The 72,089-nt window shown below is 35.8% G+C and overlaps 3 non-coding genes and 1 pseudogene across 4 annotated transcripts; all 4 read right to left on the reverse strand.

The window, feature by feature from the left end:
- Positions 1-15,944: 15,944 nt before the first annotated feature.
- Positions 15,945-16,041, reverse strand: LOC143610609 (small nucleolar RNA R24). Its single transcript, XR_013149624.1, has one exon. It is a non-coding gene; the product is annotated as a small nucleolar RNA R24 (small nucleolar RNA).
- Positions 16,042-24,912: 8,871 nt separating this feature from the next.
- Positions 24,913-25,011, reverse strand: LOC143610610 (small nucleolar RNA R24). The gene has a single exon (XR_013149625.1). It is a non-coding gene; the product is annotated as a small nucleolar RNA R24 (small nucleolar RNA).
- A 23,398-nt stretch (positions 25,012-48,409) lies between these two features.
- On the reverse strand, positions 48,410-48,506 carry LOC143610608 (small nucleolar RNA R24). The gene has a single exon (XR_013149623.1). It is a non-coding gene; the product is annotated as a small nucleolar RNA R24 (small nucleolar RNA).
- A 1,466-nt stretch (positions 48,507-49,972) lies between these two features.
- On the reverse strand, positions 49,973-50,651 carry LOC143610606 (uncharacterized; annotated as a pseudogene). Its single transcript, XR_013149620.1, has 2 exons — positions 50,472-50,651; positions 49,973-50,355 (listed from the first exon to the last, which is right to left on the reverse strand). The product of XR_013149620.1 is annotated as an uncharacterized LOC143610606 (transcript).
- Between the last annotated feature and the right edge of the window lie 21,438 nt (positions 50,652-72,089).

Consider the following 72,089-nt stretch of genomic DNA (forward strand, 5'->3'; position numbering starts at 1 on the left):
CACGTTTTCAGTTGGACCGAGAACTCATGATTGTGAATCATAGTTCTCGGTGTTGACCAAGAACAATAGGTTCTCGGTGAACTAAAGCTTCTGGGCCGAAAACTCTGAAACTTTGGTCTTCTGGCCGAGAACTATGTGTTCTCTGTTTTAGGCCGAGAACTAAGGTACAAGGGAAACCATTCTGGTCAAGGGTTGACCTGTTTGGTCAAAGGCTGACTTGCTTGTGTTGGATGTTCATAACTTAGCCATGACCTTGTGTATATTGAAGAAGACTATTTGTGATTTATTCATTTGTTTGTAATATTCTTTATTCGGGTTTGTAATCTATTTATTTTTCAATTGGTTGTAATAATAAGTAGAATAGTTGTATTTCTTTTACTAGAAAAATGTATTAGGATATATTTTGTAAAGGATATGCAACTACAATACCATTTTGGTGGAAGCCCAAATGGAAGCCCAATTAAAGAAGAAGGATCACAACAAGGAAGTGAACTCTTGAAGAATAAGGATGCGAAGTCAAGTGGGATATCACCATCTCATACCTTATGTCATGCTCGTCCTTTAGGAGAGACCTTTTGACACACTTGTTTCGGTCAACAAGTGTTGTCTTTTTAGGTGGCTATGTTTATGGATATGTGATTGTATTTTATACTTGTATGGTTGATTTAATTTTCTTATTTTATCATGTTTGGATGTTAACAATTAAAATCGATAACTAGCATAAAAGTGATTCCTTTGAAATTGTTGAGTAATAAAATTGGTTTTATTAACTATTAATGATTTCATAATAAAATGGGTTTTATTAAAAGGAATTTCAAAATTGGTTTTTCAAATAGTACCACACATTTGAGTGCATGCTTATGGAAGGTACATTAAATAGTTTTCCAATCTAGAATTTTGAAAACTAAATCCCTTATAAAACAAGTTAAACACCATCCTTTTACACGACACTCGAGTCACTTGGAGTCTTGATATGGGATAAAGGTCACCTAACCACATTTAAGAAAACTTGTGATCTTGAGGTAGATTTACTATACTTGTTGGATAAATATCACCTAACCACTTGTATGTGGAAACTCACACGTGTTTGTAAGTAGGACGACTTTATTTGGAAACCATGTGAATATGGTCACCGAAGCATGGCGTACAAAGGTGTTGATGGGATTAAACATGTCAACTAAACATATGATGTTTAACCGATCCCATAAAACTAGAAGTTTCAAAGGGTTGCAATTGTCAAACGTTGACTACCTTGTTAATTCGAGTAGTGGGATAAAGGTCACCTAACTACTATTTGAATGAAACGTTGGATTCTAGATTTTAATCAATAATTGTCTTGAAGACATTAAAGGGTATTAAAGATTAAAATTTATTGATATCGAAAATACTAAATGGAACTTTGTAAAATTCTTAATAGATGAACGCAATTATCCCACCCGTGCATAACTTATCACTAAGATCCATTCTAGATAAGGATCGTCTAAACTATAATAATTTCATGAACTGGTATTGAAACTTGAGAATTGTTCTCAAGCAAGATAAGAAGTCCTACATTTTGGACGATTCTATTCCTGATAAACCCGATGTCAACAACTTGGATGCCTACGTGGATTGGCTAAAATACACCGAGGATTCGGTGCAAGTTCCTTGCCTCGTGTTGGGAACAATGATTCCCGAGATCCAAAAGGATTTCGATAATCATGGGGCATATGACATGATAACCCAGCTTAAGGAAATGTTCCTTAATCAAGCGAAGGTGGAGCGCTTCGAAACGGTTCAAGCACTTCATGCATGTCATATGGAAGAAACCCATTTTGTCTCATCTTATGTGCTTAAGATGAAAATCCACATTGATCGGCTTGAACGACTTAACTGTCCCGTTTCAAAAGAGTTAGCCACCGATTTGATCCTCAATGGCTTAACTAAAAGTTTTGAGGCATTCGTTATGAACTACAACATGAACGGATGGGACAAAAGCATTGGTGAGCTTCACGCAATGCTTAAGACATCCGAAGCCAACATGGGTAAAAAGGTTTTACCCGTTCTTGTGATCAATGAGGGTGGCTTGAAGAAGAGGCATCACCCAGAACCCAAGGCAAAGGTTTTCGTTGGTAAGGGGAAAGTCAAGAAGGGGTTCAAGGGAAAGGCAAAGGCGGAACCAAAACCCAAGAAGCTAAATGTTAGCGCTAAGGATCCGTGCTTTGGTTGTGGGGAGATAGGTCACTGGATGAGAAACTGTCCGACCTATCTCAAGGACTTGAAAGCTAAGAGGGATGCGGGGCAAACCTCAAGTACAACTTTCATGATCCATATTGATCTTAATATTGTTTCTTCTAACACATGGGTATTGGATACCATATGTGTAACTCATATCTGCAATTCATTGTAGGGGTTCAAAAGAAGAAATGATTTCAAGAAAGGAGATATAAGTCTCTTCATGGGCAATGGATCAAAGGTTGACGTCCAAGCCCAAGGAGATTATGTTTTGAAGCTTCCAAATGGCTTAGATGTTCTTTTGAAAAACATTATGTACTCTCCTAGTTTGACTAGGAATATTATCTATGTTTCTGTATTAAGACAATTTGGTTATGATTTCAAGTTTGTAAACAATGGGTTTTATGTTTTCATGAATGATGTCTTTTATTTTAAAGCAATGCCGTCTAATGGCATTTATGAATTGGTTCATGATAACATAACTATTGATAACTCGTTGTACCAATCTTGCACCAAAAGACTCAAATTGGATTTGAGTATGACTTTTCTTTGGCATTGTCGCCTCGGTCACATAAACAAGGATCGCATTCATACACTTCAAAAGAATGGTCTTTTGAAATCAAGTAATGATTCATTTGACGAGTGTGAATCTTGTTTATTGCGAAAAATGACCAAAGAACCCTTTAGTGGAACTAATGAAAGGGCAAAAGACTTATTAGGCATCATACAGACGGATGTATGTGGTCCTTTTAAGACAATGACAAGGAATGGTGAAAGATACTTCATTACCTTTACCGACGATTATAGTCGCTATGGGTATGTGTTCTTGTTAAGACACAAAGATGAAGCCTTTGAAATGTTCAAACTATTCCAAAATGAAGTACAAAATCAACTCAACAAAACAATCAAAGTACTATGTTCCGATAGAGGAGGTGAATACCTCAATGATGCGTTTCTAGATCATCTTAGGAATTGTGGGATTATCTCACAATTTACTCCACCTGGAACGCCGCAACATAATGGTGTATCCGAAAGGAGGAATCGAACTCTATTGGATATGGTTCGATCCATGATGGCTAAAAGCAAATTACCTCTATCATTTTGGGGTTTTGCATTGATCTCCGCAGCCTGTATTTTAAATATGGCACCAACCAAGAAAGTGGAAAAGACACCTTTTGAAATATAGCATGGAAGGGTTCCATCATTATTATATTTAAGGGTATGGGGATGCGAGGTTTATGTTAAGATCTACACCCCAAACAAACTTGAAAGCCTATCCACTAAGTGTATTTTTGTAGGATATCCCAAAGATTCGATGGGATAGTATTTCTACAATCCAAACGAGCATAAAGTGTTTATAGCTCGAAAGGCTAAGTTCTTGGAAAGAAGGTTCCTTATGGAAGGAACTAATAGAACTTGAGGAGGATCGAGAACCACAAGCCGATACACGTTTGGTTGACACTAGCAATCAACAAGAGGTTGTTGAAGATGATCAAATGGTTGATCAACACACACAAATCGTTCGCAAATCTGGTAGAATTAGCACCCCACCTGAAAGATATGGATTTTTCATGGATGGATGCTACGTGGTAGATTCTGATGAACCAACCACATACCAAGATGCAATATCACAATCTGATTATGATAAATGGTTGGAAGCAATGAACGTAGAGATGCAATCCATGCATGATAATCAAGTATGGGACTTAGTTATACCACCTCTTAATTCCAAACTGGTTGGAAGTAAGTGGGTTTTCAAAAAGAAAACCGATATGCATGGAAACTTGGATACTTATAAAGCTAGACTTGTAGCAAAGGGTTTCACTCAAACTCAAGGGATTGACTATGATGAAACTTTTTCGCCCGTGGCGATGCTAAAGTCTATAAGGATATTGTTTGCCATAGCCGCATATTATGACTATGAGATATGGAAAATGGATGTCAAAACCGCTTTTCTAAATGGGCATCTTGAGGAAGATGTCTATATGGTTCACCCTGAAGGTTTTGTCGATCCACAACATCCTAATAAGGTATGCAAGTTGAAGAAATCAATTTATGGATTAAAGCAAGCATCTAGAAGTTGGAATCACCGTTTTGAGGATGAAATTAAGAAATTTGGATTCATCAAAAATGCTAATGAAGCTTGTGTGTATAAGAAAGCTAGTGGGAGCATCATTACCTTTCTGGTGTTGTATGTCAATGGCATATTGCTGTTTGGAAATGACATTTCAACCTAGGAAGGTGTAAAAGCCTAGCTTGGAAGCTGCTTTCCCATAAAGGATCTTGGTGAAGCCGCCTATATTCTGGGAATAAGGATCTATAGGGATAGATCAAAGCGGTTGATAGGTTTGAATCAAAGTGCATACATTGACAAAATATTGAAAAGGTTTAAGATGGAAAACTCTAAGAAAGGTTTGGTACCTATTCAAAGAGGAATAATGTTGAGTGTTTCTCAATGTCCAGCTCAAAGGATGAGCAAGACAAAACGAGCGGAATCCCATATGCATCTGCTATAGGATCCATGATGTATGCCATGATATGCACTAGACCGGATGTATCATGCGCTTTGAGCATGACCAGTAGATACCAACAAAATCCGGGAACTAGCCATTGGATGGCGATTAAGAGCATACTGAAATAGCTTAGGAGGACTAAGGATATGTTTCTTATATATGGCTCTGGTGAGGAGGAACTCGTTATAAAGGGTTACACTTTTGCGAGTTTCCAAACTGATCGAGATGATTCTTGATCACAATCGGGATATGTCTTCGTTCTAAATGGTGGTGTTGTCTCCTGGAAGAGCGCAAAACAAGACGTGGTAGCCTTGTCCACCACAGAATCTGAATACATCACTGCCTCCTTGGCAGCTCAAGAAGCTGCGTGGATTAGAAAGTTCATTGCCGATCTAGCGGTAGTCCGTACTATTCAGGGCCCTCTAGAAATCTTTTGTGACAACGAGGGTGCGATTGCTCAAATCAAGGAACCTCGTGCACATCAAAAGATTAGGCACATTGAGCGGAGATTCAACTACATAAGGGATGAAGTTGAAAAGGGAAAGATATGTATTCGCAAAGTTCACACTGATCAAAACATTGCGGATCCACTCACGAAACTCCTTGAGAGGCCGGAGCATGAGGGTCATACTTGTGCCTTAGGACTTCGATATTCTAGTGATTGGATTTGATCAAAATTTTGTATTTGGATATCGGAAAAATTTTATTTTAACTCAATCATATGGTTTTGGTTATGATCATGTTCTTGAGTTATGTTCCATTTTAGCATGTTTAAATCCATGAATAATTTGATTATTCTAAACGTTCGTAGTCGATCATAGTTGTGGGAACAAATATGAAAGTAAGACTATTATGAACTTGGATTGGTAGATATTCATAAGGTATGAATATAGCAAAGGGTTTGCTGCCAAGGTTCATGGGTATTTATGGGATAAATATTGGACTGACCCGCCCTCGATTTTACTACATGGAATCCTTGTGCTTAGTGATCATAAGTAAATTTGAGTAAAGGCGAACATCATAGTATCCTCCGACCTGAGATACATATCGGGTCTTGATATTCACCAACTATTATACTTTGACTTAGTTCTTCGCTGCTCTGAAATATGTCCGTACATAAGGCTAAGCTCAAGTATGGTACAAGGTGATAGTGAGAGACGTATGTAGTCAATAGGGGATTTGTCCCTCTTATTCGTTGAGAGTTAAATGTCTAAGGCCTGATTAGTTAAATCAACATAGAATGATCACTTTGTGTCTCTGGATTTAACATGACATTTGTGGCAAAAGGATTAATGATAGTTTCACCTAAATCATTTCAACAAAGGGACTTGAAGGGGATGATGTTATTGAATGGCACTTCGTCATACGTATTAGGGATAGTAAACCGTTGTTAGGCGGTATTTGCTATTTGCATCAATATTCTATGTATCTTGTGCAAGTGGGAGATTGTTGGAATCGATCTGCCCAAGAGACATATTAGAGTTGATGTGGCTAGTACGTATTGATCCAAGTCGGGTCATACCCAATAACAAGCTAGACAAACGCCACGATATTTATTATTAGATGTGATATAAGTAATAATTATCAACACTTATATATTTGGAAAATGAGTTTCTAAATATTTGCATATGTGTTAAAAATAAATTATATGGATAATTTATGAGAGATGTTATTTATTTGATAAATAACAAAAATTATGTTTAAAAGAAAAAAAAAACAATTTTGGGGTTTGGTTTTGGGGGGGAAAGCCCCATGTGGGCCGGCTCCCTCTCTCTCCTCTCTCCTGGTTGTTTTCTTCCAACAACATGCAATCCCTTTGAGTGGTGGATAAAAATTTTATTGTTAGTATCAACAATACACTCTCTCTCACACACTCATATTCTCTCTATTCTTCCTCTTCTCGGCCGAGACTAAGGAAGAACACAAGGGAGATCAAGCAAGTGTAAGATCCTAGCAACTTGGGTGTTTGTTGGAGGTTGTTCGGGTATACAAGCTTGAGGATTACTTTCCTTGGATTCTAGTCGTTCAATCTCATTCATCCCTTTCGGTTTTCTGGACTTCAGGGTATGTATGTTCTTGAAACACCCTATGGTTGTGTTTTTGATAGCATGTATATTGTATATGGATCCTGGATTGGGTTTAACATAAACGGGTTTATGTATAATGGTAAGACAAGATTTAAAACTTTATTTCCGCTGCGTTTTTCCTTAAAATCGGTTATTTTGAACTTTGATAATCATGCTAAAATCCAACACTTATCACTTAGGATAAGTGTATTAACTAATCACATCGAGTATGCACACAGCCCCGAAAACATAACAAGGAATGGGGCTAGAAGCTCACCTGAACTCGGTTACATTCACCGTTAATGGTTATTCCTTTCTTTAGTTGCGCGCGACTAACTGTATAACAATTACACGTATCAATTAACTATCACTACCCATATCGCATTTTTAGTCTAATTATAACCCTCAACGAACGGGGGTCCGGGGGCAGCGCCCCTGGCAGCGGGGTTCTAGGGGCGGCAGCCCCTAGCAGGGTCCAAGAGGCAGAGCCTCTGGCTGGGGTCGAGCTGGAAGGTTAGCTTGGAAAAATTTTATTTTCATTAACTGTCTTAACATATTTTTCATTATAGTTCTATTTTATTATTTTATTTGCTAATTCAAAAAGTTTGAGGGCTTCTTTGTAACTAATTCATTTTATTCCAGGTCCAGGGACCTTTCTGTCATTATTTCAATGTAACATCTTACTTTTGGTTATAATAATAAAATGAATTTCGCTTATTTTATATTGTGTAGTTTATCGGTTTAGATAATATACCGTACACGGTTGGGCTTGGACTTTAGGAGATGGAATATAAGATGGAATGGGCCTTAGATCCATGGGCTTAAGGGAGTATAAATACCCCTTAAACCCTAAACATTTCCATTTTTATCCATTCTCTACACCATAGCCTACACCATCAAAAACACACACAAGACCATCCTTTAACCCGAGCCTAGATCCGAAGTTGAAAACCCGAGATTTTTGGTACTAAAACGTCGTGAAGAACCAAAACAACATTAAGGCTTAACTATGTTCGTATACCGACTCGTTTAAGGTATGTTATAATTAGAAATCGATCATTAGGGTTCGGATTTGTTTGTGTTAATCCTAGATCTGCATAAAAGTGATAAAAACGAATCAAACGAACCAATACACTGGGAAATTCGTTAACATTAGATTGTTTAATTGATCGGATATTGAACCGCACCTATATGCTCAAATCGCACCCCTTAAACACGTATGTTTGGCCGATTGGACACCTAGGGTTTGTAGGCAAGATGAATACGAATCCATTGATACCAATTTCATGTTATTTCGTTGAGATTCGAGTGTTTAATCGCATATCTAAGACCTGTTGACTGTTATTGTTCTTGACGATTTTGACTTTGAACCTTGAGTCAAAGTCTGGATAAGAACTGTCGATGATTCGTTAAGGATGGGTGATTCGTTACGCATTCATAACGAATGCGACTCATTCGTGTAACTTGATAACGAATCAGCCCTCAATTCGTTAACTACCCATTCGTTAAATAAGATAACGAATCTGGTGATTCATTATAGGCTCATTCGTTAAATAAGATAACGAATCTGGAATGACGAATCAGTTGATAATATGACGAATCAGGATAGCGAATTAAGGAAGAAAACATAACGAATCAGATCAAAGGATAACGAATTAGCCAACAAATTAGTCTTAATTCGTTATAGAGAATGAGTCAGCTCGACCCCAGCCAGGGGCTCTGCCCCTTGGACCCTGCTAAGGGCTGCCGCCCCTAGAACCCCGCTGCTAGGGGCGCTGCCCCCGGACCCCGTTCGTTGCGGGTTGTATAAAGATAGAAATACGATATGAGTAGTAATAGTTAATTGATACATGTAAATATTATACAATTAGCCGTGCACAGCTCAAGAAGGGAATAACTATTAACGGTGAATATAACCGCATTCAGGTCAGTTTCTAGCCCCATTTCCTTGTTATGTTTTCGGGGCTGTGTGCATACTCAATGTGATAGCTAATACACTTACCTTAACTGGTAAGTGTATGCCTTGTATGGTTTATATGTTATGTTAACTGGTAAGTGTATGCCTTGTATGGTTTATATGTTATGTATGTATATCTTAAATGTGAATGAAAGCTTGTCGGTACGTGAACGATCTTCGGATATTGCACGTGCTATCAAGGGAGTCAGTTATATGATAGATGAATGTGTATGATAGATATATGTACAATATATGAATATGTATGAATGATTAAAGAAAGTATGTATGTTATGGGTATGTAAAGACAGTATGCACGAAGATGAAGAAAGGGGGATCAGACCCTAATAATATCTGAGATAGAGAAGAAAGGGATCAGACCCTAATAATATATGAGATAGAGAAGTAAAAAGGGATCAGACCCTAATAATATCTGAGATAGACAAGAAAGGGATCAGACCCTAATAATATCTGAGATAAACAAAGGAAAGAGGGATCAGACCCTAATAATATCTGAGATAGAAAAGGGAGGGATCGGACCCTTCCTTTAACGAATTACTTAACGAATGGCTTAACGAACTGTTTCCAATTCGTTACCTCCTCTTAACGAATTACTTCCTAATTCATTAAGTCTCCGCTAACGAACTAGGGTTAGGTCAGAGAATGTCAGAAACATTCTCTGACATTCGTTACCTCGTACCAGACTTTTCCGGCGCCGCCTTTCCGGTGCCGTCATCGCCGGAAAACCGGGATCTCGCCGGAAAAGCGAGATCTCAGCTATTTTCCTCCGTTTTTCACCGTTTTTCGTCCCGTTCGATCCAGATCTGAGCTAGGGTGACCCCTAAGCTCATCTTTTGATCGGTTTATACCCGATTCCACCCGGATCTCGTGACTTTAACGGTTTAAGGGTGTCGGCTCGTCGTTTCGCAACTAAATCTAGCGGGTTTGGGTCCATGCAATATCATACTATCATTACATCGGGTCGGGATCGATCCTTCTTCTTTGTTTCGGTTTAGAGAAAGAGAGAACTAGATAGAGAGCTTAAGTGTGTGTTTTGGGTGGTGTATGGAATATGTGAAGTGAATGAATTAATGGGTAATTATGGTTTATATATTATGGATAATGGGCTTAAGCCCATGGTCTTTTCTTCTTTCCTATTTAACCCAGGTCCATAACTCTTATCTATTTAACCCAACATTAGCCCAACTCATAATAACTCATATTTTATTTATTAATCGAAACGAAAAAAATAAGATGTTACATAATGGCATGTGGTTTATAGGGCTAACAAACAGAACACTATTTGCTATGGCTGACACAACAAAACTACATGAGATTGTGGTTGTCACCAAACCGTTAGGACGTGCCTACCACATGAATTGGTTTACCAGTGAAAAGGGGACACTCTTCACTAAGACCCTTGTCTCTCCCGCTAAGTTTGTCAATGTCGTATATTTTTTCTAATTCCCGACATATTCCTACTTGTTAGTTTGTAATGCACCAAATATAAACTTTTTGTTTCTGCAAGTTAAGTGACAAAACACTTTATAACACCGTCTATCCAATATAATCCTTACGTCAATATTTTAGTGTGCACCCACGCACAAATTATAACATCCAACAAACCATATGCACATGCGGCAGCGCACTCGTACTGATAATAGTATAACCACATCAAACACTACAAACCAGTACGAGGAGATAGTTTAGACGAACCCGCAGCAACGCACGGAAACTTTTACTAATATTTATTAAAAAGACTTGCATATAATACCTATTAAAAGACCAATAATATGTAAAAGAAAACGATTAATAAATAAATGGGTTATAAAAAGATGTTAATTACTATGAAATATACTTTGACATCCATTAACGATTTGATTTAACATAAAAGTTAATTTAAAGTTAAGGTTAATAATGTATATTTGAAATAAATGTGTTCTTTTAGTATAAGTAACTAGGTTACTAACCTAGATTACACAGACTGAAAAATAATATAATATCAATAGAAAATGTTTATATATTCAATACAAGTTATATGTGAAATCAAATATGATGTATGTGTCATACCATAATATGAAACAATTAAAATAATTTAAAAAATTATCTATAATGACAAACATGATGGGTCAATTTCTCATAAATGAAATTATATATTACACCACATATAATAGTGACAAAGGATTAAAACATAAATCTACCTATTTTAATAAAGTAAAATAATTGTAGACACATATTAGTTTGTGGTTAATCCTTACAATTTTTTCCCTCCAAAACTAATGTATAGCATAGATTAGTAATTATTCATTTTCCTTTTATTCTTCATTTATATTATATCTATTACATGACTAAATTAGTCACTTTTCTTTAAACTTTATTTATGTGATATCAATATATTTTTATAAAAAAAATATTTACATATTATACTACTGTACATTGTTAAAATATATTTCACAACATACTTGATGAAATCCAAAAATCAACAACAAACTATGTTTGTTAAATATTGAAAAGAATATAATTTTAAATTTATATATTATACTATGTATATTGTAAATATAAAAAACAAAAAAAAACTCTAATACGCTTTCAATGTAAGAATATTTTTTTAATCATTAAAATTATAAATCTATACTTAAAAGTTGATCTACATTTTTTAAAATAAATTCATTTATCTATAGGTTTGTTTGTACATTGTCACATAAATTTATGAATTATAAAATATGATTTAAATCTATCCATTTATTCTCGATTAATTTAGTAACAATACATGTATGTGTTAAAATGTAAAGATAGTATACCAATCACATTCAAATATAATAAAATTTATCATATTTAGTTTTTTTGGTTTCTTTTATCAAGGATTGCTTCGGGGTTTTAGTTTTTTGCCACTTGCCTATTAATGCTTCTAACTTTTATCAAATTAAAAACATTTATGTTAGCATTGACTTTTTCTTGAATAGTGATTAAAATTTTATATGTGATACATGTAAAACAAAATTACATTCAAATGAGGTAAAACTTTCACAAAATTAAACAGGTTAAACATGTTAGTTTTTTTTTGGTCAACTGGCAAAGTCAATAAGCTCCTTAAAGTTATTAAAAAAATTCATGGTTTATATCAAATCTATTATTTTATGAATAATTTTTCAAAATTAGTCCATGCAAAAAATTATTTCAATTACATACTGAGAAAAATTATTTAATAGATGAGGTGTTTTTGGGTATGTGTTTACACATACATTACTAATTTTTATTATTTTAATTTCTATTTTGGAACAAAACATTTTATAATATAAATAAAATCAGTTTATGTAAAAAAAAAAGTTATACATTATATATTGCTTTGTTTGTAACTTAATTATGTAAACCTACATAATTAAGTTACAAATATGTATTGCTCCATATGTAACTTAATTATTTACATAATTAAGTTACAAATAGAGCAATACATAATGTTTATAACTAAAACTAGTTATGTAAAACTAGTTTTTCATAAAGGAACACATTTTACACAAAAAAAAAACACTCTTATGAATCAAACATGAACTCAAACCGCCTATTTAAAATTTGTTCGGCTCAAAATAGGTTATGAACTGAAAATTTTGGGTTGAAACTCGAATTGGTTCGGTCAAAGAGATTATGATTTGAATTAATTCGGCTTAGATCATGTTGTTTCTAAATCATAGTATTTTCTAGCATAAAAAGAAAATTCATTTTTAATTTAATGATTTAAAAATAACATGATCCAAGCCGAATTAATTTAAAGCATAATCTCTTTGACCAAACCAATTCGAGTTTTAACCCAAACATTTTCTGTTTATAACCTAATTTGACACGAACAAATTTAAGTAATATAAACATGTTGACTTAAACTTATTTATAGTCTGATCAACACGTTTAATTAAGAACTTTATAATTTGTTTAATTGAGCTAATTAATAGATAGTTAAATATTAGTAAATACATATTACTATTATATTATAACATCAAAATTATTATAATGAAAGAATGATACCCGTCTAAAAAAACAAAAACATGTGTTGCTTTAATATATTATTGAGGTATTAAACATTAAGATAGATATTTTAAACATTTATCATTATTGAGATATGTATACTTATATAGAGAGTGAAGCGGTAAACAAAACATAAATACACATATTTTGTAATTAGTGCATTTTGAATATTTTACAAAGAAGAGTTACTGTGTAGAGGAACCATTGTTAGTGAGCTTAGCTGTGCGGCGTTATCGGTTTGGGGGGCTATTGTAGGGCCCCATTACTGGTGCCCTACTTTGAACGTTGGATTTACTCATAAACACAGTTCTAAATATCAGAGTTAATTAAAACCTTCACGGAATATAAAACTTTCATTAAACATTACATATAACTTCATAAATATGTCTTAACAAACATTCTTGTCTTTCAGATTAAACATAAATAAACATGAAACATCTTGAGACTTCAGATGCCACACTCTTATTCTTCTTCCCCGCTCAAGCCAGCTGCTTCATTCTACTCACCTGCGTGCATACTAAAAGTTAGCTACGCTGAGTGAGTTCTAGTTAATCACATATCATACATTATGTTCACTTACCTTCGATTATGCATCCGAATGCATATAATAATTACTTTACTATTTTACTTTCATTACATAACTTCATACATATGTTCTTACTTTATAACTTTCATACTATATAATTACTGTCTTTTCTATCTCAGATATTATTTGGGTTTGATCCCTTTCTTTTCTATCTCATATATTATTAGGGTCTGATCTCTCTTTCCTTTGTCTATCTCAGATATTATTAGGGTCTGATCCCTTTCTTTTCTATCTCAGATATTAGTAGGGTCTGGTCCCTCTTTACTTCTCTGTCTCAGATTTTATTAGGGTCTGATCCCTTTTTTCTCTATCTCATATATTATTAGGGTATGATCCGTTACTTCTTCATCTTCGTGCATTCTGTCTTTACATACCCGTAACATACATATACGTTCTTTACTCATTCATACATACTCATATGTTGTACATATATCTATCATAGACATTCAACTATTATATACATACCTCCCTTGTCAATACGTGCAATATCCAAAGATCGTCCACGTACCGACAAGCTTTAGTTCACATTCAAGATATACATAATTAACATATAAATCATACATGGCATACACTTACCATTTAAGGTAAGTGTATTAACTATCACATCGAGTATGCACACAGCCCCGAAAACATAACAAGGAAATGGGGCTAGAAACTCACCTGAATGTGGTTACGTTCAGCGTTAATGGTTATTCCCCTCTTTAGTTGTGCACGACTAACTGTATAACAATTACACGTATCATTTAACTATCATTACCCATATCGTCTTTCTAGTTTAATTATTACCCACAACGAACGGGGGTCCGGGGGCAGCGCCCCTGGCAGCGGGGTTCTAGGGGCGGCAGCCCCTAGCGGGGTCCAAGAGGCAGAGCCCCTGGCTGGGGTTAAGCTGTCTTAACACATTTTCCCTTAGGATTTTAAATTATTTTCTAATTCGCTAACTCATTATCTATAACGAATTAAGCCTAATTCGTTACTTTCATAATCTAGTTTGTTAACTGATTCGTCATTCCAATTCGTTATCTGAACAAGCCCTGATTCGTTACCTTATTCTTAACGACTTGGCGAGTAACAAATCACTTGATTCGTTATCTGGTTCACTGTCTAGTACGTTAGCCTAACTCGTTATCTGACGTAACGAACTGGATAAGCCAATTCGTTATCTTGTCTTAACGAATGGCCGAACTAATCCGTTATCTGGGCATAACGAATTGATGAACTAATTCGTTATCTTACCAGAACGAATTGCATCAGTCTTGTCCAGACTTTGACCCAAGGTCCAATCAGCCAAACATTCACATTTCAGGGGTGCGATTTGTTCATATATACCTACGGCTCGTTTATCAATTGATTAACCCATTAAATATTAACCAATTTCAGTAAGTTTTGTTTCTTTGGATTCGTTTTTACCATATTCACCTAGATCTATGATTTCTTGACGAAATCCGAACCTAAACGAACAAGTTCAAGTCATAAATGTACCTTAAATGAGTCGAACTACGAACACGGTCAAGTATTGATGTCGTCTTGGTTCGTCTCAATGTTCTAGTACCAATAATCTCGGGTTTTCTCCTTCGGATCTTGACTCGAGTAATAGAATAGTGTTTGTGTGTGTTTTTGATAGTGTAGGCTATGGTGTAGAGATGGATAAAATGGAAAGGATTAGGGTTTAAGGGGTATTTATACTTCCTTAAGCCCATGGACATAAGGTCCATTCCATTTCTTATTCCATCTTTTAAAGTCCAAGCCCGCCATCTTATAGTTTATTTATCTAAACCGACACACGGCACTTTATCGAATAAACAAAATTTCATTTATTTATTATAATTAAAAGTAGGATGTTACAGTTATTGTTGGTGAGGTTGGGTGTGTGTCATGTGGTTTACAGCCAAAATCTTAACCTCATCTTATGGATGGTTAATTGTAGAATGTCTAGACTAAAAAGAATAAAGGCTTCCTTATCTTGGTGATATGGGATTGTTGAAGGAACTATATGAATATCGAAATAAAGATAAAAGAAATGTGACTGAATGCTTGAATGACAAGATGATAACACAAACAGTGAAGTGTGACTAACAATTTATAAAGAATTAATCGATTTCTGGTCAAAATTTATTCAACCTGAGCTGCAGCGACATGATGAGTGACTTGGGATATCGCAAAACAATACGATTTTCAACCAAAAAAGCATCCCCCATTGCCGTAATGTAACGAATGATATCAAAGTGACATTTTTTCATAGGGTTAAAATAGAGGAAAAAGTCATGCATTAGATTGGGGGGAAGTGTGTAAATTTGAGTTTTATTAACTTTCTTTGAGATGGAGTACCAACTGCAAGCTGGATGGTTGTCATAAACAAGTTTCGTATCAACAGCATTTAAAAAGTAAAGGGAATCCTTGAGAACTTATTGCTCACTAAAAAAAGGCAGTTTTTTAATAAATGATTTCCCACAAATGATGTTAAAATCTCTAAATTTCACAAAATTCAAAAAAAAAAAAAAAAAAAAAAAACTTGATTCTTAGATATACATCAATAGAAAGATCAAAATAAGATTAAAAAAAGTCAATCACTTAAAAAAAATTGAGATTAATCGTAAGCTCAGAAGCCAAGCGTAACAAGGGTAATTCATTAAAAACACTCAACACAAAGTTAAGCATCTTCTTACATGTTAGCTTTCTCATCACTACATTATTACTGTATACTACTATACATTGTTATAATATATTTTACAACATATTTGGTGAAATTCAAAAATCAACAACAAACTATGTTTGTTAAATATTGAAAAGAATATAATTTTAAATTTATAATTATATTATGTATATATTATAAATAAAAAAACAAAAAAAAACTCTAATATGCTTTCAATATAAGAATATTTTATTTAATCATTAAAATTATAAATATATGCTTAAAAGTTGATTTACATTTTTTAAAATAAATTCATTTATCTATGGGTTTGTTTGTACATTGTCATATAAATATATAAATTATAAAAATAGGATTTAAATCTATCTATTTATTTTCTCGGTTAATTTATTAAACAATACATGTATGTGTTAAAATATAAAGATAGTATCAATCATATTTAGTTTTTTGGGTTTCTTTTATCAAGGATTGTTTCGAGTTTTTAGTTTTTTGTCACTTGCCTATCAGTTCTAACTTTTATCAAATTAGAAACATTTATGTCAGTATTGACTTTTTCTTGAATGGTGATTAGAATATTGTATGTGATATATGTCAAACAAAATTACGTTCAGGTGAAGTAAAACTTTCACTAAATTGAACGGTTAACATTTTATTTTATTTTTTTGTTAAACTGGCAAAGTCAATAAGCTCCTTAATGTTATCAAAAAAAAAATTCATGGTGTATATCAAATCTATTATTTTACGAATAATTTTCCAAAATTAGTCCATAACCAAATTTATTTCAATTACATACTGAAAAAAACTTTTTAATAGATAAGTTGTTTTTGGGTATTTTTTGCACGTACATTTTTATATCAAATTTCACGGTGTATATCAAATTTATTATGTTCATTTTTATTTTGGAAAAAAGCATCTAACTATACTATTAAAGCAATATGCTTTAAGTCAATTTCCTCCATTTCTATTGGTTATTGATTAAACTTTCCATATATATCAATCGCTTGTCTAATTTCCATCTTAATAAAATAAATCAATAATAAATTAAAATAAGATACAATCAATTCTCTTTAATTATTATCTTTCATCTTTCATTTAATCTTTAATATTGAATCTTTTGTAATTTTCTTTCAACTTAATAATTATAATTAATAATTAATTATGATTCCTTTATTCTTTATTCTGTATACTATAACTATAATTATGTAAGGCCCCGCACCCGGTAGCCCTACTTTAGCGTTGGATTTACTCATAAACGCAATTCTAAATATCAGAGTTAATTAAAACATTCGCGGAATATAAAAGCTTTCATAAAACATTTCGTAACAAAACACGTCTTGTCTTAAAACATCATTTTGTCTTTCAAAATTAACGAACATTAACTTAAACGTCTTGAGTCTTCCGATGCCAGCCTCTTATTCAGTGCCACGTGTCTCCTCAAGCGAGCTGCCTCATCTTACTCACCTGCGTGCATACTAAAAGTCAGCTACGCTGAGTGAGTTCTAGTTAATCGTACGCCATACAATACAACACATACATACATATCCGAAGATACATATCCATACTTCACTAGTTACCCTTCTGTTCTACATACATACTTGCTACCATACATACATACATATCTACAATCACTAACCTCAGTCTACCGAGAGTACGTTCATAGTCCGCCGTCTATACCTGTACTCACGATCGTGAACACGTAAAAGGTCTGCAGTCCTTACCTATGTTCACCATTCATGGTACGTACAAGGTCCGCGGTCCTTCCCTATACCATCATACATCCACAACACGTACAAGGTCCACGGTCCTTCCCTATGTTGCAACCTAATTCATAGCACGTACGAGGTCCGCAGTCCTCCCCTATGCTAAAGCACGTATAAGGTCCACAGTCATTTCCTGTGCTGACGCCTATCTACATTACGTATAAGGTCCGCAGTCCTTATCTACGTTACGTATAAGGTCCGCAGTCCTTATCTACGTTGGCGTCTATCTCCTATAACACGTATAAGGCCCACCGTCCCTATCTACGTTTACATCTATCATCTACATCACGTATAAGGCTCGCAGTCCTTAACTACGCCATCACCTGCCAAGTCTATGTCCAACAGAAGTTAGAGGGATTTGCCATCCTAACTTACTATGTCGAACGTAGAACTCACATACCATTCGTGTACCTGTATACACATACTTCACATATACAATAATTACATTATAGCATAAGAACACTCTAGGCGTTCTTTACATCCTTCATTTAACAACCATACCCCTTGTCGATACGTGCAATATCCGAAGATCGTTCACGCCCCGACAAGTATTCATTTGTAATGTTCATACATCTTCGATATATAATATTCGTACCTTTATTTTTAACCTGACAGTACGCGCAATATCCGAAGATCGTTCGCGTACCGACAAGCAATCATTCATATCCATCACATATATCACATATGGCATACACTTATCACTTAGGATAAATGTATTAACAACACATCGAGTATGCACACAGCCCCGAAAACATAACAAGGAATGGGGCTAGAAACTCACCTGAACTCTGCCTCTTCCTCCGATAGTTGTAAATCCCTTCTTTAACTGAGCTCGGCTGACTGTATAAGTTACACGTATCAATACTCGCCTGATCTAATCTGGTGGCCTAGTATTAGCTTACTTTTACTTATCGTTTTAATTTATTCTCTAATCGAACTTGACTTTAGGCGAATTTAAACCTTAGGCAAACTTAGCTTTAGGCGAAGTTAAACCTTAGGTGAACTTAGCTTTAGGCGAAGTTGTCATCAGGCGAACTTGGCTTGCAGGCGAAGTTCATCAGGCGAACTTAGCTTGCAGGCGAAGTTGTCGTCTGCAACTACTGTTCGTTCTTAAATCCCTTAATCACCTTCGTTTCTTAACCAAATAACTCGATTTAGGTACCCACAGGATCGTCTGACCAGCGCCTACAAACCCCAACCATCAAATCGACCTAACATCGATGTTTAAAGGGTGCGATTTAGGCATATAGGTTACGGGTTCTTTTTATCAATCGATTAACCCATCAAATCATAACCATTTTCAGTAAGATTAGCTTTGTTGGATTCGTTTTTTTACCATACAAACTCAGATCTATCATTTCTCAAATCAACCCGAACCTACACGAACGATTTCTAACTATAAACGTACCTTGACGAGTCGAACTACGAACACGGTTAAGCCTTGATGTTGTTTTGGTCCGTCACAACGTTCCAGCACCAACAAGCTCGGGTTTTCGCCTTCGGATCTTGGTTCGGGTCGTGTGTGTTTTGGGTGTGTGTGTATGGAATATGTGAGAATGAGGATTAAATGGTGGTTAATGGTATTTATATTTAGGGATCATGGGCTTAAGCCCATGGACTCTCCTTCCTTCTTTCATAACCCAAGTCCATAACCCATATCCATTACCCAACACTAGCCCGACCCATACCAACTCCTACTCTATTTATTTATTTCCCGATAACCCGAGTAAACTTTCCCTCTATTATTAAGTAATATAATTAATATCATTTTGGAAATTTCGGGATGTTACAAGTCTTCCCCCCTTAAAGACGTTTCGTCCCCGAAACCAAACTTATTCCCTATAAAAGGAAAACTTCTTATATTTACACACTTTATCGAATCGCCTTTGCCTTCTGAGTTATCATTCTTACTCCCGACTTCGCAGCCATCGAATGGTGGTCATGTGTTTTAGCTATTTAAGGTAGCTCGTCCATGAGACCCTCGATGTACCAAGACTCATCTCATCCTTCCAAGGCTTAGATTAGTACTTTTAACACTATTGTCTAAAACAACCTCTCATCATAGCATAATAATCATTCATAACCAAACTCAATATATTACACGTCACTGATAAACATAAGTTTTAAACCATAACACAAAACAAGTCGTTAAGCAAAAGTAACTTAATAAAACCATTGCATGAGCAATTATTCCTTCATCAAGTGTTCCTCTCTGCAGTTTCCCCAAGTCTTTATCCTTTCGCACCTCCCGTTCCTGATTCCTTGCAATCCCTAGCCATGTGGTCAGCTTTTCCGCATTTGAAGCACTTTGGACGATCAGGGCATTCTCGAGAATAATGCCCACTCTTTCCACACCGATAGCACCTGTCTGTCCCAGTCCTGCATTCTCCCCGGTGCACTTGCCCACACGTCTTACATGCATCCTTGTTCCCAACCTTGGCCTTCCTCTCATCAGTTGTTGTCACCATCTCGCCAGACCGCTTAGTAGAGGTAGCCCATTTCTTCTCCTTCTTTTCCTCCACCACCACATCGTCCTCAGCCAGGTCAGCGTAAACCACTTCTGCAAGTTCAACTGCAGAGTCAAAAGTAGCAGGTTTATTTGCCCTGACTAACATGCGGACTTTTTGTGGCAATCCCCTTACATAACATTTGATTCTTTGGACCTCAGTGTCAACCATATCAGGCACCAACCTAGATAGTCGGTTGAATTCAGTAGTATACTCACGATGCGTCATCGTACCGGCCTTTAAATTCAGGAACTTCATCTCCGTCCTTTCAACCTCGGCATCTGCACAAAACTTCTTCATCACCAACTCTTTCAGATCGTCTCATCTCAACGCCTTGATATCATCCCTAGTCTTTCTCTGCTCCACACTTTCCCACCAATACATAGCTTCTTCCTCAAATGACTGAGTAGCATAACCCACAGCTTGGTCGGGACGGCATTCGCTAATGCGGATAATCTTGTCCATAGTGGTTATCCATTGGAGAGTAGTGATTGCGTCTCCCAACCCAGTCAGCTTTGGCGGGTCGCATCCTTTGAAGGACTTATAGTTGCACCCATCTTGGCCTCTTTTCCTGTCATCGACCTTCACAGACTTATCCTCACTCGAGGCCTCTCTTTCTCCTCCCCCATCCTTCCCACCATCACCACCTGCCCCTTCAGCAGTTCGTTCACGGCTTCCAGCAGATCTTTCGGGATTCAGGTTCTTCACAGCAGCAACTACAGCTTGAACAATGGCTGCTTGAACTGCAGGGCTAAGTTGAACCTCTTCGTTGTTGTTCTGGTCTCCTCCAGCTGCGCTTCCTTCATCTTCGGTGTGGGAAGCTTCTTCTACCGAGGGTTGCCGGACAAGACGAGGCCTGCCACGACGTCAAGTGCGACCCCCAGTTCCAACAAATTCTCCAGCTCCAGCCATTAGTATTCTAAAAGGGAAAACACAAACATCATCACTCAAGGAACTATTTAGTACAAGGATAGCAAGGCTAACAGGTAATAACAGTGGCCAGCTGTGACTAGCTGATCACGTTGCTTTCCGTTTCCTATACACTTTCCTTTATGAGTCTATTTGTGCTGGTTCTACTTAAGCAGTTAGTCAAATCAAACAATCAATTATTCATATCCTTGCCGTTCACGTATCTTTTCTTTCTCATTAACATATATCATTTAATCATACACTTTACCTTTACTGATCTTGCTTGAGCGACACATGGCATTCTTGAACAGGCATCTTCTTTCTTTTCTTACTTAAACCCCATTCTCTGTTCGAGTCTAAGCATGTAGGATGCTTAAATCTCTCGAACTTTGCTCTGATACCAACTTGTAAGGCCCTGCACCCGGTAGCCCAACTTTAGCGTTGGATTTACTCATAAACGCAGTTCTAAATATCAGAGTTAATTAAAACATTCGTGGAATATAAAAGCATTCATAAAACATTTCGTAACAAAACACGTCTTGTCTTAAAACATCATTTTGTCTTTCAAAATTAACGAACATTAACTTAAACGTCTTGAGTCTTCCGATGCCAGCCTCTTATTCAGTGCCACGTGTCTCCTCAAGCGAGCTGCCTCATCCTACTCACCTGCGTGCATACTAAAAGTCAGCTACGCTGAGTGAGTTCTAGTTAATCGTACGCCATACAATACAACACATACATACATATCCGAAGATACATATCCATACTTCACTAGTTACCCTTATGTTCTACATACATACTTGCTACCATACATACATACATATCTACAATCACCAACCTCAATCTACCGAGAGTACGTTCATAGTCCGCCGTCTATACCTGTACTCACGATCGTGAACACGTAAAAGGTCCGCAGTCCTTACCTATGTTCACCATTCATGGTACGTACAAGGTCCGCGGTCCTTCCCTATACCATCATACATCCACAACACGTAGAAGGTCCACGGTCCTTCCCTATGTTGCAACCTAATTCATAGCACGTACGAGGTCCGCAGTCCTCCCCTATGCTAAAGCACGTATAAGGTCCACAGTCATTTCCTGTGCTGACGCCTATCTACATTACGTATAAGGTCCGCAGTCCTTATCTACGTTACGTATAAGGTCCGCAGTCCTTATCTACGTTGGCGTCTATCTCCTATAACACGTATAAGGCCCACCGTCCATATCTACGTTTACATCTATCATCTACATCACGTATAAGGCTCGCAGTCCTTAACTACGCCATCACCTGCCAAGTCTATGTCCAACAGAAGTTAGAGGGATTTGCCATCCTAACTTACTATGTTGAACGTAGAACTCACATACCATTCGTGTACCTGTATACACATACTTCACATATACAATAATTACATTATAGCATAAGAACACTCTAGGCGTTCTTTACATCCTTCATTTAACAACCATACCCCTTGTCGATACGTGCAATATCCGAAGATCGTTCACGCCCCGACAAGTATTCATTTGTAATGTTCATACATCTTCGATATATAATATTCGTACCTTTATTTTTAACCTGACAGTACGCGCAATATCCGAAGATCGTTCGCGTACCGACAAGCAATCATTCATATCCATCACATATATCACATATGGCATACACTTATCACTTAGGATAAATGTATTAACAACACATCGAGTATGCACACAGCCCCGAAAACATAACAAGGAATGGGGCTAGAAACTCACCTGAACTCTGCCTCTTCCTCCGATAGTTGTAAATCCCTTCTTTAACTGAGCTCGGCTGACTGTATAAGTTACACGTATCAATACTCGCCTGATCTAATCTGGTGGTCTAGTATTAGCTTACTTTTACTTATCGTTTTAATCTATTCTCTAATCGAACTTGACTTTAGGCGAAGTTAAACCTTATGCGAACTTAGCTTTAAACGAAGTTAAACCTTAGGCGAACTTAGCTTTAGGCGAAGTTGTCATCAGGCGAACTTGGCTTGCAGGCGAAGTTCATCAGGCGAACTTAGCTTGCAGGCGAAGTTGTCGTCTGCAACTACTGTTCGTTCTTAAATCCCTTAATCACCTTCGTTTCTTAACCAAATAACTCGATTTAGGTACCCACGGGATCGTCTGACCAGCGCCTACAAACCCCAACCATAAAATCGACCTAACATCGATGTTTAAAGGGTGCGATTTAGGCATATAGGTTACGGGTTCTTTTTATCAATCGATTAACCCATCAAATCATAACCATTTTCAGTAAGATTAGCTTTGTTGGATTCGTTTTTTTACCATACAAACTCAGATCTATCATTTCTCAAATCAACACGAACCTACACGAACGATTTCTAACTATAAACGTACCTTAAACGAGTCGAACTACGAACACGGTTAAGCCTTGATGTTGTTTTGGTCCGTCACAACGTTCCAGCACCAACAAGCTCGGGTTTTCGCCTTCGGATCTTGGTTCGGGTCGTGTGTGTTTTGGGTGTGTGTGTATGGAATATGTGAGAATGAGGATTAAATGGTGGTTAATGGTATTTATATTTAGGGATCATGTGCTTAAGCCCATGGACTCTCCTTCCTTCTTTCATAACCTAAGTCCATAACCCATATCCATTACCCAACACTAGCCCGACCCATACCAACTCCTACTCTATTTATTTATTTCCCGATAACCCGAGTAAACTTTCCCTCTATTATTAAGTAATATAATTAATATCATTTTGGAAATTTCGGGATGTTACAAATTATCTTTTAAAACCATTTTTTTTTAATTTTGATTGATTTCATTCACAAATTTATGCTTCCCACCAGCTTTTATGTATTTTAGATAATATATAATTTAGATAATTAATTGATATTTCATCAATAGGATTCAATATACATAGATTACGGATTTAACTTTAGTATTTGGTTCTAATATTATAATTATGAAAATTTATGAAATTCACCATATTGACTCATACAAATATGAAATTTTAGGAATGAATTACCCATTTGATTAAGGAAATCTTTAATTGTGGTATTTCTATATTCTATTTAATTATTGTATATTATTTGATTAACTATTTGATTAACCATCCTTAAGGTTTACTTTAAATACGGATGTTGACCGACTAACTGATTCTAAATTGAGGGATTAATGATTTAAATATATGAGGTTGATTTTAAATTTAAATTTTGTCATTTTATTATTATAAAATGTAATTGATATATGTTTTTTATAGCTTCATATAGATTGACCGATTGACTCATACAAATTTGACCCATTGGAGTATAAATTCTGATTTGTAAACAATTTAGGTAAAATAGGAATGAACCACCCCTTTGATTAAGGAATTCTTTAATTACGGAATTTGTATTTTTTTAATTCATTTTCGTATATCATTTGAATAAGGAATTGATTAAGCATCCTTAATGTTTACTATAAATACGGATGTTGACCGATTGACTGATTTTAAATTGAGCAATTATTGATTTAAATATATGGTGTTCATTTTACTTTTAAATATTCTAATTCATAATATTTTAAATTGTGTTAATGTAAATAAATAAAAACCAAATTAGTAACTTCTTTTTCCACACCTTATATGAATTACTTAATTATTTAAATGTTGATTACTATTATATTATGTTGAGTATTTTTATATGTTTCAATCATATGATGTAGTATATAAATATATCATAATTTATTATATTTTTATATGAAAATTGAGATTATTCGTAAGCTTAGAAGCCAAGCGTAACAAGAGTATTTCATTGAAAACACTCTAACACAAAGTTAAGTATCTACTTACATATTAGCTTTTCTCATCACTGCATTATTACTGTATACTACTATACATTGTTATAATATATTTCATAATATATTTGGTGAAATTCAAAAATCAACAACAAACTGTGTTTGTTAAATATTAAAAAGAATATAATTTTAAATTTATATATTATACTATGTATATATTGTAAATAAAAAAACAAAAAAGGGGTTTTTTAGATACACCATGGGGTGTTTCCTAAACACCCACCCACTAAGCCGCGTATCGGGTGATCCGCCGCTTATTGCTTGGGTGTTTTCGGAACATGTGTTTTTTTTGTCATTTTGCTGTCTTTTTTGGTTATTTTATTATGGTTTTGTCTTTTTGTTGTCTTTTGTTTTATTTATTTTCTTTTGTTTGTTTTGTTTTTTTGTGGCTCGGGTGTAACCGTTTTTTGATCGGTTTAGGAAGGTGACAACGAAACAACAATTTTAAAATTAAAAACGTACAAAATAAAAGGAACGAGATTTATATAATAATAATTAGTACATAACGACTTATGTATGTTTTCTTTTTTTGTATGTTTGTTTTCTTTTTTTGTATGTCAGGAGTCAGTGGCCGGATCCAAACGCACGGCGCGATGTGTACGCGGAACGTGCTGCGGGTGCTGATGCGGTGGCTGCTATGAACACGATAAGTTAACGTTAATAAGACGAAGATACAAAAAAAAAATAAACGATAAAATATAACGTACCTGATCACCGTCCTCATCACCGTCAACCTCAGCGGCCTGAATATCCACCTCCGGCTCCTCGATTGGGGGAGGCTCAACAAGTGGGACCTCTACGTATGGGCCAGTAAATGGCGAAGTAGTCGCCGAAACCGAGAGCTAGGTTGCAGTGTCTCCCCGTAAGTAGGCATCGCAAAAAATAACAGGCCACGGAGGTTGCAGTGATCTGCCCCCCCCCCCTCGTGACGACCCTGTACGGTCTGAGCGATAAGCCTGTGTAGGTAACTGTACAAAAAAAATAATAAAATATTATTATAATATAATATAATATAATATAAAATATTCTTACTATTTGCTGACTGGACGCTACGTGTCGCAATTCGCCTAATTTGTAACCGCTCCACTACACATAGCCTTAGTGGGGTGTAACAAATTTTTATTTTCAATAATTTTTTGTTTTCAATCTATCGGTTTTAAAATTACAACAAAACAACAATTTTAAAATTGAAACACAACAACATAAACAAAACAAAATTTATATAATAATATTAAATACATAACAACGAGTTCGAAAAAAAGAAACAAAACACAAAAACAAATCTAAACTGCAGCACACCCGCGCCGTCGTCTCATCTGCGTGTGGTGGGCTTGTCCCAAGCATCATCGTCTTCGTCGTTCTATCGACGTGACATCTTGATTTTTTTTTATTTGTATTCGTTTATGTTTACCCGACTCGAGAATGTAATTCAGAACTTTCTTATTAATAAAAACTTGTGTTTATGAGTATTTAATTTTATTTAATTCATTTTATATCCTCGTATTATTTAAACTCATCAAACAATACTGTTTAAATATGAATTAATTCAATTAAAGCAGTAGCTTAAACTAGTTTGAGAATTTTTATTAATGAAAGTCCCAAACTCGGGTTTAAGCAGATGTAAATCCACTCGATCTTGGCATTAAACCAAGTTTGGTTTCAACACATCACAAACTTAAAATTTAAATAATATAAAATGAAACATAAATTAAAGATGTTAGGAAATATTTTTGTTGATTTGAACAGTAACTAGCTCGTTAAAACAAGAAGTTTGACGTTTACTCGATTTTTAACCGAAACTTGGTTTAAAATGAAAAGTATTTAAAAGTTTTTTTTTAAAATTACTAATACAAAATCATAAACAAACAAATGAAAAGAAAAAATAAAAGAAAAGACAACAAAAAGACAAAAAAACACATTTTTCTAAAAGACCACACCAATACGCGGCGGATCGCTCGATGTGTGGTGAATTGGGTGGGTGTTTTTAATTTTGGGGTGGTGTCTCTAGTAGGACCCAAAAAAAACTCTAATATGCTTTCAATGTAAGAATATTTTTTTTAATCATTAAAATTAAAAATATATGCTTAAAAGTTGATCTACATTTTTTAAAATAAATTCATTTATCTATGGGTTTGTTTGTACATTGTCATATAAATATATAAATTATAAAAATAGGATTTAAATCTATCTATTTATTTTCTCGGTTAATTTAGTAAACAATACATGTATGTGTTAAAATGTAAAGATAGTATCAATCATATTTAGTTTTTTGGGTTTCTTTTATCAAGGATTGTTTCGGGTTTTTACTTTTTTGCCACTTGTCTATCTGTTCTAACTTTTATCAAATTAGAAACATTTATGTCAGTATTGACATTTTCTTGAATAGTGATTAGAATATTGTATGTGATACATGTCAAACAAAATTACGTTCAGATGAAGTAAAACTTTCACTAAATTGAATGGTTAACATTTTATTTTATTTTATTTTTTTGTTCAACTGGCAAAGTCAATAAGCTCCTTAAAGTTATCAAAAAAAATTTCATGGTGTATATCAAATCTATTATTTTATTAATAATTTTCAAAAATTAGTCCATAACCAAATTTATTTCGATTACATACTGAAAAAAACTTTTTAATAGTTAAGGTGTTTTTGAGTATGTTTTTGCACGTACATTTTTATATCAAATTTCATGGTGTGTATCAAATTTATTATGTTCATTTTTATTTTGGAAAATAGCATTTAACTATACTATTAAAGCAATAGACTTTAAGTCAATTTCTCTCATTTCTATTGGTTGTTGATTAAACTTTCCATATATATCAATCGCTTGTCTAATTTCCATCTTAATAAATAAATCAATAATAAGTTTAAATAACATACAATCAGTTCTCTTTAATTATTATCTTTCATCTTTCATTTAATCTTTAATTTTGAATCTTTTGTAATTATCTTTCAACTTAATAATTATAATTAATAATTAATTATGAATCCTTTATTCTGTATACTATAACTATAATTATCTTTTAAAACCATTTTTTTTTATTTTGATTGATTTCATTCACAAATTTATGCTTCCCACCGGCTTTTATGTATTTTAGATAATCTATAATTTAGATAATTAATTGATATTTCATCAATAGGATTCAATATACATAGATTACGGATTTAACTTTAGTATAATTGGTTCTAATATTATAATTATGAAAATTTATTAAATTCACCATATTGACTCATACAAATATGAAATTTTAGGAATAAATTACTCATTTGATTAAGAAAATCTTTAATTATGGTATTTCTATATTCTAATTAATTATTTTATATTATTTGATTAACTATTTGATTAACCATCCTTAAGGTTTACTATAAATACGGATGTTGACCGATTGACCGATTCTAAATTGAGGGATTAATGATTTAAATATGTGAGGTTGATTTTAAATTTAAATTTTGTCATTCGAGTATTATAAAATGTAATTGATATATGCTTTTTATAGCTTCATAGATTGACTGATTGACTCATACAAATTTGACCTATTGGAGTATAAATTCTGATTTGTAAACAATTTAGGTAAATTAGGAATGAACCACCCCTTTGATTAAGGAATTTTTTAATTACGGAATTTGTATTTTTTTAATTCATTTCCGTATATCATTTGAATAAGGAATTGATTAAGCTTCGTTAATGTTGAGGAGACCTACCAAGGATCTAGTCGCGTCGATGCATCGATTATACAATACGAATACGAATACTTTTAATATGATTTTATTATTAAATAATGGATAATTACATTATAAGTTATGGAGAGGATAAATAATAGATCTAGGACCTCACACCTCTCATATGTGTGATCTATCTTCAAATGAGCATGGATATGCCATATGCTCATTCGTTATAGGCCATATGCTCCGGTTCGTTAACATATGTCTAATTCACTATGCCTTCATAACGAATTAGACACCATTCGTTATGCTTCCATAACGAATGGGTAATAACTTAACGAACCAGCCCTCATTCGTTATGCTTCCATAACGAATGGGCTTATACATTAACGAACTAGCCTAGTCTATAACGAATGGACCACATTCTCTATACAATCCATAGCGAATGGGCCATTTACATTAAATATAAAGACTACACAATCTATAAGTTATTCGATTGCTACGGACAACAAAGCCGTGCACTAACAGACACCCCCTTTTCTGTAGCTATCGAATACTTTAATCTTGAATACTTTAACTACAAATCACCAGTCACCAAACCATTCACTAACAGACACCCCCTTGACTTATGATTTTCGGTCTTGTGCAAACAGACAATCTTTAAATATTTTCAGCAAAACAACTTGTAGTCTCTCATATTAGATCACCCCCTCAAAGTGAGCAACTCTTGGAGATCATCCTGATCATCCATTGGTTTATGATATGGTTCAATCTTTCAACAATCAGCAGCAAGTCATCAGCTATCTGTCAGCACTGGTAAAGAAAACATATCTTTACGTTTAATCTAGTCACACATCTTCATGAAAAACCCGATCAATCAACATCTTTCACTTCGGTATTCAAAGTTCCAACCTCCGTTAATAAACCCCAAATGATCAAATTCAAAAAATATCCAATGACAAGACTCGTATTGTAATATACGAAAAATCGAAACAGCAAAATAATAAAGAAATAACCGTTGAATGTTTTGGGGTCAATTATTAGATGTGTTAATATCTCGTTAACCAGTTGGAACGTTAATAAAAAATATATATATAGTCAAACATGTTAGATAATGATGAAAGTGAGTTTAGGGGATAGTTAAATTAAATACTAAACATAAAGGTTTGTTTTGTAAATATTAAATTCATTATGAAACAAAGTAGGAGGACCAGTTTTGCCAAATACCCAAAACTACATTTGAAAACCCACTGCATCTTCCACGACGATTTTTCCGGGAAAAGGCTTCTTTATTTGAATTAAAAAAACTAATCCTACTAACAAAAGATATAACTTGAGGTGTACGATTCGTTTAATTATATATTCTTTATCACAAACCCTACATCGTGTTTATCCATTACGCCATTACCACCTCCCTATAACTCGTCGCCGGAAAACGGCGATCTCCGCCACCCTCTTAGCCGCTTGTTGTCGCCACCGTAGTTAACCACCACGAACCTATGGTATACAACCTCTGACCTCCTAGCAATCTGAGTTGTTTCGTCATATTAGTTTTACAACGTTCAGTTCAAATCCCGACAACCGTCACCACCGTCAAGTACCGTGCACCACCACCGTTTTGCAAACTTCCGGGAATACACCGTTGCTGCCATCGATCTCCCCGATTTAGTAAGATACAGGTACCAACCCGAGTCCATTTCATTCTTTTGATATCATATTTACGTGACAAAGTGGTAACGCATTCGGTTAAATACGCAGTTATCGTCACGCGTCCGCTTGTTTCCGCGCGCACCGTTTTACTCCTCGACCGATCGGTGTTGGTCGGTTACGAAGGCAATAGTCGTCTTTGTTAATTGTTCTTGTTTAAATAATCTGGGTTAACATGGTTCTTGAGTCTAATTCGTTTCGGCGACGAAGAATTTTAAACTGATATAAATTCTTTTGTACTCGTGCATCATGAATGGTTATTTTGTTAATACGTCTTTTTATTAATACAAAGGCATATGATTATTTTATTAATATTATGGAATGTTGCTATGATCACAAAATTTGTTACACGAAAGTCCATACTCATATCTAATATCATATGTATATAATATAAGTCAACAGCTTAGAATCAAAAAGCTTTTGTCGCCGGAATATATAATAACTTTGTGTGTCAGATAATAAATAAGTTTATTTCATAAAATTAATTTGATCCTTAAATAAACCGTAGGTTCTCATAATTGTTGAAGATAAGCCACCTTGTTTACTTTTGCTCAATAATTAAGGTACGGTTTCTGTTTTTGTTACTCTTAGTATTAATTATAGTTCGTTACTTTGTTGTACGGTTTCTGGTTTCTTTCTCTAATAGTATTAATTATATTCCGTTACTTCGTAATACGGTTTCTGTTTTCCTTTACTTATAGTATTGACTCTATTCCGTTACTTTGTAGTACGGATTTTTGTTACGCGTCAGTTATATTTTGAGTTTAGTTATTTTATATAATATATTTTAGTTATAGGTTTTTAGTTTTAGTATTCTGTTACCCGAGCATTTTCTGACTTGTCGTTGGGGCGTCAAGGGCATGACACTTGTCGTGACAGTGCGTAATTAAAGTTCACGGTGTCTCTAACTAGTACTTGTGAAGTATTAGGGCCACTTAGGGGCGTATGGATCGATCCTAGTTCTGTTCTGATTTCTGGGGGATGGAACAACGCGTGTACGCCACACGTGCCATCTCATTGGTGCATAGATTAGCTAACTGTGTACCCCTTTGTTTCTGGCTCTGGGTGTTTCTGTTTACATGACTTATTTTATTAGTATTATTATATCACAAGTTCAGTAGTTTAGTATCTGTATATGTTTCTATTATAGTTCTGATATGTTTAAATATTTACCTCTGATTATGTTCCGATCGTGGATCGGATTTTTGGCAAGCGTCTGTTTCTGAATTGGTGTTGGTTCCGAGTTATATTCGAATCGTTTTTTTTTTCAACTTTGTTCAGTTTCAGTTCAGTACGTATATTTTCTTTACGCAAGTTCGTCTTTACATGTACTATTGTTATTTCCGTTACTGGGCAATTTTTGGCTCAGCCGTGTTTTCTTTGTTGTGTTTTTCTTATTTGTTTACAGTAATCTGGGACTCGGGGGAGTTAGTGACGAGAGAGAATATTGAAGTTTAAGCTTTTAAAAGACTATTCATTTTCAGTTATTTGAGTAAATATAATTTGACTTAGGCTTATTCGAATTTTGTTTTGATATATGTAATAGTGACACATCAGCATGTTCCAGATTGGAGTGTTACACGTATATTCTTCAATAACATCAACCCGTTCGAGAATCCTCACGCTCAACAGAAGTAATCCGCCATTTACTCGTAGCCAACATAGTCAGGATCAAAGTCCCCCAGAAAGAAGTAAACGGACAGACACTCGTATCCCACATAGTCAAGTTTCAATCTAGAACAAATCAATCACCAATCAAAAAATAATTGCAGTCTTGAACTCAGTTAAACGTAGCTTTGTCGCCATGAATTACCACCCGAATTGCAGTAATTTTTTAAGAAACCTTGCAAGCGTAGGAAGATACTAGCCAAATAATCTCAAATGAAAGTTTTATCTCCCCCTTTTCTTGACAAATTCAGCAAGGTCTTGAATAATCTTCACATATCACTAACAAACTCCTCTTTAAATTACTCATAGTCTCCCCCTCGGCCAGTCGAAACGCGTAAACAGTCGGCCAGAAAATATATTATCAAAATTTGGGAGAGGAGTACCTAATACATTAGGAACATCCCAGAAAAATTTCGATTAAGAAAATTTTTCCCGATTTTCCCGCCAAAAATTCACCGAAAATTTTCAAAAAATAAATATTATCGCCAAAATTTGCAAGAATGACGTCTCACTTACGAGGAGTATTCAGGAAAAAATTCGCGCAAGAAAACTTTTCCCGCCAAATAACTCTTTTTTATTTTGTTTTTATTATTATTATTTTTTTAACTGTAACATCCTAAATTCTCGTATTTAATAAAAGAAAGTTGTGTTTAGTTATCGGGCCTGAATAATTAATTAGTATTAATAAAGAACATGGACTTGAACTAATTAAGATAGATTAAAGGGAGTGGGCCTTAGGTCCATGGGCTTTAAGGGATATAAATATCCCCTAAACCATCCTAAAACCCTAAATCCTCATTCTTATCATCCTAATACCTACACACTCAAAAACACACACATACACTACACCTCATACGGCCGAGAGAGAGAGAGCGGATTCGAGTCCAAAAATCAAGCCGACTATTATTAGATCTTCAATATATGGGATAACCAAGCAAACCGCGACCACACCGAACGCATAAAGGTATGCCTTTTAGCTTAAAGTTTATGTTTTTAGGATCGATTAGCTTCGAAACTTAAACGTACAGTAAATCGGGTCTAAACGAAACGTAAGGTAGCAAACTTGAAGTAGGAAACGAACTTAATAACCTATGGCTTTGTACGGCGACTCGTTTGAATGTTCTTAAGCTTAAAGGTCCAAACTTTACACTTATCCGAGTCAAGTCTTATCCAAAGTTGGCTCTGGGAATGTTTACGATAATGGTAAAATGGTTTATACGTTGAAATATAGCCGATTAACGGAGTTAAAACCAAACCAGTGGTCGTCACTGGATAACTTCGCTGAAAGCAAGTCCGTATGGGGCAACTTCGCTGCTAGCCAAGTTCGCCAGATACAATGGCTGGTTATAACTTCGCCTAGTGCCAACTTCGCCTATCTATATGTTCGCCAAAGCTAAGTTCGCAGCCCCCAAGTTTGCTGATGTTTAACATCACCTGTTGATAACTTCACCTAAGGTTAACTTCGCCTGAGGTTAACTTCGCCTGAGGTTAACTTCGCTAAGGTTAACTTCACCTGTTGATAACTTCACCTAAGGTTAACTTCGCTGAAAGCAAGTCCGTATGGGGCAACTTCGCTGCTAGCCAAGTTCGCCAGATACAATGGCTGGTTATAACTTCGCCTAGTGCCAACTTCGCCTATCTATATGTTTGCCAAAGCTAAGTTCGCAGCCCCCAAGTTCGCTGATGTTTAACTTCACCTGTTGATAACTTCACCTAAGGTTAACTTCGCCTGAGGTTAACTTCGCCTAAAGTTAACTTCGCTAAGGTTAACTTCACCTGTTGATAACTTCACCTAAGGTTAACTTCGCCTGAGGTTAACTTCGCTAAGGTTAACTTCACCTGTTGATAACTTCACCTAAGGTTAACTTCGCCTGAGGTTAACTTCACCTAAGCTTAACCTCACATGAGTTTAACTTAGCACTAAGTTGAAATAATCTGATACGATAGGACGAGTATTGATACGTGTAACCTATATACAGTTAGCAGAGCACAGTTAAAGAGAGGAACCACGATAAACGGAGAAAGGAACCGCATTCAGGTGAGTTTCTAGCCACATTTATGTGTTATGTTTTCGGGGCTGTGTGCATACTCAATATGTTTGTTAGTACGCTTATCCTAAGAGATAAGTGTATGCCTTATGTGAATAATGTGAAATGTATGAATGATTGCTTGATGGTACGTGAACGAATTTCGGATATTGCACATACTGTCAGGTTGTAACACTATGTATAAGGTAAGTATGATATGTATGCTTATGTGATAAAGTTAATAAAAGAAGGAAAGGATGGTTGTATGGTTGTATGGTTACGAAAAAGGTACCGAACCCTAATAATACTTGAGGTATGATGAATGGTTGTATGGTAACGAAGAGGGAATCGAACCCTACTAATATTCGAGAACTAGGGAACCGAACCCTACTAATATTCGAGGAAAGAGGGTACCGAGCCCTAATAATACTCGAGGAAGGAGGGTACCGAGTCCTAATAATACTCGAGGAAGGAGGGTACCGAGCCCTAATAATACTCGAGGAATGTAGGGCGTAATGCTCTTTATAACGTAAGATATGAAAGTAAGTTAGTATAAAAGAAAGTATGAAAGTATGAATGAAAGAATATAAGTTTGTGTGTATTGTATAACGTATGATTAACTAGAACTCACTTAGCATAGCTGACTTTTAGCATGCACGCATGTGAGTAGGATGAGTCAGCTCGCTTGAGGGGACACGTGGCGTTGAATAAGAGACTGGCATCGGAAGGCTCAGGGCGTATTATGTTTTAATTACTTAGTTTTCGCAAGACAAGTTGGTTGTTTAAGACAAGTTTTGAATTGTTATGAAATGTTTATTTAATGTTTTTATATTCCGCGAATGTTTTTAATTAACTCTGATATTAGAACTGCGTTTATGAGTAAATCCAACACGAAAGTAGGGCTACCGGTAACGGGGCCTTACAATTTGGTATCAGAGCAAAGTTCGAGAGATTTAAGCATCCTACATGCTTAGACTCGAACAGAGAATGAGATTTAAGTAAGAAAAGAAAGAAGATGCCAGTTCAAGAATGCCATGTATCGCTCAAGCAAGCTCAGTAAAGGTTAGATGTACGATTAATGATGTATGTTAAATGATAAAGAAAGAATATGTGAATGATAGGGATAGGATTACTTGATCATTTTGGTTGACTAACTGTTTAAGTAGAACCAGCACAAATAGACTCATAAAGGGAAGTGTATAGGACACGGAAAGTAACGTGATCAGCTAGTTACAGCTGGCCATTGTTATTACCTGTTAGCCTTACTATCCTTGTACTAAATAGTTCCTTGAGTGATGATGTTTGTGTTTTCCCTTTTAGAATACGATGGCTGGAGCTGGAGACATTGCTAGAGCTGGAGGTCGCACTGGACGACGCGGCAGGCCTCGTCGTGTCCAGCAACCTTCGGTTGAGACAGCTTCCAACACCGGAGATGAGGGGAGTGCAGCTGGAGGAGGTCCGGTCAACAACGAAGGGGTTCAGCTGGATCCCACAATTCAAGCAGCTATTGTTCAAGCTGTAGCCACTGCTGTGAAGAATATTACTCCAGGAGGGTCTGCTGGAAGTCGGGAAAGAACTGCTGAAGGGGCAGGTGGTGATGGTAGGAAAGATGATGAGAGGGAAAAGGGTGATTCAAGTGAGGTAAGGTCTGTGAAAGTTGATGATAGGAAGAGGGGCCGAGGCGGTTGCAACTATAAGTCCTTCAAAGGTTGTGACCCGCATAAGCTGACTGGTTTAGGAGACGCAATCGCTACTCTTAAATGGATAACCGCCATGGATAAAATTATCCGCGTTAGCGAGTGCCGTCCCGACCAAGCGGTAGGTTATGCTACTCAATCATTCGAGGATGAGGCTATGTATTGGTGGGAGAGTGCGGAGCAGAGGAAGACCCGTGAAGAGATCAAAGCGATGAAGTGGGAGGATCTGAAGGAGTTAGTGATGAAGAGGTTCTGTGCTGATGCAGAAGTTGAAAGGGCGGAGATGAAGTTCCTAAAATTGAAAGCTGGGACGATGACACATCATGAGTACACCACTGAGTTCAACCGAATGTCTAGGTTGGTGCCCGATATGGTCAATACTGAGGCTAAGAGAGTCAAGTGTTATGTGAGGGGATTACCACAGAGAGTCTGCATGTTAGTCAGGACAAGTAAACCTGCTACTTTCGATTCTGCTGTCGAACTCGCAGAGATGGTCTATGCAGACCTGGCTGCGGATGATGTGGTGGTGGGAGACGAGAAGAAAGAGAAGAAATGGGTCACTCCTGCAAAACGACCCGGTACCCAGATGTGGAACTCTAAGAACAAGCAGCCGAGAGTTTGGGAGAACAGGTCGTGCAAGACTTGTGGCAAGGCACACAGTGGTGAGTGTAGGTGGGGAAAGGGTTTGGATACATGTCATAAGTGTGGAAAGATGCATGCTGGAGAGTGTAGAGTTGGGTCAAATGTTTACTATAAGTGTGGGAAGGCAGGTCATTATGCTCATGAGTGCAGTTCTAAGCCTGCATGCTACAAGTGTGGTAAGACAGGTCACTTTGCTAGGGAGTGTACCGAGGGTGAAGCTGGAGGGAGTGGGAAGAAGGATACTGAGCAAGCTAGGCCAATAACCAGGGCCTACATGCTGACCCAGGAGCAAGCTAAGCAGATTCCAGATGTCGTTACAGGTACGTTTCTAGTAAACGGTATTTCCGCTTCAGTATTGTTTGATTCGGGCGCAAACAAAAATTTCGTAGCCACACCATTTAGTAAACTAGCTAAAATGAAATGTTGCCGAGTGTCTGAAACTCTTATAGTAGAAACCGCTAGTGACACTTCGGTTAAAATAATGAAAATGGTTAAGGACTGCAAGATAGAATTGGAGGGACATGAGTTACCTGTTAGCTTGTATGTTATGACCTTAGGAGGGTTCGATGTGGTTTTGGGTATGGATTGGTTGTCTGAGTTTGAAGCTCAGATAGTGTGTAAGAGTAGGATAATAAGGTTAAAGTCCTTGGATGGTAGTGCGGTGACGGTTTATGGTGATAAGGAAAGTTATGGGCTTAATGTCATTTCGATGATAAAAGCCGAAGGATTGTTAAGGCGAGGGTGCGGTGCCTACCTGGCGTATGTCGTCAACGCTACGGCCGAGATGAAAGAAATGAAAGATGTTCCTATTGTGTGCGACTACCCAGAAGTATTCCCTGAGGATCTTTCGGGGTTGCCACCGGAGCGAGAGATAGAATTCCAAATAGATTTAGTACCAGGAGCCCAACCTGTCACGAAAGCGCCTTACCGTCTAGCGCCGTCCGAAATGAAAGAATTGATGTCCCAACTGCAAGAACTCCTCGACAAAGGTTTCATAAGACCAAGTGTTTCCCCGTGGGGCGCACCAGTGTTGTTCGTGAAGAAGAAGGATGGAAGTATGAGAATGTGCATAGACTATCGTGAGTTGAATAAGCTTACGTTAAAGAATAGATATCCTTTGCCAAGGATTGATGATCTGTTTGACCAACTGCAAGGTTCAAGTTGGTTCTCACGAATAGATCTCAGATCAGGCTATCATCAGCTGAAGGTGAAAGAGGCAGACATCCCTAAGACAGCGTTCCGAACACGGTATGGACACTACGAGTTCCTCGTAATGTCATTCGGTCTAACAAATGCTCCTGCAGCATTTATGGACATGATGAATAGGGTGTGTCGGCCGATGTTGGATAAGTCGGTTATCGTCTTCATTGATAATATATTGATTTATTCAAAGAGCGAGTCTGACCATGCTGAGCATCTGAGAGAGGTATTGGAGACTCTGAAGAAAGAGAAGTTGTATGCTAAGTTTTCGAAGTGCGCGTTCTGGTTAAGAGAAGTGCAATTTTTAGGTCACGTGATTAATCCGGAAGGGATTACCGTGGACCCAGCTAAGATTGAAGCGATAACGAATTGGAAGACTCCGCAGAATCCGACTGATATACGAAGCTTCCTAGGGTTAGCTGGCTACCATAGGAGATTCATCGAAGGTTTCTCCAAGATAGCCGCACCGCTGACCGGTATGACCCGAAAGTCGATAGTATTCAGATGGGGAAAGTTTCAAGAAGAAGCCTTTGAGGAATTAAAGAAGAGACTCACGCAAGCTCCAATCCTTGCTCTACCCGATGGTGACGAGGATTTAGTTGTTTGTGCTGATGCCTCGCATCAAGGGCTAGGTTGCGTGTTGATGCAACGTGGGAAGGTGATAGCGTACGCGTCTAGACAGTTGAAAGTCCACGAGAGTACTTATCCGATGCATGATTTAGAGCTAGCAGCAGTAGTGCATGCCTTAAAGATATGGAGGCATTACCTGTATGGTAATAAGTGTACTATTTATACAGATCATAAGACTTTAAAGTATTTCTTTGAGCAGAAGGAATTGAACATGAGGCAGAGAAAATGGTTAGAATTGATAAAGGATTACGACTGTGAGATCAAGTACTACCCTGGTAAAGCTAACGTGGTCGCTGATGCGCTAAGTCGTAAGAATGAGGAAGTCCTTGCAGCAGTGAAGTCATACCAGCTGATTATGAACTCAAGTCTTTTTGAAGAGATTGTCAAGGTACAGTCAGAGGTGTTAGTAGATTAAGGGTTGGTTAAGAAAGAAAGGATTTATGGCCAGCAAGATGAGTTGATGGAAAACACTCATGGAGTTAAGACTAGGTTCGACCGTATGTGGATCCCACGCCATGGTGATCTTAGAAGTCGATTCTTAGATGAGGCTCATAAGTCAAGATATTCGATTCATCCAGGAGCTACAAAGATGTATCAAGATTTGAAAAGAGACTACTGGTGGCCTGGGATGAAGAATGATGTAGTGGATTATGTTAGTAAGTGCTTAACTTGCTTACAAGTCAAAGCCGAACATCAAAAGCCTTATGGGAAGATGCAACCGCTAGAGATACCTGAGTGGAAATGGGAACACATCACCATGGATTTCATAACTAAGCTACCTCGTACAGGTAAGCATCATGATACTATCTGGGTGATTGTGGACCGTTTGACCAAGAGTGCTCACTTTCTGCCCATACGAGAGGCCATCTCATCAGAAACGTTAGCAAGCTTGTTCATTAAAGAAGTTGTAACCAAGCATGGAGTACCGTTATCGATCGTGTCTGATAGAGATACACGGTTTACTTCGAGGTTCTGGAAGAAATTCCATGAAGCTATGGGGACGAGGTTGAACATCAGTACGGCGTATCATCCTCAAACCGATGGACAGTCTGAAAGGACGATCCAAACCCTTGAGGATATGCTGCGTGCTTGTGTTTTAGATTTTGGTGGAAGTTGGGATGATCATCTGCACCTGGCAGAGTTCTCCTATAACAACAGTTACCATTCAAGTATTGGTATGCCACCGTTGAGATGCTTTACGGTAGACGATGTAGAACCCCGGTGTGTTGGGGTGAGATTGGTCAGAAGGAAATGGGAAGCCAAGAATTGGTTCAAGAAATGTCTTCAAGGTTCGATCAGATCAAAGCAAGAATGAAAGCCGCTCAAGACAGACAGAAGTTGTATGCGGATAAGCGGCGACGACCGATTGAGTTTAACATTGATGACAATGTGATGCTTAAGGTCTCGCCTTGGAAAGGAATTATCCGTTTTAGAAAGAGGGGGAAGTTGAGTCCAAGGTACATTGGACCGTTTAAAATTTTAGATCGTGTGGGGGAAGTAGCTTATAAGCTGGATTTACCCGACGAGTTAGAAGGAATTCATTCAACCTTCCATGTTTCTCATCTGAGGAAGTGTCTAGCTGATGACATGTCACACCCTCAAAATCCACTAACGGAGTTTTACCGTCATAGGGTGTGAACTAACAGGATCGGAATCATTAGTTATAATCAAACCATAAAACAAAGTTTCAAAACCATGAAAACGTTTACGAGTAATTAAATACGGAAGCGTAAAAACCATAGAAACCAATGTTGCGTCACGCAGGACGACTTAAAACCCAATGATAACAGTTAAAAATAAGTTTGCATAATTAAAAGTGTTTCAAGCAATGCATGTTCCTAAACCGCGCGCCCGCCTCGGCTACCTGAGAATAACATACTAAAAGTGTCAACACAAGGTTGGTGAGTTCACAAGTTTATGTAAAATAAAGCGTTCAGCGTTTTGCGTAAGCGTTTTGCGTAAGCGTTTTGCGTTTTGCGTTACAGCGTTTTGCGTTAAGCGTTTTGCGTTACCAGATAGTGTTATGTCAATTATATATCTATAGGTAGCTAGCCTATAAAACAAGTATCACTAAGTGTTCGACACCGAAGCTGACTGTTTATCATTGCCTTGCCACCAGGTCATCCAGACCATGGTATGTGTTTAGCCAAGATTACACCCACTCGACCTCCAGTCGAGATTAGCGTTGGGTGGGGTTTGTCAAACCCAGTAGTACTACTCAACAATGACTCGCTATTATCCAATATTAAACGGTTCGATGTGAATGAAGGAATTTAGTTATTGCGTTTGCCACTTAGTCTTTACAAGTGATATATAATCTATATTAACAAAATCTTAAATGCGTTTCGGAGTATGTTATCTCCCCCAAGTGAAAAGCGTTTAAAAAGTTTAAAAGGGGAAAGTGAAACTCACTGTTTGCGAAGTATTCCCAAAATAATTCACCAAGATGCGCGTCACAGAACAACTCTCTCTAGCGTTCTAAAACAACAAAGAGATTTTTCTAAGTGTCGGAATATTATCGAGTCTCTAGACCCGGCACAAAATACCTATGCACATAACATGTTTCGTGTTTCGTTTGTGAATTGTGTGTGACTTTAACAAATGTATTTGTGATACGTTACATGTGTAAACAATTATTTACGTGTCATGTATTCATAAAGTACATCACTAGCAATTACTCCCCGTAAGGGCAATTTGGTCAACACATAACAATTAACTAGCCATTATTCCCCATGAGGGCAATTTGGTCAAATCATGACAATCAATTAGCAATTATTCCCCGCAAGGGCAATTTGGTCAAAACATAACAACTATATAGCAAGTATCATGTTTCATGCATTTTCACAAAACTCAGCAGCTAGTTCCACCGAGACAGAAATCCTACTTGAAAGATTGTACTATTCCACCGATCATAGCATCTCAATTAATTTACCAAAAATCATCACAAAAGCATATATGTCTTAGGTTTCCAGAACATATTTTATTATATTTTTATTCCACATAGGTTTCTCACAATCATCAAATCATTACAGCAAACTCATAACAGTCAAATTCATGCGCCACAGAATGTTATTTGAAATTCCCGTTAAACAAAAAATCCAATAAATGCAAGACCACTTGGGTTAGGTTCCTAACTCAATGAGTCAACTTCCAGAAGTGGAACCAACCCAATTGGTCTCGTAGTTCATGAGATATAACATTTACAAAACAACCTAACAGCAGGTCTAACAGCTCAGCTTTGCACAACGTTTTTGTAAAATCATAAAAGTTAACTTTTCCACGTCCAAAAATTGTAAATTTATATTCTTTAGAAACTAGACTCAACCTAGTTTACTGTAGTATCAATAATCTCAACCAATTTTCACATTTACACTTCGTTACAGTCACTTAAACATCAATAACACAATCTGTCCAGAAACTGTTTGCATCCAAACTCAACATATTAACTATCTATGAACCATAATTCATTCATATAACACTCTAGACTCCATAATCACTATCCATGCACATCAATTACACATTACATACATGGTTAGGGTTTTTGTTTGAACTCAAATCAAAGACACAACAATTAACATGTAACAATATCAATTCTAGTTATCAAATCATCATCAATACATCATCAAATCAAACAAAATCATATGAACACACTAACATATAAAAATCGGCATCTAGGGTTTGTAATTAACCCAATAAAAGTCAAGATTAAGTATAAAGGATGCACAGGATAGTTGATTATACCTTCCTAGCACCTTAATCTTGAATCAAAAGCTTGAAATTTGTTGTATGTATGTGTGTGTATGTCGACGGCAGCCAAGGAGCCAGGGGGGGGGGGGCTGATCGGTTTGTGTAGGGAGAGAAATAACAAGTTAGGGTTTATTATTATTATTTATAATAATACTATGTTACACTTTGGCCCCTCCACTTCTAAGTATTACTTATCTAGCTTAAACTAACTTGTTTACATCTTGAGTTAGTGTTTATAACGATGTTATCACATAACACATAAGTCTAACACATAATTATCACATAATTACTGTTTTGACATTTTTCGTTTATTCACCAATCGTTTGTGTCAACTCGTTTGCGTTTCGGTGCAATTCCCGAAAGACTACACATGTAGTAAGTGTTAAGCGTCATTTAAACCCTAGTTTAAATGTAATGAAGTGTGCGTTATAGATTCAATGATCTTAAGTTTGAATTGACGGAGTTGAGTTAATGGAGTTAACCTGAAATTGACGATTGTCACATGACACGTCTCACGTGCCATTGATGGACATTGAGGTTGATGAACAATTGAACTACATATAGCAACCCATAGAGATTGTCGATCGCAAGGAGAAGCAGCTTCGTCATAAGGTTATACCTTTGGTGAAAGTGATATGGAAGCATCGCAAAGGATCAGATGCTACTTGGGAAGCTGAAGATGAGATGCGCAAGTTCTATCCTAATCTGTTTAAGTAGATAGTTAGGTTTCGGGGACGAAACCTCTTTAAGGGGGGAAGATTTGTAACATCCTAAATTCTCGTATTTAATAAAAGAAAGTTGTGTTTAGTTATCGGGCCTGAATAATTAATTAGTATTAATAAAGAACATGGACTTGAACTAATTAAGATGAATTAAAGGGAGTGGGCCTTAGGTCCATGGGCTTTAAGGGATATAAATATCCCCAAAACCATCCTAAAACCCTAAATCCTCATTCTTATCATCCTAATCCCTACACACTCAAAAAAACACACATACACTACACCTCATACGGCCGAGAGAGAGAGAGAGAGCGGATTCGAGTCCAAAAATCAAGCCGACCATTATTAGATCTTCAATATACGGGATAACCAAGCAAACCGCGACCACACCGAACGCATAAAGGTATGCCTTTTAGCTTAAAGTTTATGTTTTTAGGATCGATTAGCTTCGAAACTTAAACGTACAGTAAATCGGGTCTAAACGAAACGTAAGGTAGCAAACTTGAAGTAGGAAACGAACTTAATAACCTATGGCTTTGTACGACGACTCGTTTGAATGTTCTTAAGCTTAAAGGTCCAAACTTTACAATTATCCGAGTCAAGTCTTATCCGAAGTTGGCTCTGGGAATGTTTACGAGAATGGTAAAAAGGTTTATACGTTGAAATATAGCCGATTAGCGGAGTTAAAACCAAACCAGTGGTCGTCACTGGATAACTTCGCTGAAAGCAAGTCCGTATGGGGCAACTTCGCTGCTAGCCAAGTTCGCCAGATACAATGGCTGGTTATAACTTCGCCTAGTGCCAACTTCGCCTATCTATATGTTCGCCAAAGCTAAGTTCGCAGCCCCCAAGTTCGCTGATGTTTAACTTCACCTGTTGATAACTTCACCTAAGGTTAACTTCGCCTGAGGTTAACTTCGCCTAAAGTTAACTTCGCTGAGGTTAACTTCACCTGTTGATAACTTCACCTAAGGTTAACTTCGCCTGAGGTTAACTTCGCTAAGGTTAACTTCACCTGTTGATAACTTCACCTAAGGTTAACTTCGCCTGAGGTTAACTTCACCTAAGCTTAACTTCACCTGAGTTTAACTTAGCACTAAGTTGAAATAATCTGATACGATAGGACGAGTATTGATACGTGTAACCTATATACAGTTAGCAGAGCACAGTTAAAGAGAGGAACCACGATAAACGGAGAAAGGAACCGCATTCAGGTGAGTTTCTAGCCCCATTTATGTGTTATGTTTTCGAGGCTGTGTGCATACTCAATATGTTTGTTAGTACGCTTATCCTAAGAGATAAGTGTATGCCTTTTGTGAATAATGTGAAATGTATGAATGATTGCTTGATGGTACGTGAACGAACTTCGGATATTGCACGTACTGTCAGGTTGTAACACTATGTATAAGGTAAGTATGATATGTATGCTTATGTGATAAAGTTAATAAAAGAAGGAAAGGATGGTTGTATGGTTGTATGGTTACGAAAAGGGTACCGAGCCCTAATAATACTCGAGGTATGATGAATGGTTGTATGGTAACGAAGAGGGAATCGAACCCTACTAATATTCGAGAACTAGGGAACCGAACCCTACTAATATTCGAGAACTAGGGAACCGTACCCTACTAATATTCGAGGAAAGAGGGTACCGAGCCCTAATAATACTCGAAGAATGAGGGTACCGAGCCCTAATAATACTCGAGGAAGGAGGGTACCGAGCCCTAATAATACTCGAGGAATGTAGGGCGTAATGCTCTTTATAACGTAAGATATGAAAGTAAGTTAGTATAAAAGAAAGTATGAAAGTATGAATGAAAGAATATAAGTTTGTGTGTATTGTATAACGTATGATTAACTAGAACTCACTTAGCGTAGCTGACTTTTAGTATGCACGCAGGTGAGTAGGATGAGGCAGCTCGCTTGAGGGGACACGTGGCGTTGAATAAGAGACTGGCATCGGAAGGCTCAGGGCGTATTATGTTTTAATTACTTAGTTTTCGAAAGACAAGTTGGTTGTTTAAGACAAGTTTTGAATTGTTATGAAATGTTTATTTAAAGTTTTTATATTCCGCGAATGTTTTTAATTAACTCTGATATTAGAACTGCGTTTATGAGTAAATCCAACACGAAAGTAGGGCTACCGGTAACGGGGCCTTACATTAACGAATTGCCTCTCAATTCGTTATAAATATCCATCCCATTCGTTAAGATATCCACTTCGTTATAACAATCACACGAATGGCCTTCCATTTGTTAAGAAATCCACTTCGTCATACACATTAACGAATTACCTTAATTTGTTACCTTTAACTTAACGAATTAACTTAACGAATCTCCTTAATTCGTTACACTTACCTTAACGAATTAACTTAATTTGTTATCTTTCACTTAACGAATTACATTAACAAAGTACCTTAATTCGTTACTTTTAACTTAACGAATTAACTTAACGAATTACCCTAATTCGTTAAAATTTCCATAACGAATTGCTACAGTAGATTCGTTAAACTTCCTTAACGAATTAGCTTCAGTAACCTAACGAACTATGTTGTTGGATCTGAACAGTTCGCCGGAAAAACGATTTTCGCCGGAAAAATTTGTTACATGGCCGGAAAAAGTAGATCTGGCCGGATTCTTCAAATTTCAAGCTTCATCCATGGTCAAATCATCAAAACACCATCATAAATCATAAAATTCTATCCGAACACCCGGATTTTCATCACGATTGCGAATATATCAACCATTATACTTAACATCCATTGATTCAATATCAATTAAATCAACCCATAACATGCTCTTCAATGGTGAAATCTTCAATTCACTATAGTTAACCACCAAAATCCACAGAAACATGCGAATTTCAATTATAAACACAAATTCATCATCCAATTAACTTAACAATCACTAAATCATCATAAACCGAATCAAAAGTTAACATGCTCTTCCATGGTGAATTCTTCAATACACCATAACTTAACATCAAATTACACAAGAAGCTTCAGCTTCCATCAATAAACACAAATTCACCCTCAAATCCACCAATAACACACTAATTTACTCCAGATCTGACCAAATCAGTCCAAAACCCGAAGAACACGAAGAACACGAATTAACTCAAATTCATACCTTAATCGATGCAACGAGAGCAGCCGTCTGCTCTAATACCAATTGAGGAGACCTACCAAGGATCTAGCTGCGTCGATACATCGATTATACAATACGAATACGAATACGAATACTTAAAATACAATTTTATTATTAAATAATGGATCATTACATTATAAGTTATGGAGAGGATAAATAACATATCTAGGACCTCACACCTCTCATATGTGTGATCTATCTACAAATGAGCATGGATATGCCATATGCTCATTCGTTATAGGCCATATGCTCTGGTTCGTTAACTTATGTCTAATTCGTTATGCCTTCATAACGAATTAGACACCATTCATTATGCTTCCATAACGAATGGGTAATAACTTAACGAACCAGCACTCATTCGTTATGCTTCCATAACGAATGGGCTTATACGTTAACAAACTAGCCTAGTCTATAACAAATGGACCACATTCGCTATACAATCCATAGCAAATGAGCCATTTACATTAAATATAAAAACTAAACAACCTATAAGTTAATCGTGCACTAACAAATGTTTACTATAAATACGAATGTTGACCGATTGACTGATTTTAAATTGAGCAATTATTGATTTAAATATATGGGGTTCATTTTACTTTTAAATATTCTAATTCATAATATTTTAAATTGTGTTAATGTTAATAAATAAAAACCAAATAGTAACTTCTTTTTCCACAATTTATATGAATTACTTAATTATTTTTATAAGTTTCAATCATATGATTCAGTATATAACTATATCATAATTTATTATATTTTTATATATTAGATATATCGTAAATTTATATTTTAGATATATGGTATTATAATTGATGATTAATTATATTATTGTAAATATATAAATTAGTAACTAATGTTTCTACATTAATAAGTTTAATTTCATATTTAAATATAGTCTAGATTTTAATATATGAATTTAATTAAATGATACTTATAATCTAATTTATGAACATTACATTTTAGTAATTAAAAATTTAAAAATCCATTAATTCTCAATCCCTACTTTTCATCCTTACTTTAAATTAATTGAAATTTCTTAATTTTTTTATTTCTAATTAATTCCATATATACATTCCTTCTATAATCCAGTCTCCCAAAATTCAATCCGTATAAATACTTAACTTTCATACGGTAATTCTTACACTATCAAACCATCATAGTCTATTTATGTGTTACAATTCGCTATCGTTATGCGTATACGATGCTTAATTGGTTAAGGGTTTTTGCATTTCCTGCTTAATTTTGTTAAATTAGGGTTAACTTTTGGGATTTATTTAGTTATGTTACTCTATGGTCTAGGAAAAAAACTGTGTTGAGACTTGAGATTTTAGTTTAGGTGGTCTATTGTTTGTAAATGGTTGGGTAAAGTGGTCTCTTCTCTTTGAAGTAATTCATGAAAAACTTTTTGAATTGATCTTATTATAACTTAAAAATATTTGCTCATTTGAATTTCTGAAGTTTATATTTAAATTGTATTGTTCGTAAATTAATTATGATACATATTCTTTTCAACAGTTCATGCTTTCAGGAGCATATGAGCATGTATTTGCATTACAAGAGAGCATATCTCCTTCACTAATTTTAAAGGTATTCGCAAAATAGTTTATATACTTATTGGTTTTAATTGCACCGTGTGTTTCATGTTCTATTTGAACTTGTTTCTAGTTCAGCATCATAAGTTACATGACTCTGTTATTAAGTAGTTAATGGTGTTTGGTTCGGATCAGATCAACTAGCTTGACTAGGTTGTCTGCTGAACGTGTTGATTTAAAAAAGGTTCCATTTGTTCGAGGTCAAAACAATATCTGAGTAAAAATATACAAGGGTTAGGTTTAGTAATCATTTGGAATTAGGAAAGGTTGTTTACTAAGGTGAAAAGGTTGGGTTTTCGACGTTATTAACAAGTGGCTTGTGTGTTGAGTGGATTCATTAAACTATTTGGACTTTAAGGTTTGAATGTCACATATTTGTTAGATGCTAATGAGCATAAAGCCATGAACACATTATAAATTATGTATTTAACAATGAGTTTTATAAGTAATATATTTTCTATTTTTTTTCTTTAAATTTGTAAACCAAATGAACACGAATGGGGCGTGTTCGTGTTCATTTGTTTAACTTTAGCCGAACATATGATCGAACACAAACCAAAACAGAAAACCCAAATAACTGAAACCGAACTAATTGTACATAATAATAATAATAATTAACAAGTCCTGCATTAGATTGGGGGAAGTGTGTAAATTTGAGTTTTATTAACTTTCCTTGTGATGGAGTACCAACTGCAGGCTGGATGGTTGTCATAAACAAGTTTAAAAAGTAAAGGGAATGAAAAGTTATTGCTCACTAAAAAATAGGCTTAGTTTTTGAATGAACGAATTCACACAATAAACATATTGATCTTGTTATACATAAGACAAACCGAGTTACATTTGGATAGTGGGTAAGCCAGCTAGATCACACAAATGATGTTAAAAGCTCTAAATTTCACAAAATTAAAAAAAACACTTGATTCTTACATATACATCAATAGAAAGTCAAAATCATTTTAAAAAATATTTTTGAGATTAATTGTAAGCTCAGAAGCCAAGCGTAACAAGAGTATTTCACTGAAAACACTCAACACAAAGTTAAGCATCTTCTTACATGTTAGCTTTCTCATCACTGCACTATTAACAAGAAAAAAAAGATTTAGCTACTTGTAATTTGAAGAAAAATGTGAAAGAAAAAAGCATTTTGCTCCAATCGTGAATAAGTAGCGATGATTTATCGGCACCGTGCAAAAGGTGGCTTGTTTGAGATGGAACAAAGCCCCTGTGTCTATGCATGCCTTCCTTCCTAAATAGAAGATTTATCCGATGTATTGTGTCATGAAAATAATTAAAAAATAATTTCCATGGGTCTTAACACCGGAGATTGATTAATATAGGCTCTAAGCGGCAGTCAAGTCGCCAATAAATCGACGCCTGCTGTTGACTCGTATGATAGAGCCCTAAACGGGATTTTGTTAAAAAGAATGGCTTAGAATTTGAGAAAACAAAGAATGAAATAATCCGATTGAAAAACTAATATGACTTGCTTACATTAACGAGAACTGTGGCTGCTCTCTGTCTCTCTGGATTGGGATTTGCTTTAAAGGGGATGTATATAAAGACAAAATGCAGAAAGAATGGGTTATGCTTCAAAACCCTAATTTCATATCATGGACCATTTGGGCCAGTACCGAGCCAATATTGGAATGGGCCGCCCATTTTTATCTGATTTTCTAACTCTTTCACTTTATGCATCGTTATCATAATAATTAGAGGGTATTTAAAATACCTGGTTTCGGTTATTGGAAAAACCCGGTTCTAGGTATTGAACGGTTCGAGTTTTCGGGTATTACCATATACAAATCGGGTCCGGTTCGGATTATGGTACCGAAATGCATACCCTATCTGTACCCCACGGGTAGGGTAGGGTACAGATTTGGGTATTAAAACCCGGGTATAAAAAGCCGGTTTTGTTCGTGTTAATAACATTAAATTTGTTTAAGGGACCGGTTAGGAACTGGAAATGGTTATTGAGATTAACTGGTTTTGACTGTTTGAACAAAAACATGTTTGAGTAATAACCAAAAGCCTAGAAACCGGTTCTTAAAACAATTTCATGTTTATTAACTTTCTTACACCCTCTGTTTACCAAATGTGACATTTACAACAAAAACTTTAATTTTTTTTTCTCTGGGATTCAAAATTTTGTGAGAAACTTTACATCATTAGCCTTTAGTCATCTTCAAGTTTTGCCATCAATAGGCAGTGGTCACAACCAACTAACCAACACCAACCGCAACCATAAACCATAGTTCATCTATCACAATTTTCTATATCCGCTATCTTAATATTTGTGTTAATTTACTTTTGCTATCTTTCTATGTTAATAAATTATTAAGGCATTGTCGCGGATGCTTTTATGTGGCAAGCAACAGTTGTCACTTGAATATGCCTGTATATATGCTCCCCGAATGTTTTCCCTATAAATCCAACCGTCAACTATTTCGCTACATACGGTTAAATAAGCACTTCTTATCATCAAACTATTATAAAAACGCGATCAGTTGATTAACATTGTCCACACTTCAATATATGGAACTACAAGGTTGCATATCAATATGATAACTCTATGACGCACACGCACACCAAACACTATAAGTTGCGAGGTAAAAAACTTCAAATTATTTGGCAGCGGTCTTGACACGTGAGTGTTGTGCACTCAATTCATTTAGCAACAAAAACTACATTTCTAAGCAGGCTACTTATTATCTTGAATCATGTCGAGCTAACCTTGACATCAGAAGTTAAACATAGTAACTGGTAATAGTAAATCCTCTTCCTACAATCTCTCCTGCACAATACCAAGCAAAACACTCGAGCCCAAACAGTGCAGCAATCCCCATATCTTCAATTTTAAAGTCCTTCGTTTTTATCAGTTGTTTCATGTGATCAAGCTCCTTCCAAAATGCATCATATCAACTAGGAATACTGGTAAAGAAAAAATATATAAATTAGGTTGTGATTAATCTCTAAAGAGCAAAACGTGTGAATCTATAAGATTTGACTAAAAAGAAAACGGTTCAAACAGGTTGAAAGTAACAAACTTGGCAAGACGAGTGTAAAACAGTTGATTTGATAACTCTAGACATTTTCTATAGTTGGTGGATCCACAATGTGTTTTTTGTTATGTTATAGTGTTTGCTTATAATAGGTGTTTCCATTTTTTGATAAGAGTTTTGAAGCTTCGGCTTTCTTGAACGTAACATATTCAACTTTGATGCCATGACTTCTCCACTACAAAATCACAAAATGATTATATTATTTGACAACACATTATCAGAATCAAGGATTAACAAGATAAGAACTACAGAGCTAACTCTAAACATGGTTTATAATGAAATTTTAGAGACAAACATGTTATATGGGCTTTGCTACATAAATATATCTGAGGTTATAAGTAAATGATGCTCAATTTACCAAATAGTCTTGTTAAAAAAGAAGTTTCATATCAAAACAGTATAGCTCTTTCAAATGTTACATATAGAACACTTATGATGTTGATATATATCTTTGATTATACAAAACCTATATGTATATTTCAAACATCATCTTCTTTCATCTTTATTGTCAGACCCATTTCACAAAGCATTACATTTACATGCATTCGATAACAGAATAGTTAAATACAAAAAAGAGAAAGAATATGCAAATTTTGTACCATTTACATTCTCCTAGAAACCGACTTCTAGGAAAGGCGCAACGGTTTTCCTGTATTTAAGTAGACATGTTATTAATTTTGGTACACTCTCTTGTACCCAAAGTAAACGAAATAAAGCGTTTAGACTGTGTGTTGCATTGAGGCGGTGGGCGCCGCTCCCTGCCACCACATAAAATGGTTAAGGAGGACCAAATAAAAATTTACACCACTAGGCGCCAAGGCAGTAACGAAGGAAGGGGCTCAAAGTGTGGGGCCAGCTAAAAATTAACAAATCAAATGAACCAATTCTTATTTTTTTGTAAAAACAAATAAAAGAAAGAAAGATTAAATAATAATTGTGTTATCAAGTAAACCATTACACAAGTTTGAGCTGTCAGTCAGTTGATGCCCCCTCCGCCCACTAGGCAGTGACAGTGACGTGGTTTCACTTTTGATTAACTAACAGTCAACCACAACATATTCTTAACTCTTAGAAACATAGGCTACCGATGTAAATGTAAGGCATATTCTTAACTTTTTTTTGTATTTAACTTTCCATTATCATAGTGGAAATCTTATTTATTCATGAATACACATGAACCTTTGGGGTGATTAAATAGTACAAAATTACCTGAAAAGGATGAGGATTTAAATTAACGTTATATAAAGTTACAGATCTAATGACAGAAAAAACAACAAACAAATCACCTGAAATCATAATTTGTACCACTTTAATCAAATAAACAAGAAGGATTTATGCATGTATATATATATATATCATTTCAATACCAGATTAAGCGTACATTAATTTTACAATCTATCAACAGTTCGATTATTATTCATTAAAATCAGAGACATTTGAGCTAACTAATGAGATTATTAGAAGTTAACCGACGACGGAATAAAATGAATGATAAGAAATTGGATTTACCTTGGGTACAGGTACAGTTTCGAGATGAAGGGGTGGTTAAAAGGGTTCTGGGCGTCCGAGTGTTATATATGCACCAACAAGTTTTACCCTTTCTTTTCTGATAAATCTAAAAAGGGTGCTTGCATTTTAAGCTAATTACACAAATATCACGCCTTTTTTCAGGTTTGGATTTTATGTTGATCGGATTTCGAGTATTTGATAAAGAAAGGTAAAAAAATTTAAAGAAATTACGTCAACATAATCATATTCACTTTTAATGTGAATAACCAAATAATAACTCAACATAATCCCAAAACACAATCACTAAAAAAGTAAAATTTAAGAGTCTAGTGACAAAATAATAATAACACAACACAATTATTTAATTCATTCATAGTTTCAAATCATCTTCATGTCCAATTCTTTGTTTTTTCCCCTCCAATTCCAATGTCATATGATCGATTTCACAATGGGTGTTTTACAACCATTACACATTGATAATAAGGGGATGATGAATAGATTCATAGACCAAAACAAAAATAGTTGTTTTATGACATACTCTGATGAATCAAATTGCAGGACCGATTACGAATTGGAGATGATGGATTGAATTGTGTACATAATCCCACAACTTAATGATGACGAATTAATGAATAGCATACTGTCACACACCCGACCTACGGTGTAACACGCCAAGACGTAACATTGATTGTTCAAAAACTCAAGACATTATTAAATGTGACAATAATTATTCAATTCATTCATATCATCTCAAGTACAAAATCCAATGAGAATCCATTGTGATGAACATCATGATTAGCTATGGTTTGATCTCATCTTGTGATATGACCGTGTAATAATCAATTAGGTATTAATGTGTGTTTGTGTGTGTGTTGAGAGTAAAATCGAGCAGCGTAACAAGAGAGAAATTAATAAATTCAAACTATTATAAAATGATAAGTTACAGGGGAATATATAGAGATGGTGACTCATTCTCTATACATGCATAGCGAATGAGCCACATTCGCTACGCTATTTGCTAAACATCCCTTAGCGAATGGCCTTATACATTAAATGCTTTATTCGTTAACATACCCTAACGAATGAGCTCACATAATTGTTCATTCGCTACACAAGCCATAACAAATGGACTATACTTTAATAAAAAAAACTAACCAATATACATTAAACTATTACAAAATACGTTTAACAAAGACCGAGACAAATACTAATGTATCAACAGACTCCCCCTCATCACAAGCTTTGTCGTCTTCACATCTTGAATCGTTTGGTCTTCCAATCGGCACAGCTAGGAATTCCAAAAGCATGACAAACACGAACAACTCATTGGAATTTCATAGCCAGCTCATTATCTTTGTTTGTGCGCCCTTCTGATCCGATTGTTGGATAGCACATTGTTGTCAGGCTGAGACTCAGACAGGTTGACCAGGCACATCGGATCCAATATCCGAATAAACTCTAACTTACTTCCAGCTCCCAAAACATTCAAGGCTTCCCTAGTGTTATCATCATAGTACCACCTATTAAAGCTCTTTTAAAGACTTTGGGGGTAAAGTCTTTAAAAAAACTTTCTTCATCGTGTGAGCCAGCTTCACTTTTGAAACCAACTTTCTTCACCCAGTGCGAGGATCTATCTCGGCAACATACTTTCGCTTTGGCACCTAGGGCTTGAAAAACTTGAAACCATGATTGACCTCGTGGACTAGATGACGATAGAACCCATCTATAAGCTGATTGTTTCCACGATTCATGAAAGGTCTATACGCCAATGTACGAACATCTCAGCGCGACATTATTGTAATCAGTAAAATGCCCAAAATATTGAATACCGTTCTCCCATTTAACAATACAAACCTTTAGCTCGGGCTCGTACCTCCATGATACTATATATCCCTTTACCGTCTTCACTATAACAACCTCCTTCATCTGCTATGCAGATATTTTGGTCTTAGATTGTAAATAGTCTTCTTTATGAGCATAACGTTATGTCTCTATCCATTTGTTCATCTTCTTTGCATTATACTGAAACATACCATTTGAAGTCTGTCTTGTCTCAACAGTTCAGGCTTCTTACTATTCTCTTTCTGTTTTTCTTTCCTCATACACTCCTCGGCCTTTTCATAATGCTTGGAAGTAAAAAAGCAGAATCCCATCATCAGGGTTAAACCGTGTGTACATATCAGGGTATTCCTCGGCCGTCACATCCTCCATCTTCACATCATTATAACAAGTCTTCTCGGATGGAACACTTGGATCGACTCGCACATCCTCAGCATCTTCATCTTCCACATCCACATGATTCTCCAATTCACCCACATCTTCTTTATTCAAATTCAATATAATGGTGATTTGTTAACGATCAAACAAAACTTGTCATTCTCGTTCTCATACGCATTCACCATGCTCATCACAATCCCTTTCATGTCAACAAATAGAATCATCTTCAATTTCAGCGTGTTGACGGGTTATACCGGATAACGAGGCACACGATTGCTGATTAAACCCTCCTGATTCAAGATCATTGTCATGATCCCGATCCTTTAGCTTCTATAACATATAGTCTTTACACCGAAGCTGTAGGATCATCTCGTCTTGCTTGGCATTATTTTCCCATGAGCAGTGTCACACCCCAACCTAAGGCGGAAACGCCGGGGCGTGAGCTTTATGGATGGCAAAGAAATTCGAACCCGATGGGAAAACCCGAAACCCGACGTAAATGGGATGGGTAATACCCATCCCATTTACGTCGGGTATTACCCATCCCATTTACGTCGGGTTTCGGGTTTTCCCATCGGGTTCGATTAGGGTTTGGGACGGGTTTTACCCGATGGGAAAACCCGAAACCCGACGTAAAATTATATGTCCCATTAGGGTTTGGGACGGGTTTGGGATTAGTTTTAAAATTTTTCGCGGGTTTGGGATTTCTAATATACCCGATTACCCGATAACATAAACCCATTTACCCAATTATATACGGTAGGTACCCAATATAGATTATTATATTATAAATATACTATATTCCAAATAAATTATTTGAGATATTTTATCTTTATGGTAACCATCTTTGTAATTGATTAGTTATAGGTTTTGAGTCGGGTATACCCGACGGGTATTTTATCAAAACTCGATAGGAAACCCGAAACCCGATGGGAAAACCCGAAACCCGACGGGTAATTACCCGATTAAAACCCGGCGGGTTTGGGACGGGTTTGGGATGGACTTTAATAACCGGGTATGGGTTTGGGAATACCTAAACCCGACCCAAACCTGACCCACTGCCATCACTAGAGCTGATTGCTCACAGCTCTCAATGTACTATCATGCAATAATTTAAAGTGACAATATTTATTTATTTAAATTAAATATTCAAACAATTCCAAACAAAACAAAGTACATAATTTAAAAATAAAGGAACAAGATAATTAATAATTCAAATTTAACTAAGTCTTGATTTAGTTTTGATAAAATTTCTTCTAACATAAGCCATTCTAAATCCTTCAACAATTCCTGATATCAATTCACACGATGACATGCATATGCGTATAAAATACAAATAATTTTTTCAACACAAGGTTGAGTAAGTAAAACAACAGTTAATTTAAGATACAATATAATATAAAAACGCAAAACTATCCATGTGAGATAAACAATTAAGCCAATGGGCAAATAAGGGGTGTCGGTAAAACCATTGCCTTGTGAAGTGGTCATTGACTACTACGACGATTGTATGATCATAATATTACTGTGATTATGATGGACCTCTCAGAATACGGACAATTAAGCAAATAAAATTACAACAAGTTAGGCATCAAACTGATATACACACAAGGATTAAACAGTTGCAATTGTAAACACTATATAATAGGTAAATATCATAAGATACGCATATGACCCCAAAAAGGATTAAAAATAAGTAAAAATGGGAGTGAAATACTCACCTTATCAAATTCGCAAGAGATAATGATTTGATAAGAAATAGGGGTAGATCAAGCTCTTCGTAAATTAACGACGAGAAATTCTAAGTAACAATAATTGTGAAAATAAATAGGAAATGAATAAAAGATCTAAAACTAGATAGATATTCGGGAATTTGATGATCAAGTGAGTTCTTGTGAAAGTTATTTATTACTTTAATTTATTATTAATTTTATTATTTTGGATCATTACTTTTATTTATCAAGTTTATAATATATAAGATTATAATTATAAATTAAATACTCAAATAAATAATTATGTATAATTTTTAATAACTTAAATAAAGAGATTTATTTTAAACATTTATCTTATACTAAAAATACATTTAATGTGTGTGTGTGTGTGTATATATCATTATATTTGTTTAATCCTTTAACTTAAAAATATTAAAGTTCTAATAATTAAGATAAATTTTGTTTATAAGAATACATTTGTTTAGAAAATATTTTACCAATAATTATTTTAACAAGACATATTTTAATTATATATCTTACATTAAAAAATCCATTTTAAATCTTTAATATTAAAACATTTATCAATTTTTTTAACTATTACACACACGCACGCACACACACACACATATGGTATTAACCATGATTCGGAAATCGATTCAGGGAATTTTGCTCTTGTGAAGACCTACGTGTTGCTGTGAAGAGTGATTGTGAAGCTTTTGCTGAATATTGTTTGATTTTGAAGAAGAAGACGATGACGTCAGCTGAACACTGTTCCATTGAAATGTGACGTAAGCTGATCTGTTCTTTATTTTTCGGATCTAAAATTATTTAAGGTTTAAAATTAATCTAATCTCAGACTCACTTTGATTATTGTTTGTTTTGAGTCCAGATCTTGGTTTAATTCATCTACTTTTCATCAGATTCAGGGAATTTATCCTCAGATATGAGTTTTTCTCAAAATCTATTAAAATTTTTAATTTCAAAAGCTTATTAAAAATACCAAAAACATTTTCAAACAAATGGATGATCAAGAAGTGTCTACTAACAAGATTCCAAGATTGTTAGGTCAAGAAAATCATATCAAGTGGAAAGTCCTGTTTAAGGCTTTTGTTTGCTACAATGACACTGAAATGCGAAACTCCATCAAGAATGGTCCTTATGTTCCAACTAAAGGTGTAAAAAACAACCAAGTTGTTGAAAGACAAATGAAGAAGAAGTATGAAAAGACCCTTTTTATGTTAAAGTTGGGTTTGTCATGGGAAATTTTGACAAGTGTGAATCATCACACATATGCAAAAGATATGTATGACGTTGTGGGTGAAATGTTTGAAGGAAACACTGAATCGAAAGATATAAATAAATATAGGTTGAAGCAACAACTTGACAGATTCAAGTTCAAAGAATGAGAAATGTTGAAATTAGTGTTGCAAAGATTTGTTACAATTGTTAATGAAATCAGAAAAACTGATATTGCTCTCACTGATTTTGATCTAAACAAGAAACTGCTTTCCTCACTATCTGGTGAATGGTATACAACTAGCAAGTTTATCAAGGAGAATGCAAATTTTCCTAATTTCAAGCTTGATGATGTGATATGTTTTCTACAAGCAACTGAGCATTAAATGATTTAGAATCATATGATCAAGTAGGAGAAGCCAAGTTTTCAGGTTGCGAATGCTCTAATAGCTCCAATTGTAAATTTGTGAACCAAGAATAAACAAAAAATTCCCATCATTGAAGGGCCTAGTGAATTCAGTTCTGAAACTCCAAGAATTTTTGTGGCAAGTCAATCAGGAAGCCAATCTGGGAGCAAAGATTTAATGTCCAAATGATAGATGATGGTGACACATCTTCTATGGCAAGTGGACATGCTTCTTATGTTCCTAGAAACACTAGTCAATGAAATGAATATCAGGCTCTGTTTTTAATGTTTACCGAATCTTACAATGCCTTTGTGGCCAAAAACCTGATTCATAGAAGTGTGGTACAAGAATATCTAGAACAAATTGATGCTGAGGATCTTGAAGATATGAATCTGAAGTGACAAGCTGCAATGTTAGCTGTAAGAAGCAAAAGATTGTACAACACAACTTGAAGGTTTACATTCTCTGGTCAAAATGACAGAATTGGATTTAATAAATCCAAGGCAATTTGTTAATTGTCAACAACCTGGTCTTTGCTAAAGAATGCAATCAACCAAGACAATTCCAGAATGGCAACAATAATCTTCAAAGAAATCAGTTTCAGGGTTAGAATCAAGGTCATGGTCAACAACAAAGACAGTTCTATAACAACTTTCAACAACAGAACCAACAACAAATCATTCCTCAACAACAACCTTTTCAGAGAAATCAACAAATCCTCCTCAAGCTCCTACAAATCAGAATAGAAACAATGCAACTCAGCCAAGAAATCAAGGAAAATGTTGTTGTAGCTCAACAACCACAAGATGGTTTGTCTCACTGGAGTAACCATTCAGAAGAGATTGAAAGGAAATTGTTGCATTCATGGCTTAAATAAGTGATCAAGTTGAATCTTGTTTCAACTAGAAATATTTTTGGGAAACTGAAAAAAATTAAAGAAGAAGATAAGTATAAGTTTGTTCCTCCATATTTTAATGACAATTATTCATTAAAAGTGGATAAAGAAAAGAGAGAGGCATATCTTGAACAGTTCATAAAGGTTTTTGAAGAAAAAGAAGAATTTGTTGAGAACTATAAGATGGTTGGTGTTGACGTAGAAGGTGAGTTTGTGTTAAAAAATGAAAAAACAAAAGAAAAGAAAATTAAAGAATCTATTGAAATTAAAGCTCCTATGAAAGATCAAGAGTCAAGTGAGTCATTTGAAGATAACTCAAGTTTGTCAAGTGATCAATGCTTAAGTTCTGGAAGTATAAAGGGTAAAGACAAGAAAAGAGCAAATTCAGAGACAAAGGTTCCAAGACTACCCAAAATTACACCAAAAATGAAAAAGGTCTATGAACAAATGAGAAGAGATCACAAACCTTTTGACATTTGCGAAGGGACTAAAAATAAGAAAAACAAAAATGACCTTCAGACAAGCGAAGGTTCTTCTAAGAAATCTAGTATCAAAGTAAGCAAGAAGAATGATGAAATCTTCAAATGTAATGATCATTTTCTACCAATATATTCAGTGTTCTCCAATCATGAATTGTTTGACATTGGAGATGTATAAAACATGGAAGATTATGCTAGGTGTAACACCCCATCTAAAGCGGAATACGCCCGGGTGACACGTACAAATTCAATATTATTATTAAAAAATGACCTTCAGACAAGCGAAGGTTCTTCTAAGAAATCTAGTATCAAAGTAAGCAAGAAGAATGATGAAATCTTCAAATGTAATGATCATTTTCTACCAATATATTCAGTGTTCTCCAATCATGAATTGTTTGACATTGGAGATGTATAAGACATGGAAGATTATGCTAGGTGTAACACCCCATCTAAAGCGGAATACGCCCGGGTGACACGTACAAATTCAATATTATTATTAATTCATTCAAGGCATCAAGTACACAAGTTGTTTCAAATAAAGAAATTACAATGAAAATAAACGTTCAACTCTTATTTAAAATATCCTAGGTCTAGTGTCTTCATCCGTTACATCCTCTAATAATTGTACTGTAACATATATATAAAATAATGTCAACTAACTTAATAGTTGGTGAGTTCACACAATTTAAATACTACATAAAAACCATACAATTCCATGAAAACTTGTGAAAAGCAAATAAGGGTTCTTTACACTCGAATCAAATGTCCTGAGTGTAAAGAATAAATGAAGGTCTTTTCCAGTTGTGATTGTGCACCAACATACTCAGATCGGTGTCTCTTTTCCACTCGAAACACGGTCCTGAGTGCAAAGGGGGGCGTATGATCATACTTATCGAAGAAATCCATGCACGTAATATTTGAGCAAGTAACAAGTAAACACACAAGTCCATGATGCGAGTTGTAGTTTGTAATAAGAAACAATATGTAAATGGGTTTGAATACGATATATATATTGCCCCCAAAAGTAGTAAAATGGTAAAAAGGGGGTGTGAGAAACTCACCTTTGGAATTGGATGACAACTTGGAAAAGAAACAGAAAGCGTGTTATATGAAACCGAAAGATCGAATCTCACGAGCTAATAAGAAAATGAGAATTACTAACTAGTTAATGGAAACAACATGTCGGTTTTAAAGTTCATGTATTATTGTTTGTATATACACCTTTACACATGTTAACGTATTTTAGTAATTAGGTCTAACGGATTTTAACAAGTTATTATTATAATATTACTTGTAAGATGAATATTGAATATAATAATGTTTACGGAATTTTAGCGTTACCGGTATGTTTACTTGTTATAAACGTTTGTCGATTTAGAGTTGAAGTTACAACGATATTAGATTATATATATATATACACACATATTTATATAGTTATTTTTCTAGTTATAATGACTGGTTCGGGTTTGTAAAAGTTGAATTCTTGGATGAAAGCGCTAAAGTAATCTAAAACACCTTTTATTTAACTATAAAAATGATTTTATTTATTTTTGTTTTACAAGATCAGAATCCTAAACCTAAATATAAAAATCTCCAAGTTTATCATCTTCTTCATTTGCCCTAGGATTCAATTCTCCTAATCCGTTCCTTGTTTGCTTATTTTATGTTAGGGGTTTTGTTAGACGCTTAAAAAAATGAGAATACATATTTTACTTACGTGATTTGGTGCCGGAATGATGGTAAACGAAGCTTGTCCGGATTCGTACTTGGATGAACAATTTAATAATGTCAGAGAGTTTGTTTACGTAATATTATGTGTGTAGCAGATTATGTGTGTAGCAGACTTAGATGACGATTAAGGTCATTTTTATGTGTTCAATTGAGTTGTTTGATGTTTATTACGAGCTATTAAAGTTTTGATTGAAATCCGATCGGTTTAGATTAATTACGGGTTTATTAAGTTGTTAATGATGAAATAAATCACGAAATAAAGTTTATAATTAGTGGATTGTTTGCTTATTTTATGTTAGGGTTTTGTTAGACTCTTAAAAACAATGAGAATGCATATTTTACTTACGTGATTTGGTGCCGAAATGATGGTAAACGAAGCTTGTCCGGACTCGTACTTGGATGAACAATTTGATAATGTCAGAGAGTTTGTTTGCGCAATATTATGTGTGTAGCAAACTTAGATGACGATTAAGGTCATTTTTATGTGTTCAATTGAGTTGTTTGATGTTTATTACGAGCTATTAAAGTTTTGATTGAAATCCGATCGGTTTAGATTAATTACGGGTTTATTAAGCTGTTAATGATGAAATAAATCACGAAATATTATAATTAGGTGAGAGGACGTTTAGGGTGATTAACGGATTAAAATGGAGGTTAAACGGGGTATTTTAAGGGTTGCCGGCGCCGGAAATTTGGCGGCCGGACTTGTGGTCGGAAAACCGAAGGGGGGAAGAAGGGGAGGGGCTGTGCTGGTTGATTCTTATTATTATTTTAACTAGTTTACACTTTGGCCCTTGAACTATAAATAACCTTATGGTTTGTTTTTAAACTTTATTTACACATTGAACCTCGAACTTTATAATTATTTATAATTTAATCAAAACTTGATGCATTTTATTATCTATACGTTTTGTATTCGTATAGTTTTACGCTTTGATTATTTTATAAACTTTTATAGCTCGGAGATTCATTATTTAATCTAAAACGAAATAGAAAATGAACGAATAATTACTACATAACTTTGATTAAATGATAAATGGCTAATAAGAATACATAAAAACGACACAACGGGTTGGTTTAACGAATACAAATACAAATACGAACACAAATAAAAATTGACAAATGTCACAGCATTCCCTACTTTTGAGAATTTCGTCCCGAAATTAAGTAGAAGAATCCGTAACAAAAGGATGAGGATACTTTGTTAGCATTTTATCTTCTCGTTCCCAAGTGAATTCAGCGCCACACTTGGATTCCCAACGAACCTTTACCAAAGGTATACGACTTCGTTTAGTTTCTTTATCTTTGCGATCCATGATTTTCACCGGTTTCTCGACAAAGTGCATTGTTCCATCGATGCGCACTTCTTCGAGTGGTACATGGGGTTTTCCCTCAGCAAGACATTTCTTCAGATTGAAGAGTCTTAACCAGTTGAGCTTAACAAAATTTATGTTAGATAAGCATATTGTTATATATTTTATTCACTAATTCTACTAATTCATCTTCTCCATATTAACTCATCATAGTCCTAAGCTTTATAAACTCATGTTGAAAAATGAATGTCTGTGTTATAATTCACGTTCAAGATCTTAGATAGATAACTAATATAGACTTAGGTTCGGGTTACATTAGTTGGATTTCGCGATACGGTGGCAAAGATGCTTCCCGAAAAGACGCGAACAGTGACGGCGATGATGCTTTCAAACAACCGATGGTTCTCCAATCGTTGGAGGTGGTAACGGAAAACACAATCAGGTGATGGCGCTTGGCTCGTGTGTTCAGGGTTGGATGAGGATTCGAGAGTGTGGAGACGACGACTGGTGGTTACGTTGGGTGGTTTCACGGTGGTAGCGGACGGTTTGGCGTTTAACAGAGATGGTGGGTATAGTGGTGGGAGGTGGAGAAATGTGATCGTGTTGATGGAAGATGGCTAAAATGGTTGCCAGAAGTGAGTCAAGAGTTTAGATGTGTGCGTGTAGTGTTAATTCGGTTTTTATAGAAATTGTTGGGAGGGTTCAAAATATCTTGAACAGAAGTGAAAAATTATTGAAGCATGGTGCATATATTTTCTTCATTTTTTTCTTTTGCATGTAAAGACGATGTAAAGATGGTGGCCATATATATTTTGAGTTTGAAAATAAACAATCTCCCAGCATTCGAGTAGAAATGATTTCAAGGGAAAAGGTTTACATTAAATTTGACTTCTTCTTTATATAGGTTATTATTATTATAATTATTATATTCTTCTTTTTACTAGAGAACTCTACTGAGTTCATATAGAAAAAAATTTAATTGTAATATTTTCTATATTATGAAGAGTTCACTTATTCTTATTTACGACGAGAATTTAGGTATATAAATATTCATTTTTAATTTTGATTTGCACACCATTTGCACCTTTATATTTATACATGTAAATTTTTACGATTATTTCAACTATTATCCCCTAAAAGAAATTTCGACCTTGAAATTCGTATTTGTAAATCAGATTCTTCCCAAGATAACATAAACGATGATTTCATAACAGAGACAGAGGATAGACATCAATCTACACATTAGGACTCCCATTAATGCGTATTTGTACTTGTAATTCACAATTACCACGCGTCCGTAATTGTCAATTACCTTACAACCATGCCCTAATAGCTTTCCTAGAATGTATCTTAATGCCAAAGGGAAGTTGTCGAAGAACGGACCAGATAATAGAGCAACTATCGATACTCATACCATAGTTCTGAGACATATAAGAGTATATATAATCACGTAAGTAGTGTAAACAATTTTAAAATATCTACATAGTTTAGAAATGTTACAGATCGGAGGTAGGGTTCATAGTTACCTGGACTAAAGGTTCTATCACTCAAACAAATTTGGATATGCGTAACGAATTGATTCTTCAGTTTTCCATGTAGCTTTACGCTCGAAGTGGTTCTTTCATAGAACCTTAACAAAAGGAATTACTTTTCTACGCATAACTCTTTCTTGTCGATCCAGAATTGCTTCGGGTTCCTCCTCATACGAGAGATCCTCATGGATCTTATGTAATGGATAACTAATGACGTGAAGCGGGTGGTAATTATATCCTCTCAACAAGGACACATGAAACACATTATGAACATGTGAAAGTTGTGGCGGTAATGCCAAATGATATGAAAGTTCTCCAATTCTCTCGAGAATCTCAAATGGCCTGATATAACGAGGGCTAAGTTTTCCCTTAATACTGAATCTACGAATACCACGACAAGGTGATACATTCTGAAACACGTGATCACTTACTTGAAATTCGACTGTCAGCCGGTGCTGATCTGCATAACTTTTTTGTCGGCTTTGAGCTTCTTTTAGTTTCTCTCGAGAAACAATGGCTTTTTCGTTTGTGATTTGGACTAACTCGGGTCCTTCAATGATCTTTTCTCCTACTTCTTCCCAGCATGTTGGTGCTTGACACATTCGACCGTATAAGTGCTCAAACGGAGTTGTGCCAATACTTTCTTGGCAACTATTATTGTAAGCAAACTCAACAAGGCATAAATATTCGTCCAGAGTTACCCGTCCACTCAAGTACACATGCACGAAGCATATCTTCTAAAGTCTGAATTGTACGTTCGGACTGACCGTCTGTCTGTGGATGAAAAGCGGTACTAAATTTCAAACATGTGCCCCAAGCTGCTTGGAATCCTTTCCCAAAATGTGAAGTGAATCGTGGATCCTTATCCGAAATGATCTAGTTGGAGTACCATGAAGTCGAATAATTTCCTGAAGGAATACTTCGAATAACTTACTCACTGAAAATCGTTCTTGAATAGGTAAGAAGTGTGCTGATTTAGATAGTTTGTCAACAAATACCCATATAGTATCATTCTTCTTAAAGGTCTTCGGCAAACCCGTAACAAAATCCATCGAAATCTCGTCTCATTTCCATACAGGAATTTCCAACGGCTGCGATAAACACTAGCATGCTAGTGCTCATTCTTTACTTGTTGACAAGTGAGACATCTACTTACGTATCTGGAAACGTCTTCCTTCATTCCACTCCATCAAAAGTTTTGACGTAAGTCTCGATACATCTTTGTAGATCCCGGGTGAATAGAGAATGGTAAGCTATGTGCCTCAGCTAGTAATGACTCACGGAGAGCGGAATCATCTGGCCCACACAACCTTTTGCCACACCAAATCACACCATGCTCATCCATTTAGAATTCTGATTGCTTGCCTACGTCGATGTTTTGCACTATCACCCATAATTCACCATCATACCTCTGTGCATCTTTAATCTGAGAGATTAGGTCGGGATCGATTTTCATTCTAGCTAGGTAACCATTAGAATCACCAACATGAATACCGACACCTAATCTATCCAGATAATAGATTATACGAGGGTGGATCTGAAGACAAGATATAGTACCAAAACTCTTTCTACTCAACGCGTCGGCTACTACATTAGCTTTTCCCGGATGGTACTTAATATTTGCGTCATAGTCTTTTAAGAGTTCTAACCACCTTCTTTGCCTCATATTTAATTCTTTTTGCGTGAATATATACTTGAGGCTTTTGTGGTCAGTGAATATGTCGCAATTCTTGCCGTAGAGATAGTGACACCAAATTTTCAACGCGAAGACTATAGCGGCTAACTCCAAGTCATGTGTCGGATAATTAACTTCATAAGGCTTTAATTGACGCGAGGCATAAGCAATAATGTTACGACGTTGCATTAGCATGCAACCAAGTCTTTTATTTGAAGCATAACTGTAGATTTGGAAGCCTCCTGATCCTGAAGGAAGAGTGAGTATTGGAGCAGATAAGAGTCGTTTCTTCAATTCTTCGAAGCTCTTTTCTCGCTCCTCGTTCTAAGAATACGTTACTCCTTTCTTCAATAACTTTGTAAGGGGTGAGGCAATGACGGGAAATCCTTCAAAAAATCATCGATATTAGCCAACCAGGCCTAAAAAACTTCGATTCTGTAGCAGAAGTGGGTATTGCCTCAATCTTAGCAGGGTCCATCTTGATTCCTTCCGCGGATACTATATGACCAAGGAATGCAACTTGGTTGAGCTAAAATTCGCATTTTGAAAATTTTGCATACAAATTTTTTTGTCGCAACGTCCCAAGCACTTTACGCAAGTGTTCTTATGTTCTTCTTTACTTCTAGAATATACCAAGATATCATCGATGAAAAAAATAACGAATTTATCCAAGAACTCGTGAAATACTTGGTTCATCAAGTCCATGAAAACTGCGGGGGCATTGGGTAGCCCAAAAGGCATAACCAAAAACTCATAATGATCATAGTGAGTACGAAAAGCAGTTCTTGGAACTTCCTCGTTCTTGATCTTCAGTTGATGATAACCCGACCTCAGATCAACTTTTTGAGAAGAACTGAGCGCCCTGAAGTTGGTCGAAAAGGTCATCTATACGAGGTAGTGCGTACCGATTTCGAATGGTAATATTATTCAACTCTCGGTAGTCAATACATAAACGCATGCTACCGTCCTTCTTCTTTACGAACAAGACCGGTGCACCCCATGGTAAGACACTTGGTCTTATGAATCCCAATTCTTGCAATTGCTCCTTTAGCTCCTTTAATTATAATGGATCCATACAGTATGGTGCTTTTGAAATCGGCTCGGAGCCAGGGATTGAATCGATAGTGAACTCAATCTCACGGTCAGGTGGTAGTCCTGTTAGTTCTTCCGGAAATACGTCAGGGTACTCACAAACAACAGGATGGATATCAATGTCTTTTTGGATAATAGAAGTATCTTTAATCAAGGCTAAGAATCTAACACAACCATGCGATATAAGCCTACGAGCTTTGAGCGCAGAAATAATCTTAATAGTCTTATAAGGTACAATTCCCTGATAGACAAGTTTAGGACAACTAAGATCACCAAATACGACATGTTTAGAATAACAATTAATAGTAACAAGATGACGGGTTAACCAATCCATTTCAAGGATAACATCAAAGTCAGACATATGCATAGGAAATAGATTCGCGTTACACACAATGGATTTAATATGGATCGGATAATCTTTATAAACGTGAGTGATTATGAAAGAATTCTCTATCGGAGTGGAGATAATTAGAGTGGGATCTTATGGGGTTGGTCTAATCGAAAGGTACTTAGTAAACAATTAGGAAACTATAGAATGGGTTGCCAAGTATCGAATAATACACAGATACTACGTTCACCAAGTTGAAGGCTTCCGGATACAGTACCTTGGGCATTAGCAACATCAGTAGCAGAAAGTGCGAACACTCTTCCCCTAGTGTTTGGTGGTACAACTTTTCCTCCTATAATCTTCTTAGTATCTGGTTTAGGACAATCTTTAATCATATGCCCCGTTTGGCCACACCTGAAACATGCTCCCATAGCTCTATGATAGATGCCCCCGTGTTTCTTGCCACAAATGTTACATGTAGAGCTCGTATTCTAGTTCGGGCTTCCATATTAATTCAGTGGTTGAGCTCTGATCGGTCCTATATATGGTTGAATCTGATTCTGAGCAGGTTTATGATTTTGGGGTTTAGGTTGCCATGGACGTGATTGACTGCCAAGGTTTCGATTTTATTGAGCCCTACGGTCCTGATGTTGTGCAGCGGTAGAGGATGATTGGACCATAGCCTGCTTGGGTAACCCATCTCGTACTCGTCTCTTGTTTTCTCCAGCTCGAGACAAGAATTATTTCCTCTCGAATTCAAAGGTCTAAATGGCATCACCTACCTCAGTATGATCTTTGAACTTCATAAACATAATTGACTTTCGAATTCGATCACAAACAACCCATTTACACTTTTCTGCCTGCTCCTGTGCTGAGCCTGCTGCACTCCCAACAATACCAGCAAATCTTGATAATCGAGTCATAAAATCCGAAGCTGGTTCATCATCCCTATGTCGTATAGCAGCATACTCTCTTATATAGGCTTCTCTGTCAGCTGTAGAGAAATACTTCTCATAAAAGAAGGTACAAAAGTCAGCCCACGAAAGAGTAGCAGCATAAGTGTCTCCTCCTTTGACTTGCTTTTGACCATCCCACCAAGTTTATGCATCATCTTCTAGTTTGTAGGTGGCTAATATGACTTTGTACTAATCCGCAACTACTAACACTTCAAAGATCTTCTCATTGTGTGCTATCCAGTTTCGTGTTTCCAAAGGAGTAGCAGCATGACTTAAAGATTTGGGCTTCTGTTTTTGGAATCTCTGGAGTCACACGTGGATGCCTTTAGCAGTGGCATTCTCATCAATCACCGCTCAAGAATTAGGAGTAGCATTAGCGCGTCCTTCAGATCGAGTTTGTTGCAAAACTGCCTCCAAAGTTTGTGAAACAAGGTTTGGAACTAGTCCAGCAAAAGCTTGATTAATATTAGAAACCATGTTTTGATCAACTGGAGTTTCATTCGAAGCTGAATCGTTAGTTAAGCGAGTGGTCTTGCAGGTTTGATGACGAGGCGGCATCTAAAGAGATGTCAAGAGGGTTAGAATATAAAACAAAAAGAGAGAAAATAAACATACCTAATGAGGTTCCTAACCTATTTAGATCAAACTTAAATGTCTACCCAATCCTCACAGTTTTTAATTATTAACGCTTAAATTTTCTACAGGAAAGAGCCTTTGCTTTGATACCATAGCTGTAACACCCCAACTCGGATGGGCTGACTTGTCACACTGTATGGAGGTATACAGAGACAAAAGACATAATTCCATTACTTCATTGGAGTCAAAAGTACATACTACTGACAATTCAAATACTAAGTTTGAAATACGTATTATTCAAAGAAGATAAGCTTAACAGACATCTTCGGGTTATTCCTAGGTGTTAGGCTTCTCTTTTGATCCCGCCCAAAGTATCCCGTGAACCTGAAGGGTAAAAGATTTACGGAATGAGCCAAATGCCAAGTACGAAATATAAAGCCTCAAAAGCAAATAATAATTAACTGAAATAATATAACAATATATGAGAACTTTTAACTGATATAAATCATATAACTAAAATAACTGAACTGGGATGTACCCATAAGCATAACTGAGTCTGATAATATGTGACGACATACAGGGGGCGCTCATATATATATCAATCACTCGAAATGGCGTAAGTTGGCATACCCACAACCATTTCCTGAAACTGAAAAACTGAACTACGATGTATCCATACGCCTCCTAATAGCTATGTACCACACCTGTACTTAAGATAAGCCATGAACTGATCTCTCCATCACGGAAGGAGCACATAACACCGATGCGACAATGTTATGCACGTGGGACACTCCATGAGAAGCGAGTGCTCAAGGTAACAGATTACTTGCCACACCCGAACCTACAGCAGAAATTCCGGGGCGCGAACTGATTGTCACAGCTCTCAAGGTACTATCATGCAATATTGGAAATTTTGATATCTATTTAACAAATTCAAATAAATACAAAGTATTCAATACAAACATTTATAATCAAATAATTCACCAACAATTGTAAGTCATAAAAGAAACAAAATGTAAGGCCCCGTCACCGGTGCCCTACATTGGATGTTGGATTTACTCATAAACACAGTTCTAAATATCAGAGTTAATTAAAACTTTCGCGGAATATAAAACTTTCATTAAACATTACATATAACTTCATAATCATGTCTTAACAAACGTTCTTGTCTTTCAAATTAAACATAAATAAACATAAAAGCATCTTGAGTCTTCGGATACCAGTCTCTTATTCATCTGTCATGTGCCCCGCTCAAGCCAGCTGCCTCATTCTACTCACATGCATGCATACTAAAAGTCAGCTATGTTGAGTGAGTTCTAGTTAATCATACAACATACAACACATTCATATTACATACTTTTGTTCATACTTTATACTTTCATACATTAGTTCATTATACATTTACTTACCTTCATACTTTCGTGCTTTCATTATCATATCTTACGTTTTAAAGAGCATTACGCCCTACTTTCCTCGAATGTTATTAGGGTGCGGTTACCTCTTGCCTCGAGTATTATTAAGGCCCGGTTCCCTCTTGCCTCGAGCATAATTAGGGCCGGTTCCCTCTTTCCTCGAATATTATTAGGGTTCACTTCCCTCTTGCCTCGAATTTTATTAGGGTTCGGTTCCTTCTTGCCTTGAGTATTATTAGGGCCCGATTCCCTTTCGTTACCATACAACCATACATTCCTTCTTGCCTCTAATGATCATATTGTATTCTATTGAACATATTGTATTCTAATGATCATATTATATTCGAATGATCATATTTTATTCTAATGATCATATTGTATTCTAATGATCATATTGTACTCGAATGATCATATTGTATTCTAATGATCATATTGTATACGAATCTTTCAATGTATTCTAATGTGTTCATTGTATTCGAATATTTCAAGGCATTCTAATATGTCCATTGTATTCGAATATTTCAATGTATTATAATATGTCCTTTGTATTTGAATTTTTCAATGTATTCTAATGTGTTGATTATATTCGAATCATTCAATTTATTCTAATATGTCCATTTTATTTAAAATATTCAATGTATTCTAACATGCCCATTGTATTCAAAATTCTCAATGTATTCTAACATGGCCATTATATTCGAAATCCTTAATGTATTCTAACATGCCCATTGTATTCGAAATCCTCAATGTATTCTAACATGCCCATTGTATTCGAAATCCTCTATTCTAACATGCCCATTGTATTCGAAATCCTCAATGTATTCTAACATGTCCATTGTATTCGAAATCCTCAATGTATTCTAACATGCCCATTGTATTCGAAATCCTCAATGTATTCTAACATGCTCATTGTATTAGAAATTCTCAATGTATTCTAACATGCCCATTATATTCAAAATTTTCAATATATTCTAACATGCCCATTGTATTCGAAATTCTCAATGTATTCTATCATGCCTATTGTATTCGAAATTTTCAATGTATTCTAACATGCCCACTGTATTCGAAATTCTTAATATATTCGAATATATGGAATGTATTCGAATAAGGACATTGTATTCGAACGGGCTGTATTTTCTTGGTTCTTTATTTACGTTATCCATACATGTTTTTTCATCTAAACCCCTATTATGGTTCGGTAACAACCCATAAATGTTTCCCTTACCATTTTCGGCTAAGACCTAGCCCGTTAACCCATGTAACATCTGGTTTTCTTGTTTCGTTTAATAAAATGAAAACATGAGTTATTATGAGTCGGGCTAGTGTTGGGTTAAATGGACATAGGTTATGGACTTGAATTAAGAAGGAAAGAAGGAAAGACCATAGGCTTAAGCCCATGATCCATAATTATATAAACCTTAATTACCCATTTAATTCATTCATTTACACATATTCCATACACCACCAAAAGTCACACTTAAGCTCTCTCTCTAATTTCTCTCCTTTCTCTAGCCGAACCAAAATAGAAAACCGATCCCGATCTAAGGTAATGATAGCATGATGTTGTATGAACTAAAACCCGTTAGATTTAGTCACGAAACGACGAGCTGACACCTTTAAACCGTTAAAGTCATGAGATCTGGGTGGAATCGGGTATAAACCAAACCTAAGATGAGCTCATGGGTCATCCTAGCTCAGATCTGGATCGAACGGGACGAAAAAGGGTGAAAACTGTGGAAAACGAGTCAGATCTCGTTTTTTCGGTGAAACCGCGGTTTTTCGGCGACAAAGGCGCCAGAAAGGCGGCGGGTACGAGGTTGATATGTCAGAGAATGTTTCTGACATTTTCTGATCTAACCCTAATTCGTCAACGGAGAGTTAACGAACTAGAGGTAATTCATCAAGTGGTTTGTTAACGAAAGCTTAACGAACTAGCTTTAGTTCGTGCCCAAATTCGTTAAGGAAAATATAACGAAATAGCCCCAATTCGTTATGGCCATTCGCTAAAAGGAGATAATGATATAGAAGGCCCAATTCGTTACAGAGGGGTCATTCGCTATGAGGTTCAATTCGTCAAAGGACCAGTTCGTTATAAGGTCCAATTCGTTAAAAGGACCAGTTCGTCATAAGGTCCAACTCGTTACAAGAACTAGTTCGTTAAGAACCAAATAACGAACTAGAAGTTTGTTAAATGACAGAATAGTCCCTGGACTTATAAAAGAATGATTTAATTACAAAGAAGCCCTTGAAATTTTAAGTTAACAAATTAACTAATGATTTCAAATTCTAATGAAAAATGTGTTAAGACAGTAAATGAAAATAAAAGTTTTTCAAGTTGACCTGGCAGCTCGACCCCAGCCAGGGGCTCTGCCCCTTGGACCCTGCTAGGGGCTGCCGCCCCTAGACCCCGCTGCCAGGTGCGCTGCCCCCAGACCCCCTTCCGTTGAGGGTTATAATTAGACTAAAAACGCGATATGGGTAGCGATAGATAATTGATACATGTAATTGTTATAGAGTAGTCGCGCACAGCTAA

This window comes from Bidens hawaiensis, unplaced genomic scaffold (assembly GCF_021521415.1).
Source record: "Bidens hawaiensis isolate Kalapana, Puna unplaced genomic scaffold, B.hawaiensis_p1.1 tig00027103_1, whole genome shotgun sequence".
In the NCBI taxonomy this organism is placed as follows: Eukaryota; Viridiplantae; Streptophyta; class Magnoliopsida; order Asterales; family Asteraceae; genus Bidens; species Bidens hawaiensis.